Here is a 72,089-nt window from a genome sequence, read left to right as displayed (position 1 = left end):
TGCTTCTTTCACTTTTATTTATCTTCATCTTTTGATTTTCACTTTGATTTGTCTAATAAGGAATTGTTTGAGTGTGGTGGTACTCTAGATGGTGAACGAGATTATCATGACGCCCGGGATGTCTCAAGAATTGCAAAGCCACCATATTTTTGGGTCGCGGTGGATGGAGCATGCAAATTTGATGAGAAATGGCCACCGCCTAAGCCTCCACCTCGTTTGTGAGTACGAGACAAGTAACCATTTTCTCCTTCATCCAAACTTATTTCTCCTTTGTGTGAAATAAGTTTGGGGGGAGGGTGAAGATGGGTTACTTATCTCGTTTATCCGTTGTTTATTTATTTAGTTAGTTTAGTTTTTGAATAATGAGATTTTGTCTCTGTTTTTGAGCTTTTCCTTGTCTTTTGTTTTTGAGCTTGATTGTTGAAAAACATGAGTTGGATGAAATGTGTGTTGGGCTTATGATATGAATGTTGCTTTTGAAAAGAAATTGTGTGTATCACTTGTGGATTATGCATGAAAAGTTTGAACTTGTGACAAGTGAGTTAAATGTTTTGCCTCCAAGAACTTGATAATGAGCTTGTAAGATTTGAGCCATTGATTGTCATATTATCACAATCTCATTTTGTTCTTGAGTGTAAATCGATTGAGCATGTATGTTGGTCTCTAGAACTTGCCATGAGTCCTCTCTTGAAAATAAAAGTAGATGTGTTGTTAATATTGAAGTGATTTAAGGCCATCTTTGTTAGCCACTTGACCCCAATTGTGCCAAATTCTCATATGATCCTAGTTTACCCCTTTTGTGCCTTGTAGCCTTTCTTTGAATGAACCAATGATAAAGGGGTAGAACTTAGAGTGTTAGTGGTTGCTTTGATGAAGAAAAAAGTTTGGGAAATGATTGAAATTGCTTATCAAGCTTTGATTGTGTGAAAATCACTAATCCCCTATGAGCTCAAAAAGAAAAAGAAATGAAAATGAATGTGAATAAAAGAGCATAAAGGGGAGTGATTTGCCTTTTGAATCATAGCCATGATAGATATCACTAAGGATGAAAAGATGAAATGTAGGGATTTTGGTTTTTGATTGATAAGAGAAATGGTGAAGTTGATTTGTTCATTGTGATTGATGGATTGTGGGATGAGTCACTTTGCCTAAAAAAACTACTCACCTTACCAAAGAGCCCTCATTACAACCCAATGAAAGCCCTTTTTGATCTCTATTTATAACACATTGAAGCATAGAGAGTTAGGACAAATGGCAAGCCTATGGTAGATTGCATGCATTGTTTCGAATTGAGTGTAAACACGTCCATTCTAAACACTTGAGAGTCGAGTGCATCATTGAAACATTCACCTTGTGAGGATTCAAGCTTGGAGGCTATAATGTTGAACTTACTATCACTTGTGACTTCTTGAAATGCATATCTACTTGTGATACACTAGTGAAATATTTTGAAAAAAATTTGAAGCCCTTGAAATGACACCAATTCATTCTCACATGTTTGTTATCTTTTATTTCTCTTCTCTTTGTTGTTTGGGGACAAACAACGCTTTAAGTTTGGGGGGGTTGACAAACATGGTTTTCGTACCTCAATATCGCATGAATTGTTGTCATTTTCCCCCATGAATTGATTGCTAATATGTGTTTGTATCCCAATTTTGAGTTTTGTTGAGTTTTAATTCCTTGGTGTAGTTTTGGAGTGATTTCAGGGAAAATCAAGAATTAATTGGAGGATTTTGAAGACATGAGATCGAAGTACGTCTCGAGAGGAATCCGTGAGCGCAAACGGCGACCAAATCCGAGTCCGGACGAGGGAGAACGGAGCAAAACGAGCGGCCTGCGCAATACGCCCAGTAGCCCGCGGTCACCACCCGCGGCCGCGGGGTGGGACCGCGGGTCAGCTGTTCCCGACTCAGGAGACACCCGCGGTCACCACCCGCGGCCGCGGGGCGGGACCGCGGGTCCCCTGAGCATCCCCCACGTTTGAAGGCCGCGGACGCGGGCTGTGACCGCGGGAAAAGGGCGGGGCTCCCCCAAATGGACCCCAAACGCGTTTTTAACCCCTTTCTCCCCCTTTTCCTCACATTATTCATCATCCCCAACATCACACACCCACTCCATCTTCCCCAATTCTCTCCAATTCCAAACCCTAGCCTCCATTCTCTACCATTTTTCCTCTCTTCCACACACAAAAACAACACCAAAATCAAATAAAGAAGGGGAAGACTTGGAAAGGAGCTCATCAAGACTACATGATTGAAGATCAAGATTATAGGATTTGTCTATGAATCTCTATCTCTCTATATCTTTATTTATGTTTTCTTATGACTTGAGATTTGCTTTTATTATGAATATGCTTGGCTAAAATCTCTTATCTTAGGGATTGGATTAGATGGATTTGTAATGGATTGATTTCTTTGTTTAATATTTATATCTTGATTGTGCTTATTGTTATCTTTTCAAGTCCTAGATTTATCTCTTGTATGATTGGTTGGCCACCTTTTGTGCATTTCTAATTTGTGATTTGAATCGGGAGAGGATAATTACAATAGATTAGGAGTTTGATACATATCATCTCAATAAACCGGGAGGTTGAGAGGTGGGTGAGGGCTTGTTGATCTTTTGTGCTCTTGGGAGTTATAGGTTAGAAATTGACCGGGGACGGCAATTATGACCCGTAATCTACTGTTTTAGTCGTCCGGGAGGGGGCTAAAACTAGTGGGGAGATCGCCCTAGATAAGTAGGCCATATCAAGATTAATATTGCTTTAGATTGAAGTTCATTACGATCCATCGAAATCTAGTCCCTAGGATAACTTTCTTTCGAGTCATTCCCCAATTTATTAACTAAGTTTATGTTATTGTTATTTACTTTGCTTGCTTTAATTTAGCTTTGTTTTAACCTTCAATACCTCTTCATCTTTGGTTGTCTAAATAGATTGAAAACAACTTATTAATAGTATTTAGAAGTTTGAATTCACCAATCCTTGTGGGATACGACCTTGCTTCCACTTATTGCAACTACACCGTATACTTGCGGCGTGGTGAAAATATTAGCGAACATCCACCCAGACAAGGAACCTCGAAGATTGAAGCCTCAGCCCAAATTCGAATTGCTCTCCAACGGAAGAAATCTTGATAACGTTCTATGCCAACGGATCTATTCAAGAGTTCTCCTACAAATAGCGCTCGAGGATCACTTCAACCTTCATCGATTCAACGACATAAGCTGAAGCTCTGCCGAAATTGCTACTCAGCCTAAAGCTTAACCTCCCCAAAGCTTGAATCGAAGAAGAGAATTCCAAAGCCGAAATCAGTCACTGCTGATTACACATATTCTCTTAGACCTTAGGCAAACCTCTGTTTACCCAGAAGCCAAAGGTCAAACTTGCTTCAAAGAACTTGTTCTTTGTAGTATAGTTGGCACTCGTTCAAACCGTCCCCCCAAAAGAGTGTTTGAGTGATTCGGAGTTCAGGAAGGTACTCTGACTCTGAGTGAGAAGTCTTAGCACAGGTTGTGCTGAGCAAGAGAAATCCGACGCGAGTGAAGCGTGGGTACTGAAGAAGGGTTTTCTTTAGTGGTACGGTTGTGTGCACCCGGCAAGCACACGGTTTGGTTTGCAGTGCACCTGTTAAGCACTTGCGGAGTGGATTGTTGGTCTGATCAACCGACCGTGGATGTAGGAAAGGGTTTTTCCGAACCACGTAAAAGTCTCTGTGTTGTTTACAGCTTTCAGTTTTATATTCTTACTTGTGTTATTTCAATTGATAAACTGAACACTGATTAACTGCAAAGAGAAACCTAAAGACCAACAACGTGCTCCACCGAGGCTATTGATCACTAAATTATTAGCAACAAAATACCGCAACTAACACGGTGCAATTGTAGCACAAATTGGTAACCAAGTATCGTATCCACAGGGACTGACACAACGAAATCACTCTAGCTATCTCCTAAACAAACTATAACAGTAGACAGGCGAACGAAAGTAGAGATTGATTTACTTAAACTAAAACGCAAAATAGCAATAAATAAAAGCACGTAGACGAATTCAAATATGAAAGACAACTGATCCTAGAGTAGTAAATTTATTAACTAAATCTACGCAATTAATCTATTAATCCTATGTACCAGTTTAATCCAGTTATGATGAGAGATCACTTAATTAATCAATTACTCTCGCTAGAGCAGCAACGATCGTAGATTAATAAATTCTCTATCTCCATTAGGTCTCAAGAAAATCTACTAACTCCCAATAGCTCCATATGATCCACCTATCTCCGCTAGGTCTCAAGGTTAAAATCATATCATACATTCCTGAATCCGCTAAACAGTTATCTCCGCTAGGTCTCAAACCGAATAGCTAAACATGCAAACTATTGATCAGATAATTCACAAGAAATTAAGCACCAGGAATTATGAATCATAAACTGGAAGGCACAAAGGTATTAACAAATAAATCACATAAATTCAATCAACTATTTACAAACCCTAGAATCAGCGAAAGGAAACTAGCCAGACATGCTAAAATAAAACATAAACATAATTAAGAAGAAAGCAATTATAAAAACTAAATTGTATAAAAACCGAATAAGAACTATTGTAGCGGCTTGAATCTTCAGTCTTAATCCAAGCCTTGAAAACTAGAAAGCAATAAAATTCTAAAAGCTAGAAAACTGAAGTATGAATGTTCGGGTTCGGGCGTCCTTGAATAGGTCAAAAGAGGACCTATTTATAGTTTTCAGATTTCCTTCGATCACCATGGAAGTTGCCATGCAAAGTAGAATTCTAATGGTAATAGAATCGTGTAAAATAAGGCAACTCTCCAGCTGGATGCGCGCTCCGAAAAATACTCCTACTCTTGCCGAATTCGCAGCTCTCGACAGAGGAACGGATGATTTCTCTGACCTCGCCAGAGAAATGGGTCGCCAGCGAAATGGTGATTTCTCTGCTCTGTCTTCGCCAGAGAAATGGTGATTTCTCTGACTTTTCACTTCTATGACTATTGAGCGCTGGACTTTACTTCTCTGATGCTGGCGCTTCTCTGCAGAGGAATGGGTGATTCCTCTGCTCTGGCTTCTTGATTTCGCTGCACTGGAACTTCGCTTTTCTGACGCTGGCGCTTCTCTGCTCTGGAGATGTCGGTTCCTCTGGCGATTGGTTTCTCTGCTCTGGTGAGTTGACTTCGCTGCTCTGGTCTTTGATTTCTCTGACGCCAGAGGAATGGTGATTTCTCTGCTCTGGAGACCAGAACACCTAGAAAACGCCAAAATCATCCAAAATTCTCCAAAACTGCATTATTCCATCTCGAAAGCCTAAATCTCCTGCAAAGCATAAAATACACCATAAAATGCACCAATTTCCAGAAGATTATCTTAAAATACGCACATACAAACCCTTAAAAATAGAGCAATTTAAGCATAAATCAGCTATTGCGAAACTAAGTTTAATTTCCGCTGCGTATGATATCAGTCTGACTGATCTATCTTCTGATAGTCAGGAAGAGTGTTATCATCTCTGTTTTAGCAAACTCGACTGAAGCCCTTACATGCATCAGTTAAGTTCCAGCAACTTAACTGATAACTCCCTACTGAAGAGTTTTCAGTATCAGTCGTCAACCCTGTTTGGTCAAAACTGTTTTCAGTTGAACAGGTGTCTTTGTTTGCGTGTAAAGTTTCGTTTAGATCTCTGTCTGAGATCCCTCTGATTGAGGAGTTTTTAAAAATAGCCCATAGGTGTATCCCCCCCTCCATACACCTATTCGAGACCCTCAGGACCTAACATCTCCATATGTATTTTTATTTATCTTAAGTCTCTAAGCATTTTCATATTTATTCATTCTTATTTATCTAAATCATTTCATCCCATATTAATTTTTCACCAAAATAAAACATATATAAAAGGATGCTCTTACCCTCCAAAAAAAATCACAATTAACTGACAGAGTGATTGAGATTAATTCAATTTTAATTGCATTGTTAATTTAATTTGATCATATTTATTTGGTTAAATAAAAAATTTATTTTATTTAATTTAAAAAATAAATAATTATGATTAAATAAATTATTTCTTCAATTTGATTTGGCCATAAAATATGATATTTTATACAATTTTCTAAAGTAAAATTTGGATTCCATATTGATTTTTATGAAAATTTACTAATTGGAATACTAAATAAATTGATATAATTTAAACCTCAAATCAGTTTTCTCTGAACTTGGTTAAACTTCAAACGGGATGATGCTCACAAGTCAATTTATGTTATTTCAAACATCAGATGAGATGATGCTCGAAACTTAGTTATGATATTTCAAGTTCGAAATGAGATTATGCATAAAAGTCTGTCATGATTTCTCAAACTCTATACGAGATGATGTTTAGAAATCATTTATGATCTTACAAGCTCTAAATGATATATATAATCTCACACGCCAACTTTGATCTTTCAAGTTCCAAATGAAATGGGATTTAGAAGTCAATTATGATCTTTAAATCTCCAGATAGTGATGCTCTAAAGATTCACGCATAAAAGTAAGATATCGTATTTCAAGGTCCATACGAGATGAACCTCAAAAGTCAAATGTCGTCTTTCAAGCTATAGAAGACGATTCGGCCTTATAGGGTTCAAATGAGATGATGCTCAGATGCAGTTTTAAATTAATTCTTATTCGTCAAACAAATTGTACAAAATTAATAAATATTGTCTATGTACAATTCACAACAAATGTGGCACATCAATTTCTCCATCATACCCTTCATCAAATTTTGAGATTTTTTTTTTCTGAACTCTTTAATCTCACATCGATCTTTTTTACAACTTCATTAAATGAAAACTTATACAAAATGATACTTCTATTATCCTAACAAAAAATCACTCCCTCGGTCTCACAAAAACACGAACTATTTGCCGTTTTGAGATGTCTCACAAAAACATGAGCATTTCCAGTTTCTCAACTAAAGAATCAGTCTTAACTGATTCATCAATGCTGGCTACGTGGATTTAGCGGACTGATACTAAATTCAAGTATCAGTTGACATTCTTCCTTGTACTGAATCTCCAGAAGTTTAAAGGAAGCCACACACTCCAAGTACAACCGCATTAAATACAGAGATACAGAGCATCGTCTTTTCTCTGCAGAGCATTCATTTTTTGTGATTACTTTTCAGAAGCGCCTTACCTCCTGTACCTGAGACGCCGTTTCTTACCAAACAAGGAACCTCGAAGATTGAAACCTCAGCCCAAATTCAAATTACTCTCACAACGGATGAATTCTTGAAGACCATCTCAGCCAACGAATCTATTCAAGACCTCTCCTATAAATAGAGCTCGAGGATCACTCCAATCTTCACCGATTCAAAAGCACAAGCTGAAACGCTTCCGAAATTGCAACTCAGCCATTCAAAGCCTTCAAAGTTTGAATCGAAGAAGCGAATTCACAAAGCCAAAATCAGACTACTAATTACCTACATTCTCTTAGATCATTAGGCAAATATTTGTAATATCCAAAGCCTAAGTTTCGATTACAGAGAGCCTGTTCTCTGTGATCTAGTTGGTATTTCGAACCTCCTTTCAACTGAGCGAAAAGAGTGTTTGAGTAGAGCGGAGTTCAGACCAGTGTTCTGACTCCAAGAGATCTTAGCCAACCGATGCAAAGGCATTGTGGTGTCTTAGCGTGCTAAGAGTGAGCGAGAAATCCAACCCACTGTGTTGGTACTGAAAATTTGATTTTCAGTTGTAAGGTTTGCTGTGCACCCGTAAGCACAAGCCCAGAGTGTTTGTCAGTGTGATCAACTGACCGTGGACGTAGGAACTTGTTCCGAACCACGTAAAAACTCCTTTGTCTTTTATCGCTTTTAGTTCTTACTTTCTTCTGTGTGTACAAACCTATTTTTAACTGAAAATGATTAATCGCAAAGTGAAACCTTAACCTGACAACGTGTTTATCAAAGGCTTTTTCAAAAGAAAAGTTTTTCGCTGCCAGTGATATTAGTCTAACTAATAAATCTTCGGATAATCAGTAAGATTCATAGGACTCATCTGTTTCTAAATCAAGACTGAAGCTCTACGTGAATATCTGTTAAAGTCTCGTGCTTAACTGATATCTCTTTACTGAGGTCATCTTCAGTATCAGTCTTCAACCTTTGTTTAACTGAAGTCTTCTCTTTCAGTTAACTTCAAAAAGTTATTCTGTTTTATGTTTTGAAAAATAGCCTATAGATGTATTCCCTCCTCCATACACCTATTCTAGACCTTCCGGGACCTAACAAACTACATTCCCGAATTGACTGCAGTGCGGCAAAATCGACGCTTTGTTAAAACTGCTCGTCTCTGTTGGAGACCTAATCCATCTAATGATTTTAGGTGTCAATTTCTCAGATGTAATGAAATTGGAATTTCTCAATAATCGTTGAATTCCATATGTAGATTTTTTTTTAATTCGGCCATGTACAACACATGTCATCTCTCTCTCTCTCTCCGCCCGACTCGCGCGGCACCCTTTTTGCGGGCAACGCTACGCGACTCGCGTCTGCCCAACGAGTCGTGGTGTGAATGGTCTAATTGTACTGTTTATTTGAGGATACTATGCAGTTTCGAATATAATTTTGAAGGTGTTTTTATATATTCTTTTTATTTAAAAATTAAAAAATACACTGCCTTTGTAGACGGAACCTAATTCCACGAATTTGCCGCAATATTCAAGAATCAAAGCTTCTGATTTAGCTTATAAAATTCATTTAATGACATATACTAATACCATAGATGTTTTTTTTTTTTTTTTTTTCCTTTCCAAAACAGAAAAATAATGAACCTATGATAGGAATGTAGGATAGGAGTTTAAAATGTGACGACCTATATATAAACTAACTCATCCAAAAATATATAAATGTGTGATAGATGATAATGACATGAGATGTACTTGTCACCTTTCACTCTTATATATAGACTATAGTCCTATTTTGTGAGGAGGGATTTCCGGCAACTTGATTGAAAAATCTTCAGTTCACGCGGCATTAACACATCATATCCTACTCAATACCCATTAACCAAAATAAAACTTATGATAATGATGTTGGTAAAACAAATAGAGTTAAAAATAAATTCTGGTCATGTTCTTTATATTTTCAATACTTTCAAGTTAAATTTGTTTACTAAATTCTTTGATCAATATAAAAACGTATTTAAATATACTTTTCTGTGAATTCAAACAAATACTATGCTTTTGTTTATATTATCTTTTGGAAATAGTATAAAATTTGGAAAGAATTTGGTCAGTGTCTAAGAGACTTTGATTAAATAGTTTGACACAAGGAGACTTTAAATATATACTTGCAAAATTACGTAACATACTATTTTTGTATTAAATTTAAACATGAGAATAATATGAATAAATGATATATGGAAGATTTCCAAGTCCGTTTTGCCAGACAGATCTATATCTATATCTATCTATATATGAGTTTTCAACGGATAGTTTTACCCGTCAAATTTTTTCTCTCCTTATATCACTTATTTTATCACACTTTCTCTTTCCTACTCCCCAACTCACACGTCTCTCAGTTCTCACAAATCACAATCTATAGTATTTTTTGATATCCACCAAATTTTTTCTCCCACTTTCTTTTTTTATTTTTTTTTAAAAATCATCAAATTCTCTTCATGAAAAATACTCCCTCCGTCCCATTAAAGTTGGCCACATTTCCTTTTTGAGTGTCCCATTATTGTTGGCCACTTTCTAAATAAGGAAAAATTTAACTTAATTAGAGCTACTAATTAAGTTACTAAGTAAACCCTAATTTAACCTACTTAAGTCTAATTTTCCATCATTTACACTTAACCCTGGCCGCCCACTCTCTAGGCTCTCCTTCTTGCTTCTTCTCTGGCGGCCGATATCGCCGCCGGCCTCTCTCGCCTCTGCTCTCCCTCTCTCTCTCTCTCGTTGTGTGCGCGCGCGCACACAAACGTCCCCTCTGCTCTCTCCCACTTTCTCTCCGTCGGACGATTCTCTCCTCTCTCTCGTCTGACCGCCGGCTTCCCCGTCTGAATTTGTCGTCGTCTCCGGTGAGCAAAGGTTTCAATTCGCGCGATTTAGGGGTGGTTCGCCCAGATCTGAGGTGGCACGACCCGATGGCCGATGTCTCTCTGTCTGCGCCGCGACCACCGCCGACCCTTTCCCCTCTCTGAGGGTGGCGCAATTTGGGGGTGATTCTCCTAGATCGAGGTGAGGCTGATGAGAAGCGAAGTTGTCGAACTGGTGAATGACGGTGGATTTCGGGAACGGCGGTGGTGGCTCTGCCATCGCCGATAAATCAGAGAGGGTGGCGCGATTTTCGGGGCTAGGGATTTCAGACGACTGGTTTGAGGGTGGTGGTTGTTGGCTACGGTGGTGGTGGTTGTTTTCAGATTTGAGGGTGGTGCTCTTGAATATGAGGGTGGTCGGTGGTGGTGGTGCTCCGGTCGCCGGCGGCAGTGAGTTGCTGGCAAATTTGTGGTGGTTGTTGGAGTTACTAATTAAGCAATTAAGATAAATAAAAGTCATTTAAAAATATGAACCACTTAATTAACTCATAACAATACATTTCTTAATCTCCGTGCCGAAAAGAATGTGGCCAACTTTAATGGGACGGATGGAGTATTTAATATGGATGTTAAATTAAAGATCATGACAAGATCTTTAATTTGATGTAAAAATTACATAAAATAAAATTAACTCAAAAAAGTTATTGTAGTTTGAAATCATAAAATTAATTTTTTTTTCCTCTTCCCTTCCTTTTCTCTCCTCTCTCCTATCACCAATCTTCTTCTTTTTTCTTTTGCGGTTGTTTTATTATTCTTTTTTTAAACTAATTTTATTTTATATTTTTATTATATTAGCTCATTTCAAAGTTCTTTAATTTTAAAATATATTTTTGAAGTAGAAGTTAAAATATTTTTAATATAAATTTATGGATGAATAATTAATTATATCATCTTAAATATTAAATTTTAGATATGATTTAGATTTATTAAATTTGTAGTTATGTTTGTATTTTTTTTATATATATTTACTTATATTAACATATCTACTATTATTATTTTTAATTAAATTTTACGTTAGATTTACGTATATATTAAGCATCAAAATGACCATTGAAAATTTATTAATCGAAGAACCATTATTGATCCTATTTAGAAATAAAAATAAAAAAGTAATTGAACAGTTTAATTTTGAAGTAGCACGTCTATTTGGATTTAAATGATAATTATACCATGTTCAACCCCATTTTTTCCCACTAATCGATTGATGAAAAAATTATTTGTCTATAAAACAATACAAATTTAAATTTAAATGCATATAAAGATAAATGTTGTCATATTTATTCAAATTAATTTTTTTTATTAAAATCGAAACTCAACTAAAATAACGGAACATTATTATTCAATATTACTCCCGCTGTTGCATACTAATGGGTCACATTTCCTTATTTGGACGTCTCATTTTAATAGATCATTTCCTAAATTGGAAGATTATTACATAACAAATATTCTCATATAACCCATTATTTAAATCATATGTCAATGTGTTCCACTCATAATTATCTCTTTTACTTTTTTGAGAAACATATCCCAAAAAAAACAAGTACTATCTTTCTTATTTTATTAGTATAAATTATTTATTTCTTAAAATCTGTGTCCGGCCCTTATGGCTTATTAATGTGGGAAGAAGGGAATATAAAATTAAACTTAATCAATTGAGCAATTATTATTTATGAAAATAAATCCTATCTCTTTTTGCAAAATCAGAATTTTGAAAACTTTATTTGTAATTTTTTTATTTAAACAAAATGATCGGGTAAAGATAATTTAAATTTGCATTCAAAAAATATATTAAACTATATAAAAATAGATGATTTTGTAGATCTTTTTTTTTTTGATAAATTTATATATTGTACTCATTATCAATTAAAATTATTTAATTGATATTTCAAATATTGAAAATATAAAGTTAAAAATCCATATGTTTTCGTATTCATATTTTTTTTTGAATAATTGATGTGAATTATTTCACTTTTAAAAATATGATTTATATTTATTTATATTTTGAATATATTAAATAGATATACTTTTTTTATTTAAAATATCATTTAATTTTGATGTTGGTCGTGCATCGCACGGGCGTGTGTACTAGTAATATATAAAAGATGATTTTTTTCTCTCTCTTTTTTTCCCTCTTTTTCTCTCTCTCTTTTCTTCCATCAACCTTTTAAATATTTTTATCTCTATTTTTTAATATAATTTAATTTTTTTCTAAATATTGTCAAATTTAATATATAAAAAAATATTTAATGTGCATTTTAAATTTAAGTTCGTGATAAAATATTTAATATGGTATAAAAATCATAAAAATTAATTTAAAATGAATAAGTTATAAATTTTTAAAATATTTTATTTTCTCTCTCTTCGTTAAAATTTTAAATTTTTTATTTACGTTTGTGTATGAAAATATTTATTTATTTATTATGACATGTAATACTCTACAATAATAATGTTTAATTTTAATTTTCATTATCAAATGATTTAAAATTATTTAATGACTATAATTATCATTATACTTTATACATAGTTTTAAAAAAATTACATTTTTAAATTTGGAATTTTATTGAGTAATTGATGTGGGTTATTTTATTTTTTTAAATCATATTTTACATTTATTTATATTGTAATTTTATTTAATATTTATATTTATTTATTTAAACATATTTAATTTCAACGTTCGCCACGTTGGAAGGGCGTACTAATTATTTAAAAAGTGATTATTTATCATATGAAAAAAAAACTGCAATTAAACAAATGCCACAAAATTCAACAATGATAATACCTTCCTCACATGTTTATGCATAAGATAGATAATTTTATTTGAATCGTAATTCGCACGCAAACTTAAATTTTACAAATCGCAACACTATTTTGCAACTTTTACAATATAAGAACAATTAAGTCCAAAAAATTATGTGAAATTGTTTCGCTATAAAATAAATCAAGATTTAAATTCAAACTCACATTTTAATATACTGATATTATTAGATCACTAATTTATAATTATATACTGCATCCGTCCACTAAAAGCATACAATAAAATCCACAAAAGAGTATGGAGTACTATTTTTCTTTTGGACATGACCCTATTTTTTCTTTTTAACTACAATCCCTCATTTTATATGACTCTACACTCAATTCAACAACAATCACTCATTTATATTTAACACATTTACCAATTATTTTCTAAAAATTCATGTTCACCAAAAATTGTATACTATGACGACCAGGGCCGATCCTGATAAAAATGAGGCCCTGGGCGAAATTATAAAAATTGGCCCCTAATATATTATATTTTTCAATATATTGAAAAAGAAAAAATGTCCATTATTTATGAAAAAAAATGGTTTCTCTAATTTTTTACTTGCAAAATCATCTATAACATTGTTCAAATCTATGTTATTTAAAATCTCTTTTTCGATACAGAATATTGTCAAACCATTCAATCTTTCTTGGGATATTGACGATCTCAAATACGTTTTCAACAATTTTAAGTTTTAGTAAATGTTTTTGGGGAGTTCTAAAATGGTTTAGAAAAGTAAATTCAAAAGACTATATACCTTCTCCATTCTTATTTTTTTGAGAAATTGACCAATGATTTGGAGAAGAAGAAGAGTTCCCCCCCCCCCCCCAAAAGATACGTTAAAAGAGACGAGATCTTATACATTTAGATAGTTGATGATTAAATTAATGCTATTTAACAATAAATTATGTTTGATCGAAAATCAATAAACCAAATATTTTTTTTACTATAATAAAATATGTAATTAATGAGATATATTAAAAAAATTAGGCCCTCAAATTTTGGGGGCCTTGGGCCGTCACCCAAGCTTGCCCGCCCTCAGGGCCGGCCCTGATGACAACTGTATCACTTTGTTGGATGATTGTATTACTTGAATTCAATTTTTATGAGAAATAATTTTTTTTTTCTTTTCAAATACAACATACTGTATAAGTAAGTAAATGATTTAATATGTTTAATACAATGTTCTCATGAAACAAAGTGATATGAAAGTTAAAATGTGTATATTCTAGGTAACTCAATTTCAATTCACAAAACTGTAAGTCAATCGGGCCGTGAAATAATTTGCATAAAATTAAATTCAAAATATTTGAAACGTGAGCGACCCAAATTGAACAAATTTCCTCAACCCCAATTCCCGAAGCTGCTTCTCTCATGCATCTCACAAAAGTTCTAATTCCTTTTCCCAAAGCAAAAAACTTTTCTTACTTATAAACCGTACCTCAAGAGAATCGAATCAGATTCTCAAAATGTTAAACACACAAAATAAATAATACATGTAAATATTAATTTCAATGCTACAAGTCAATTCATGCAGGCGTAACCTTGTTGCTCCCATAAATCAGTTATATTCTCAGCGAAATATTATTTTAATTTTTTTTTCAAACTTAGTTTTAATTAGAGAGAGAGAGAGAAACGCGTTTTGAGGGGTTTCATGATGACAGAAAAGCACCAGCTGTTTTTTTTTTCTGCAAAGGATTAAAAGAATATAATAAATCAATAGTACTATGTTTAGACAACATTGCGCGTACTAAAAAATATTTATTGTTTTTTAGGGAGTATATTTTTATTTAATGTATATTGTGTGATGGATTATGTTCAGACAACTGAGAAGCACACTCCCCATAAGACTACCAACAACGGTGACCTTTGTTAAAGGTCACCAGCTACACGACAAACCAACATTTATTTAAAATAATGAGAAAAGTCATGGAATTGCATGACTTAGGCGGATGTCCGCCTCGCAGGTCACCAAATTGATCTTAAGTAATAAGCTGCCATGTGTCCATTTTTTTTATTTATTTTTAGCTTTATTTTAATGAAATTAAATTTATATATTTATAATAAAGAAAATACTATTAAAATTATATCAAAATTCTTATTAATTTGAACTCTATAAATAGAACTCAAATTTTCGTTCATTCATACACAAACTAAATTTCTCACTTCTCCTCAATTTCATTTCATTTTGAGTTATGGATCCAAATCATCCCAATTATTTCTATCAAAATTCCCAAAATTATCCTAACTCTCAAGATTCTGCAAATTTTACTTCTTATCCAACTCCTCATCTTTTTCCAAATTTTGAAGACCAAGCAAATTCTCAATTTTATCAAAGCCAATTTTCTCCAAATCTAAGTCAAATTCCCACATCTCAAAGAATTTCTACATCAGAATGGTCGTCATTATGATATGGCATATTATTTGACTGATGGTATATACCCTTCATGGGCTGTATTTGTCAAGTCAATTACTTCCCCACAGATCCGCAAACACAAGTTGTTCGCTCAACACCAAGAGTCTATCCGAAAAGATGTTGAGCGAGCATTTGGAGTTCTACAAGCTCGATTTGCATTTATACGACGCCCATGTCTTGTTTGGGACAAAGTTTTGATGGGAAAAATTATGATGGCCTGTATCATCATGCATAATATGATAGTCGAGGATGAAAATATGTAGGTTGGGTTGGTGTCACCATTGGGAGTAGAAATTATATTAGGTTGTGGGTTGTGTAGGTGGATGAGAGAGAAATGAATATTTTATTAAAAAGTTGGGTTGGGTTGGGTTGGATGAATGTCACGACTGTGGATAGTCTAAGCATCCTGCAAAATCCTGGAAGCATCCTAAGTTACTCTCTCTCTCTAGAATTGCATTATTCTATACTATTATAATATTCAGATATAATGACATGAATTATAGCCCATTACTATTAAGTACTCGGTCTAAGATATGAACCCTAAATCTCATTAAAATATATCCCACCCCATGTGACCAAATGACTCCATTGTCCACTTATGGTAATTTTTTCTTTTTACCAAGTCTTGTTCCAGGTGTGTTTTTCTATGATTCTAGATTTCTTATTTACTTCAATTACTACACATGATTATAAAATAATAATGTCCCCATTGTGTGCCATAAAATTTTCGATTAGATATGCTAGCTATATTGATTTAGTGGTAAAGAATACTGAATGATGTCAAAAATCTCAATTTTGAGTGCGATTTTTAAATTTATTTTTTCATCGATAATATTACTGTAACGATCATATTAGTATGTTCCTATAAGTGTAATAAACTAACGAGTTGAGATGCGACGAACAAATTGAACTTGTCCTCTAATAAGCATCCCATTTATGAATTCTATAGAAAATTGATGATGCCCAACTTTCTATTTTACCCCAATCTTCAGTGTAAATTGTTTAATTGCTCAATTTTTCAAGCAAATATTTGACGTGATGTGATAGATAAATAACAAAAAATATATAATTGAATGTTTAAATAATTAGATAATCAAACAATTTAAAATTTATCTTCACTCGTCCATGAAATATCTTACTCAAATTAGTGGTCACAAATTTTAAAAAGATTTAATTATGTATTTACATTTTAGTAAAATTAAGTTGGGATAGTTGGTGTTTACACGGGCTAATAGTTATAATTAGTGAAATTGTATCCAAAAAATGAGTAGAAAGATCAAAGATGTTTTGTGAACGGATAAATTTTTTTTTAAAAATGTTTTATAAATAGAGAGTAAATTAATTGTATACTTTCAACAAATTTTCATTTTGCACACGAACTTTAAATTTTTTATTAAAATTACTTAATTATTAATTTTTTTCATCGTGATGACATGAGATAAACATACTCGCTTAGCACGAATATACTTGCGTAATATAAATATGACCGTGTGAAATAAAATGAACGTCGTATTGTATAATTAGATTAAAATGACGTCGTTTTAGGCCCAAAAGTGAGCGAATATGCAAAATGAGAAAAAAATAATAATTAAATAATTTTAATAAAGATTTCAAAATTCACTTGCTATTACTAGTTACTCTTAATTTTATTCACTTTTGTGGTGTATAATTTTAATAAGAGATGTAGAGAGTAAAAGCTACTCGGTCTAAGGTGGGTAGCTTGTTCTCTAAGTCAAGAGGCCTTTAATGGTGAAAATTAATTAATTTAATTTTGCTAATATAAAGTAGTTAGGGGCTTCCGTGCTGGTTTGTGAATGCTGCATATGCTTCCACAGCCAAAAGTCTGCCCTTTTTCTGAGCAAAACTCTGTTGGCCTTTGAAAAATTCGGCATTTCTCAGCTGGCTCACCATGTTAGTAATTGCTCTAATTTGCTTCAATTGTTTCTCTTTTCACACCTCAAAAGTTCCAAAGGGAATATACCATTAATTAATGACTTTCTAAAATCAATCCCACTACTGCCATATACCATTTTGATTCTCAAATCCCAGAATAGTATTTTATCTTTCATTTTTACCATAACATTAACTCATAAGAGATAATAGCTTCTAAACTATTGAACTTGACCATAATCTAATTTTTACACGAGCCAACTTAAAAATTGTCCCACAATTATGGAATTTTTAATTTAATTTAATTTCAATAAAAATGTTGAAATCCGTCAATAATTTATTCAACAAAACACAACTAATATATCAGTAATTTACAAATGGCGTTTTAATTTGGCAAGTAAAAGTTACATCATTTTAGTTGTCAGCTGATTTGACCAGCTTAAATTTTCAAACAACTGTATCAGCATTAAATAGGGTTAGGACTTCAATTTGTTAGTAAGTTCAGATAATTTTTTAAATTTAATTATTATCAGACATATTTTTAATTAATATACAAAATCAAAATATAAGTCCATAATTTAAATGCTATCACCCTGATTAATAAAAGTAGGATTTCTTAGCAGTTACAGTTACAGTAGTAGTAGGCTAGAAAAGTCATTATCATGTGAAGTAAGTACGAAGCCTCTTCTCATTTTCATTCCTTTTATTAATCTCAGAATTAACACTGGCAAATATCTGTCAGCCATGTCACAATTAACTAAACCTTGACCAAAAACTATACATTACTTTTTTTTCCTTAAAAAAATAATCTATAAATATCACCAATTCCCCCCCTCCTCCACAACATCATTATCCCATTTCAAGCAGCAAAACAAGGAAAAATACAAGAAAAAAGAAACCCACACATAGACACAACCTTAATTTATCAGAAATGGTCAAGACAGAATCCAAGATTTCATCACCATCATCGTCGTCGTCGTCGTCGTCGCCGCGGCGAAACCCAACCTCCCAATGCAAGAAGAGATTCAAAGGAGTGAGAATGAGAAGCTGGGGATCATGGGTTTCCGAGATCAGAGCGCCCAATCAGAAAACGAGAATCTGGCTGGGGTCCTACTCGACGGCGGAGGCGGCGGCGCGAGCCTACGACGCCGCGCTCCTCTGCCTCAAGGGCTCCTCCGCCAACCTCAACTTCCCGACCTCCTCGCACCAGAATCTGATCAATGTCGACAAAGACACGATCATGTCGCCCAAGTCCATACAAAGAGTCGCGGCGGCCGCGGCCAATGCCCAACTTCTAGAAGCTTCCAGAAACCCTAACCCTCCGTCGCCGATGTCCACGTCTTCTACCTCGAGCTCGTCGCCCTCGCTGTCGTCTTCTTCTCCCAACTCTTGCTTTCGGATCGAAGAAGACCACATCTCGCTGTCGGAGGCCGCCGCCGGCGACTACGAGGTGCAGTTCGAGGAGCCGAGCATGGCGGCGTGGTACAACTTTGATTCCCCCAAGTACAATGAGATGCTTAATGGGGTGTTTTTTGATCCTTTGATGATGGAGGATTATTCGTATGAAGATGGCGATATTCGTTTGTGGAGCTTCTGTTGAAGATTTGGAGGAAAAAAAAAAATTGTTTATGTTGTTTACTATGTATACTGCTTATTTATTTGTTCATTCATTGGATGATCTTCAGTTTATTTCATGAAGACATTACTGACTTAGGCTGGGAATTATACATATATATATTTTTGTAATTGATTGAATTGAGTATTTGGGTTTCAATTCGCAGGAGAGTGACATAATTCGATGCACTCTTTTAAGTGAATTTGACTGTATACTTTTGTATTTAATTGAATTTCATATCATATACATATATATGTGGGCTATATGTTGCTTGTAACTCTACATAAATATTGAAAGAAGTTGTGTTTTCTTGTGGCAATAGTTTTTTGTTTGTGATTCATATGTGGTAATAGAATCTCTCAGCAGTCGTGCAGTAAAATAATTTGCGGTCGAGATATATATATGCTACCATGTTTCGATCTTTTGGTCATGTCTTACAATTATTTTAAAATTTTAATTTAAATGCACCGAGAAATCAACCGGAGATGATAAATAACGCACTTGAACAATATTTATATATAGATTAAATAACTTGTTGTGACCAAATCGAGTTTAATTTATGAGATTTTTTGTATCTTGTTTATGTAAAATAAATTAAATTAAAAACTATAGAAACGACACAAGAGTTATTTCATGTATCACATGATTTTAACACGTTTGTGTGACCAATGTCAATATCTGATCCGAAGCCGGTTTTGCACATGGTGCTGTCTATTTTTAGAGAAGTTGAAAGTGCATGGTTCCATTTCTTATCTTTTCTCTTACAATGGACTTGGTCATTTCAAAAACTAAAAAATAAAAAATAAAATTGTTGCAGGTTTCCCAAAATTTTAAATTGACCAATTTTTATCGTATTGTATTAATTGCTAGTTGGTATATAGATTTGGTAGAAGAAAGAGTGTGCACCCTAGCTACACTTTATTTCAATAGTATCCGTATTCTAATCGATAATATCACCAACTTTGGAGAACATATATGAAATGTTTTTGAGGCTTTTATCAAAGTAGATTTTTGAGAGGGCGATGATATGATATATGCAGTGAACATGGGATAGAGCCCACACAAGCATATTATTTGAAATTTATTCTTTGCAAACATATCATGTGCAGTGGAGCATCTATTCATCAAGAAAAGAAATACATTGTTCTTTTATATGAGTCTAGGCTTGTGATTACCATGTGTGTATCTTTGTCTTTGGGGAATCCTAAGCAGCTCTTGTGTTGTGACACATGACATCTTTTATTTCCTACTCGATCTGCAATCTAATCGACGGACATCGTGGTATTAATTCAATCTAGACTTCAATTCAACAATCATAATATATTGTTTGTTTATAGCCCATATGCTTTGTACATGAGTCGTATATATTGATATTCATTTGTATTATTACATGTCATATATATGAATCCAGCAACTTTTAAGATAAAATAGAGATGACTTGCAGATATAATTAATCTTTGCAATAATCGTCACATCTTTCGGTTTGTAGTAAGATAAATATATTCGAATTTCATTAATGAAAAATATGTAATTAAATATAAAAAATAGAAAACAACAAAGATACATACAACCAATACTTTCGAGCATATCCAAGGTGGAGAACAACCGTAACGAAAGTAATCGAGGATGGAGGGGTGGGGATGGACTACATAAAAAATCATGTCTTCATGGGTACATAGACCCCTTTTTTTCATATGAAATTTTTTTACTACATTTTATAACTATTCAATTTTGTTTTTAGAGACCTCCTTACTGCACAAAAAAAATATACAAAGTGGCCTAAGTCACTCATATATTCAAGGGGTACTAAGTGGTTCAAATATATATCACTTAACATCGAGGTACACTACTTCGGTTAGGCCTAGTGCAACCCCTCAAACTCACTCACCTGTTTTCCATTATTTAGACTTGGGTACAATGCTTGACAGCCTTGAAAAGCCCCGATATAAAAGTCACACTCATTTTAATAATTGATTTTATCATAGTTTGCGGTCGGATCCCCTATCTTATTGAAGGGTGCACGGTGGTATTGGCCATGATTTTCAGTCGCAAAATTGTCACTCTGTCAAGAAGGGGTCCGAGTCCAGTCGAGAGGTATAGCCTTTGAACAAGTGCTACATTGTAGACAACAAAAAAAATGAAACATGTAAAAGCTTCGATTTGGAAATTTATGAATATTTGAAGAGTTCGGGCTGCCGAGAACCAAGTTCTATCAGAGTGGTAGCTTCAATGAGATTCCTCATTTCAGCATTAATCCATGCCACATGAGAAGGTTCCATCAGAGCAAAAAGGATGAAGCACTAATGATTGTTACTCCGGTCAGTGCACGGAGATTTTATTTGTTGGTATTGCACCCAAATTTACTAGTGATCCAGTCTCCATGATGTCAGCCTACAATTTCACGTTCTTGTGGTGTCTATGATTGAGTCATTTTCGTAGACATGAAAATCCATACTTTTGCTTCGCACCAAGCGTCTAGCATACTGCAGAGCCAATGCCTGCATAAACATAAAGAAAGGGCAGAGTACCAAGGAAAATAGTTACAAGAGAATAGACTTATGAAATAATGATACATGTTCTATTCCTTTGAATTTCATTGTAATTTACAGTGGCCATGATGTTTGTGCAAATATCTAGATGCCCCTTACTATCTTAGATGAAAATATGTCATAAAGGCAAAAATAGACGTCTTTCTTGATATTAATCACTATAGGATTAACCATGAAGGGTTCGTCTTCGAAGATTAACTTGTTCTGTGCAATATCAAATGTGGTTGACTGTTGTAGCAAGTGTGAGCTCCTTTTAACCTTTTTCAGAATCTTCAATCTTTTCTTCCTCTTGTAGATGTGCTTGATTGTACTTGATAGTGTGGTCATTTGATGTTTGAGTTATAGCCATTCTCGAATTTGATTTTATACCTTTTTCGTTGCCAGACACTTAAAGAAAATGTGTTCATGTATCCAACTCCATGTTGCAAAGCCAATAGAGGCGACAAATATTGAGGAGCTCAAGCTTATCAACTGTTTTCATCGACCTTAAAGGGAGAGGGGGAGAGATGTGGGGGTTTTCATATTATTTTATGCAAAAAATATTTTCTCACCTTTAGGTCTTAGAAAATCATAAACCTGTATTTTATTTTCAATCAAATCATAAAGATTCCGCTAGAATCTTTATCGATGCTTCATATCTCTGCTAAATACAAGCAAATCATCAGTAAAAGCAAGATGTTTTATTTTCAAAGTTTGACAGCGGGGTGATAATTAAATTCTCTTTCACTCGTCCTTATTTGTAGCAATCGTGGCAGATACTTCATACAACAAAGGAATAATGTGGGTGACATTGGATCCCCTTCTCTAAGTCCTCTGATCTTTCCTTGTATTAGTTCATGGTGGCTCTCATTTATTGCAATCGTGAAGGAAGTCGACGTGACACATGTCATAATCCCTTGAATGAAGGTCGGGTGGAACTTTAGACCTCTTAAGACTTCATTAAGAAATTGCCAGAATATTGAATCTTAGGCCTTTTGGAGGTCTATTTTGAGCATGCTCCTTGGGAAGACTATTTCCCTTTCATACTTTTGTTATTAATTCTTGTGCCAAAAAATATTTTCAGTGATGTTTTTTCTTTGATTGTGCTGGATTGATAAAAAAAATTAAGCACTAGAGTCATCATTTATTTGTGATTATTTTGTACAAAACACTTGTGCACGCAATAGGGCGGAAGCCGCTCGCTGTGAGGTTGCGTTGCTTCTTTGGGATGAGCACTATAATGCTATGATTTAATTCTTTCAGAATAAAACCATAGTAAAAAAAATTCCAAAACAACCACAGTCACATCCTCCTTGACAAAAGTCCAGTTCTTTTTGAAAAAAAGCTGAGTTGAACCCATTGGGACCAGGCGCCTTTTCCCCATCAATGTCTTAAAGTGTTTTTTTTGGTCTATTCTTCCGTAACCTCTTTAATCATGTCCGTACTATCTTCGAGACTCAAAGTATGTCCTTCTTCAAAGGCCTTATGGTCCGTGGGATTTTCTAGAATAAAAACTCCAAAGAGAGTTTTTATAGAATTGTAAGAATTTCATAACAATCTCATCTCATCTGCATCATGTGTTTCCATGCCATTTCTTTTGCACAAAATCGAAATGATATTTAGCGTTCTTGTCCAAGTGAGTTAAATGATGACATTTGGCTTTTTGAAGAAAGAAGTCATTTTCAGCCGCATCCAAAAACATTGTCTTCTTCCTCACTATCTTTTCTTCTTCTATGAAATCGATATTTGTAGGGTCTTTCTCACATTTACCTTGAATGTCTTTTAGGTCAGGCTGTGCTTTCTCAGCTTTCTCCTCTAAGAGATTAATTTTTTTTTTGTTGAATGTTTTCAACGCAACTTCTAAGTTTTTGTATTTTTTTGCCAAATCCCATTGTGTCTTTCGCGTTGCAACCGTAGTCTAGTTCTCTTGCAAAACTTTATCAAAATCATGGTGTTTCATCCAGTAATTAAAGAATTTGAAAGGCTTTTGAACTTTAGATTTTTATCAAAAGCAAGGAAATAAAGGCCGAGTGGTTTGCATGAATCCCCCTTGTGAGGAAACTTGTTCGGCATGAATATCCTTGATTTGTCCATGCGTTGTTGATCTTTACATAGTCGACTTTGAATAGCACTTAGTTTTTGTCCATGTGAAGAAACAACCCGTTGAGATGGTGACTATGAGGCAAATCGAGGCGTATGCGTTGGCGAAGTTAGTGTACTTATTCTCTGGTGGTACCTGTAACACCCCGATTTTTCCTAATAGGATTTCCCGAGAATACTTGAACTTAGAATATTATTTAGGTGAATTCTCGCCCGGATAAAATTTTTATTGATAAAAAAAAGGGTATTTCTTTTAATGAAAGATTTTATTAAATTTTACCAAAAGAGATTAAATGCAAATACGTGACTATGTGAATATATTTCATATTACATTTTATTTTTTATTTTTTTCAGCTACTTTTAATTTGAATTGAGCCCAAATAGAAATATTGTACTTATTTATCTAGTTTGGGTCTTATTTAATTTTGAGTTAAGATTTGTGTGTATTCTATAAGCCCATTTTATTCACTATCTTTTTTTATTCATGACAGCCCACATACTTTTATCAAATCTTATAGATTTTTGACTTTTATTTTTGTAGAGAGATTCATATGTTATTTTGGCAGCAGCCGCTTGTCCATATTCTTCAAAAATTCATCCACGTATCACTCCACATTTTCACCACATTGTGAACCAATCACTTTACATGCATTTTTCTCTCATGAAATAAATTTGCCAAAACTCAAGATCAGATCATTCACAGAAAATCCAACTATCATCAGCTTTCTTTCCTCTCCAAAAAATTCATTCAAATCACAAGCATCTCTTCAAGAAAGTACACAGTCTGTAAGTATATTTCTCAAGTGCTTTTTTTTCCAATGCATAAGAAAAGACTGAATTTTTGCATAAGAAAGATTGAATTTTTTTTAAGAAAAGATTAAAAATTTCTCAACACCATTTCAAATGAAATAGAAGACTAGAATGTGATAGAGGGTTTTGAGATGATTTGGGGAGGGGTGTTGGGCGTCGATTGGTAGCCGGAGAAGGCGAGCGGCTGCTCGGCGTGGCAAGAGGGAGGAGGCCGTCTGCCACGGCGGCGGCGCTGCTGTGCTGTTGTCGGACGAAGCGAGGGCGACGGCGTCGCCAGATCTGGAAGAAAGGAGAGGCAGCGGCGCTGCTCCGTGCAGGGACGGCGGAGGCAGCTGCTGCTGCCGGTCAAGAGGGAGACGAGTGAAGGGGAGGCGGCGGCTGCTGCTGTGCTGCGGTCGATGCGGCGCCGGCGGTGGCTTCCGCTGCCGTCGACGGAGAAGAGGGAGAGATGGAGGAGAAGAGAGAGGGCTGGGAGAAAAGGGAGAGAGAGGAGAAAAGAGAGAAGTCGGAGAAGAGAGAGGGGGAGGGGGCGGCTGCCGGCCGCCGTCAGGCGGCGGCGGCGGCAGCATGAAAGGGAGAGAGAGGGGGGGTGCGTCTGGGTGTGTGTGTGTGTGTGCGTGCGTCTGTGCTGTGTGTGTGCGTGTGTGGGTTGTGTGTGTGTGTGATGTTTCTTTTAATAAAGAAGATGGGTTGTGGGCTAGGGTTTTTAGTATTGAACCATTAAATTTTGGGCCTATAATATGTTTTAAGATGGGCTTGATTTAATTAGAGTATTGGACTGTTTTTTTTTTTTAGATGTTGGGTTGATTTAATTTTTGTTAAATCATGCTTTACTTAAAATTATTTAGTTAAGATCCTAATCAATTGATATATTAATATGACTATTTATTCTATTAAGTGTAATTATTTACCTTATGTGATTTTGAGATATAATATGAATTTGCATAGTGAATAATGCAATAAAAATATTTTGATAATTTCGATTTTTAAGATTTTCAATTGAGTTTTGAAAATCCGGGCGCAGAATATTAAGATTTAGCAGCTTTGTAGAATTGTTAGCTCGTACGATATTTTGCGGCCTATTAAGATTAGATTATCTTGTAGGTCCACTTGTTAGAAGGTTTTAGCACTGGTTTTACAAGAAGAGAATTGTTCAAATTTTATCTACAGGCTTGTCCTATCAAGGTGGGTTTTATTTTCCAAAGTATGCTTTGAGTTATTGAACTCTACTTGTATTATGCAAATGCAAATGAATATCCATGTTAAAATGTTTCTTATATCTCTATTGTTTAAAGTGCTCCTATGTTATCTAACGATCGGGTCCTAGCCGGCGTAGCGATTGGATCGCCCTGGTTAGGATTGTGTACACACAAAGGGGTATTGTGGGCTGCTCCCACTTGCCTCAGACTGTCAGACTTGGTTTGCTCCCATTTCTGAAACATGCATGGTAGTGGACCTCTGTGGGCTGCTCCCACATGTTCACATTATAGGTGAAGCACCAATAGAGAGAAGACTGGAAATGGATCCACAAATTTATTTTAAGTATGCATGGAATGCTTTCAAATATTTCTATGTTATACTGTTCATAGCATGGATTATTCTTTTAAATGGATTTTCAAATGTTTTCAAATGGCTAAACCCACTGAGTATATTAGTACTCAGCCCTGCAATTGTTTTCAAAACCTTTTGCAGGTTGAGCGGCAGGTGGTGTTGTGCGAGGCTGAGGGAGGATGTTGCTGTAGTTCCATATAATAATTTCCGCTGCCATAATATTCACTTAGGTGGATATCTTTTGAGATTAACTCTTTAAATATTCTTAGCCTAATTATTATGAACTCTTTTGGCAATCGCATTTTCTAGCAACTGAACCTCGCATATATGTATGTCTAAAATGAAGTGTTATCTTGTTGTCTCAGACCTCCAAACTTTTGATCCTTGTTGGGAGAATTTCTATCTAAGTTGTCGTAATTATTATCCTTCAATTACGAAATTCCTTTATTATGAATGTGTCACCTAAATCTAAGGACATATCACCTATTTTATTTGAGCAAAGTCTAGCAAATCCCATTAAGTAGCCATTTCTTATTCTCCCGGGAGTCGGGCTGTTACAGTACCTCTTTCGGAGGAATTTCATCACATTATTGAAATCTCTAGCAACGAGAGTAGGTCGAGTTTGAGGTATATTCAAAATTTTCGACGATTGAAATGTGACTTTTCATTGTTGGCAGAAAACTTGTTTGTGAAATTAGGGCATCGTGAAAAAATTCACTCAACATTTTTTTTATCGTTGAAATTTTTTGGATGTGTCTATTTTACTACAAATTAAAAATTAGTATTATTATTTTTATAGTAATAATAATAATAATAATAATAATAATAATAATAATAATAATAATTTTCTAAGACCAATATTGAATCAGAATGGATTGTAGCAATTAATCCTAAATTACTCACAAATAGCTTTCAGTCTTTTGACAGCCATAATAAGGAGCCTAGTTAGTTCAATGTTTCGGTTATAAAATTCTAAAAGTGGGCTTTATGGATAACAAACTCAGAGGCCCAATTAGATTGTAAATGATATTTCATCTAACAACATCTAAATTAAGTCAGAAGCCTAACCCAAAAACGAAACTTATACATAAACTTTTACAAAATTAATCCTTCCTTCTTAACCAAGAAAATTACGTAAAAGATTAAATTGAAAAGGAGACAAGACAAGGGCAAGGTTGAACACTTTCATTCCGGTGGAGGGTATTATTGGAAACTTCCAATATAAACAAAATGAAATATTTTTGCCCTCTCTCTCGACTGAAATAACACTGCAAATTTCGCACCGCCGCTTTGAGAAAAATCTACCCGGCGCTTCATCGGAGGAGAGATGGCTTTCACGAAAGAGCAGCTCCTTGCACGTTTACAGGTTCATTTTTATTCTTCTAATTATCACTCACATTCTTCAATTATTGCAATAGAGAACTTGTTTTTTGGCCAGTTTATGATGCAGACGATATGGACATTGAAATGGATTTTGTTGTTGTTGCGTATGCTTATGCTCGCGCGGAAATATTTATAGCTAATTGAGGGCATGCTTGATCTTGTTTGTATGTTTTTTTGGTTAATGTAGCGTCGTGGTAGAATCAGCTGGATTTATTTACTTGAGCTGATTAATTATTTCAAGGGCAGCCGTTGAGCTGGTTGATTAATTTAATTGATCTAATTGGATTAATCAAGTTGAGGATACTTGATATTTGAATGAAATGAAACCATTTGCTAATTTTGCTAACTTAGTCTATGAAGGCTACTTTATGCAAAAATACGTTAGTTATCAGAAACTGAACACTTTCTAAGACATGAATTTGCGATAGTAAGGTTTGGTGCGCGTATTTTCTGTATTATGATGTAATTTCTCCAAGTGTATAGAGTTGTGAAATGGTGTATTTTGCTCCAGTTTTAACTACTTAAACAGTTGCATATAACCTGTAGGGTCATTATTTGTGTTTATTCTGGAAATGCTGCTTTGAAGTTGGGAACCTTGTGATGTTATTGGGTCCAGTTTTCCATTAGTTAAATCCAGCCTATATTTGTCAAAGTATACTGGGTAATTTGTAATCTCTTTGCTGATTTATCCACAGGAGCTTCAAATAGGTTTCTCCCAGTACGAGCATCCTGTTGTATTGACAGTGGAAGCTCAGGTAATAGACTGTTGAAGCTATTTCTTTATTTGTTTAGTTTTCCTAATTTGAAGTGCCCTCGTTGTTTGCATCAGGCGAAGTATGTTGGGAACATGAAAGGTGCACTGAGCAAGAATTTGTTCTTGAAGGTTAGATAGAGATAGATGCTTAATTGTTTGTTCTTGCTTATGTATCTCAAAGTCCATCAATGTCAGCTCTCTGTTTTAAACAGGACAAGAAACAAAGATATTATATTATTTCTGCTTTGGCGGACACAAAGGTAGATCTCAAAGGTATATATGCTTTTTTCATTGATCTTCTATCTGTTTCTCATAATTATGTTATGTCGTTCCACTGAAGGACTTCTACTACAAAAGTTTGGAGTTTCTGAAGAAAAGGAACTTTGTAATGTCAATTTACTAATTATGTTGGACTCTCAATTTGAATTATGCAGTTCTGTCTCAGAGACTTGGTCTGGGAAAAGGAGGTGTTAGAATGGCTCCAGAAGAAGCGCTTTCGGAGATTCTTCATGTATGTGACTATTTTTGTTTGATATACTATTTTTTTTTGTATTAACACATAAATGAGCATTTAGTACTTTTTGTATGTGAGTACCAGTGCGTACGAGGGAAGCAAATGGAGTCGTGATTAACTATTCTACATTTTATTATGTAAATTAAAGGGGCATGTTGCACCAAAAGAGATTGTAAATGTTACAAATTTAGCTATTATGCAGTGATTTCAAGAAGAATATATAGAATATCCTCAAACAAAGAAGAAGAAGAATATATAGAAGAGAAATCTTATTAGGTAGTCATGTTTAAATACTAGATTTTTTTAAAGTAACTTCTAATTTTATTTTTTAAATACAATATATTTCTTAAAATTATTATTAATTTCCCCCACGGACATATATTTCTTGCAATGTCACTGAGTAGGATATTCACCTAATTCTGTAGATGTTGTTACTGATTCTAATTATAATTGGGCTTAATATCTCTATGATTTTATTTAATTCATTGTAGGTGCCCCTAGGTTGTGTTACTCCCTTTGCTCTTGTGAATGAATCAGCAAGGTACATTTCCTTTTGGTCTTCTGGGCTCATCAATGCATGATAAGTTTTTGCTGGCCTCTCTCTGGAATATGAAATTGCATATTAAAATAGTTCCTTTTTGCTTTTGTGAAGGCATGTTTCTTTGTTGTTAGATAAAGGATTTAAAAGTCAAGAATGCTGTTTCTTCCATCCATTGTCTAATGACATGTCAATTGGTAAGTTATCGTTATATTTAGATTTTTTTGAGTTGAATAAAGTTCTGGCCTATACACATTGAATTTTGAGAACTGGATTACCAAAAGAGGGATTGTCTAGAGAATATTCATAAATGCAGTATGTTGGAGTGTTTGGCTGGAAAGAATAGGAGAATATTTGAGGAATTGAGTCTTGATAGTTTAAGGAAGAGGCTGATGATCAAATTTGTGATGTGGGGTGTTAAAGTGAGGATTTTTATGCATATGATATCTGTACGGTCTGGAGTGTAATGCTTGTATAATATGTTAGGTTATGCTAAATTAGTTTCGGACACATCTTACCCCGTTGATGTAATTCTGCGTAATACTAATAATAAAAAATTCTGTTTTAGAAATATTCCACACTTTCGATGAAGACAAATTAGTACCAAATATGTTAGATTCCAAATCTAGTACCCGCCAACTTTTCTGGAACCAAAAAGTTGAGTTGGCATTTGGCAATCAGGAATCTGCATGGAAATTGTACTCGAATAAAATTCTATTGCATTTCTGCATATTTTCGGTTGCAAACAGGAATTTTTCAGTCCTGGAAAAGTGGGCCCGTCCTGTAAACTAAGTGAATTTATTGGCCACTACTAATCTATCATTATTGAAAGTGTGTGCTATATATGATAAACACATGCATACTTTGAGCTAGAAAGTGATATAAACATAGGCGAGACCTTCACCAGCATAGGCTTCAGTCTCCTTCAATGTGCTTATCCAAAATAAGTCATTAGCACTATGAAAACATCTTCGGCCTAAAATTTCGATAGTCCTTAATAGTCGATCTCAAGATCTTGTCTCTTACACTATTTATCTTCTCAACAGCTCTTAATGCTCATGATCTTGACAAGTTTCTGAATTCAATTGGAAAACCACCTGCCTATGTTGATCTGGAGGTAATATTAAGTTAATTCGTAATTAGCTTACTTTCTCAGCATTATACTCAAATTTGAACTTTGGAGCTATTTTCACAGGCTACCCCTACTGTAGGGAAGGATCAACCTCCAGATCTAGCTAGTCTTGTCCCATCTGATGCATCAGTCTCAGCAGACCCTCCAGTAAAACAGGAATCTTCTCAAGGTCCAAATAAAAATCATATCTCTGCAGATAACCAACCAGTAATTACTGCAGGTATATTTCGTGCTGCTCCTTTTCTTTTCAGTTAAAATATACAGTATGATTTCAACTTCTTCTTTTTCCACCTCAATGCGACTGATGTACTAAGGTTTAAGTGGATTACTTACACTTCACTCTCATGGATCAGGTTAATATATTTTGTACACATCTTAGCAATACGCATGGACTAAAGCTTATAGGGTAAAGGTGCAAATTAGTCCCTAAAGTAGACCCCCCTAGAGCGTTTAGCCCCCCACACTCGACTTTGGTGCAAATACCTCCCCTATAGTACATGAAAAATATGCAAATAACCCCACCTACTAACGGACCTTTGACGCCGTTTACTTAATTTTTTTTTTTTTTTTGAAATGGGTCTCTCTCTCTCTCACACACACACACACTTCAACGAATTGCAACGGTGGATGGGAGCTTCAAGCGGCGGCGACTGTTGTTGGCCATCAAAGGCAGAGGAGGGTGAGTGTAAAAGGGCGACGGAGGACGGTCTACGGGAAATTGACGAAGAAGGTACTTCAAGCACATTCCGACCAAACACCGCCGCTGCTGCTCCGACGCCGGCGCTGCCTCAATTGACCGCTCTGTGACTGGCTTTTAAAGCTGAGAATTGAATCCCGGACGCAGAAATCTTCATCAATGCGGTGCTGACCTCGATTCGTCGCCGTCGGGTGATCTTCGTCTCCTTCCTGTTCATCATTCGAAGACGCTAGCGATACATCGTCGTCGTCGCTGAACTTGAAGACGTCTTCGGTTTGATGACAGGCGGCAGCCGGCAGTATGGACCTTCAGTCGAGAAGGGTCTGCCGGCGGGAGATTAACAAGGGCAGGGGGAAGGGTCTGCTGGGGCGGTTTGGGGTGGGGGTGTGAACTGACGTGTGTGTGTGTGTGTGTGTGTGTGAGAGAGAGAGAGAGAGAGAGAGAGAGAGAGAGAGAGAGAGAGAGACCCATTTCAAAAAAAAAAAAAAAAAAAATTTAAGTAAACGGCGTCAAAGGTCCGTTAGTAGGTGGGGTTATTTGCATATTTTTCATGTACTATAGGGGAGGTATTTGCACCAAAGTCGAGTGTGGGGGGCTAAACGCTCTAGGGGGGTCTACTTTAGGGACTAATCTGCACCTTTATCCAAGCTTATATCAAGAACCTTTTTGCAATAACCAACAGATTCACTTAATAATTAATATATTAGGCTGCGTAAGGGGTTTTATTTTTCTATTTTTATTAGTGAGTCAATATTAGTGTGTTTTTTGATGGGAAGCTGTTGATCTTTGATTAGTCAATGTGAATGAATGACTGGATGAATAATTTCCTTTTAGACCGCAAGGGGAAATTTTTTTCTTTCTTTCTTATTTTTCTTATTTCCCCCTTAAATAGCTGTGGATCATGGATGAAGCATGAAATTTGACATTGATTCTTAATTTTTCATAGGGGCGAAACCTGCAAAACCATCTAGTGCTTCTACAAAGGAGAAACCATCTGGTGCTGTGAATATGTCAATCACTTATGCTGACCCTGATAAATTTGTTGAAGAGATTCTGGAAAAGACTAGAACCAGAGTTCTCTCAGAGGTCAATTATAATTGTCTTCTGAATCTGTTAGGTCAGGGACTCGTCTATGAGATCTAACCATATTCCTGTACAGATAAAAGAGGACGAGAACATAGAGAAATATCGGGAGCAACTTGCAACTATAGTTTCGAACAATATAAGCAAACAACTTAGCATAGAGTTGAAGAATCTTGCTGTGAGTCTCAAATTTCCTTAGCATCCTATTACGTATAGATTATATATTTCTAACATATTTGCACTGATACCTTTCAAAGCGTAAGAGATTCAATTAATTTTTACTTGCATGCAAATTGTTGCAGATAATATTCAAGAACACGGCATATACAGAAGGCTTCAAAGCTGGTATTCATTATCAGCCGAAGAGAATGTAAAATCATCCACATTCATAGAAAATGCATAGAAACAGAGGAAAAAGTAACTGGTGAAATATGAACAGAATTGGTTGGTTGCATTTTTTCATATGCAATTCGAGTTGAATGATGTGATTCTTTAATCCGACATATGATGACTTTTCTTTATTATAAGTTTCCTGTTGAATTCCTATGCCTTCTATAATACTTCATCACTGCTGATCTCGAACACCAGAACCATGGTAAATATCATTTGTCTTCTGTCTTTTGCTGCGTGCTCTACAGTATATTACACCTCCAAGATTCAGCAGCTGAAAACAGGTAGATGTAACTAATTACACGACAGTAGAATCGGGACAGCTTGATGTTATTATTGTTTTCAACTTGATATGCATTTACACATTATAGAATTTGTACAATTATTATTGCAGTCCATTGTTAGTTTTATTCGGTTCAGTTCTCACCATGGCGATGTCCGGCCCCATCTCCACGTGGACGAAGTGGCCGATATCTGGAGCGGAACGGCCACATGTCTGCCATCCTCCTCAGCCGTGGGCACCTCCTGTCTTCAACATGGATTTGGTGGGATTCGTCTTCACAAGTTTGATTCGGAATCTCGAGTTCATGGCGGCATACGGGGCAAGAATTATGGAGCCTCAGCCATGGAACAATGCAGTCAGAATGGAAGATATGTTTGCATGGTAACTCTCTTGCTTCCGTCCCAATTTTTAATTCTTCCTTGCAAACGGGGCATTCAGTGTCTGTCTCCAGATGTGTTTGTGCAATTTTAATTGTCGGAATAGCATCAATAGCCGAATCTGGAGCCGGTGGCGGTCCGGGCCTGTCGTTCTGAGTTATCTCCTCGATCAGCCCTTGCAGTCCTGGCCCAGTGAAGTAGTTCCTAGGGTCTACACCCGGTGGGAGTAGCCTCTCTCTTGGCCTGTTTCTGTTTGCAGGGATATGGCCCGTGGGCCGGAGAACAATCCAGGTTCTCCCACTGTCTGGACCCCAATCGTCGTCGTCATCCTCCTCACCAAACGAAGGACCCCTTCTCCGGAACCAGCTTTCGTTTCCTCCCTCTTCTGGCTCCCTATGACGCCGTCTTCTCCGGCCATGAGCCCGTGTTTGACCCATAATTGAGGCCCGATCACTCGGGCCATCAGTTCTAGTGTGGTTGAATCCAAGTGGACGATCAAGCATGAGGGCCAATGCTTCAAGAATTCGGGCCTCCGGGGAGGGATCGAATGCGGTGAATTCAAGAACAGGTTGCGGTCTCGCCATGTCGATTTCGTATAGAAATTGGCCGAGGCACCGGGGGCAGATGATGCTGGACGGATCTTCGGACGCTATCCGGACAGTCCGATGACACTGGTAACACCAGTAGAGGGTGAAGCTCCCATTGCCGTTGGCTCTTGGAGGGCTCAAAGACATGGTTGTCTGTAAATATTATGCAGAAATGGGAAATGAAGCTGAAATTTCTGAAAGTAGAAAGATAAATGAAAAAGGAGATGCATGAGTTAAATATATGGGTCAATAATCAGTTGTGTTGTATGTAGGGGAAAAGGATGGCTTATTAAAAGTTGCATGAAGAGATTCCCACTTTGTTTCTGCTTCTTTAGAAAGAAAAGCATTACACAGAAAATGGAAGTCCTCTCGTTTCAAACACATCAATTATTTTGCTTTGAAGCGTAAACAAATCGATTTGGTCGAGATTTAATGGAACTTAAGATAATATTCGCTTAACTTGATTACTGTTACTTCTTGACAAAAACTTGGGTGCCAACCCTTAATTAGGTAACTAATCTATATAATAATTAATACATAAAGGAGTTTTTTTTTCTCTCTGTTTTTTTTTCTTTCTCTTCTCTTCTTTTTTATTTTGATTTTTTCTAAAATTGATTTATGAAAAAAAAAATCAATACATCTTATATTTATATTTGTGACAAGACTTTTTGTGTATGAAAATATTCATTTATCTATTATGACGTATAATACTTTATAATAATAATGTGTTGTGCTATTTTTCATTCTCAAATCATTTTTATTTATTTAATAATTACAATTATCAATACATTTTATACGAAGTTGAAAAATTACGTTTTCAAAATCAGATTTTTATTGAGTAATTGATGTGGATTATTTTATTTTATTTTATTTTTAAAACATATTTTGCATTTGCTTATATTTTGATTTTATTTAATATTTATATTTATTTATTTAAATATATCGTTTAATTTCGATGTTCGTCGTGCATCCCAGGAGATGACGTATTAGTTATAATTATTAAAAGGGGTTAACTAGCGGATCAATGAGGGCTTAGTAATTTATACTTAGGGTTTAAAATCAATTTAATTTGATTGAGGGTTTACAATTTATTAATTATTTTTGAATTGGGTTTTTAAATCTATGATACAGTTTATTAATCTATAATAGGGGTTTACTAATCAATAATAAGGATTTAATTAAGTTTTACTAATCAACTAAATTAAGTTTTACTTATCAACTAAATTTACAATTAACAAACCTACAATTGCATCATATTATATTGGGCTTACTTCAATAAGATCATGGATCTAGTACATGTTCAGGTATATTATAAATTTGAGTGATTCTATTCATGGCCCCGTTTTACTCTTTAGAGCCCCTTTTTGAAATATTAATAATAATTAATTAAAAATTTATTATTTTATCTTGTACATAACCCTAAAATTAAATTCATTATAATTAATTCATCATTTTAATTTCTTTCGAATCACAAGTTTTCGAGAATACCGATATCATCTTTTGAGGAGTGTTGAATGATGTGCTATTGTTACTTGTGAGCTATCTTTGGCAACATTTCACTATGTTTCCAGTTGAGGTGATCAATTCATGGATGAAAGGGAAGGGAAAGGCTTTTGCGTTTCTTTGAAGTTTCCTAATTTTTCTTATACCTTTGTTAAGCATAGGTTTTTTTTTATTATATCCGGCTCTTGTTACTGAGTCAAAGTTGTCATAGGTTTTTCAATATACTTCAAATCTATTTTGTTTGAGACAGTTCTTGGAGAATAAGGTGTTCAGAAAATCTTGTTTGAGACAGTTCTTAGAGAATAAGGTGTTCAGAAAATCGAAAAAAAATTACAGGAAGAGAGAGTTTGAAATCCATCATCCTTAAGAGAGTAATGAGTTATACCTTTTATTCGGGGGCTATGGAATATATGATAAAATAGTAAATTTTTAATTATTATTTTAGATAAATAGTTACAATTATTATTTTAGATAAATGACTGTAAAGAGTAAAATGGGGGACATAAATAGAATCACCCTATAAATTTTTCACAAAAGTTTGTAATTCGACTTAATAGCAAATTAAAATTTCAAGTTAAATAGAAAATAAAGTTATAGGATTGGGCCTGCATCTTTAGCCCATTTTAGACATACTAAAATATCGTATGTAGTCCATTAAGTGTCATTTAATAAGAGATGGAAATTAGGAATCTTACCTTTTTTTCTTGCGCTCTACTTTTTGTCTGTTGAGATGTCAATATTTTTCTATCTTGAATGATCCATCAAGATTATATTATCGTATTGAGTCCTTAAACCGACATTTTTAATATTTATTTAAAATCCCTAGTTCCTGCATTTAATAGTTGTCTTCACTTAATGAATTTTCTCTTTTTCATTCGCTTTCAATAACATGAATATGTAAACTATAATGCCAAAAAATTATATTCAGAAACCCCAAGAAAAATTTCTAAACAAAATCCCAATAGTCGAATGCAACAAAATAAAAGTTTAAAGGCTTTAATGCAACATAACTAAAACGTGACATTGTATAGAATAATCAATACTATATAGAGCTACCGGAAAATTATTTAGATTGAGAATTTAATTTTTTCGTTGTAAAACAGGATTTGAATGATTAATAGCAATACTTTTCCCCCTAAAATAAAAGAACAAAGGTCCGCAAGATCAAAGCTTGATAATTTAATTAGGGGTCGTTTGCTTTGCATGATTAATATCAAGTAAAACTAGTTTGGATGATATAAATAATCAAGGGCCTTGTGATATTCAAAAGTTGCAATCCATCAAAGTAAATAAAAGATTAATTTTAATTATTATTTTTATTTATCAAGATTAATCCTTTAAAATAAATGCATTTTCAAAGAAGTTATGACAAAAAATTAAATGCTCCGTTGCGGAGGCAGACTATTTATTCTTCAATAATTCCAATAAAAAATAAATGTTATACCAGACTTCTCAAATCTTAGTGAAGCACAGGAACTGGACATGTATTAATTAATGGGATTTGGTCAATGGTGTCTGTGTTATATTATCAGAAATCTAACGGTTGCATGCGAGAAAATCATCACATGCTTGTGCAGTACAACATATTGGCATTAATGTTTGTGTCAAATTCTCAACAACTCTTTTATACTACATTATATTATTTCAATCAATTGCTTTTCACCACCGCTATCACATACATATATATGGAGCGGAGAAATTCTACAGACAAGTAAATGTTTGCAAATAAAGGAAAAATAATTTCAGTAGTTGATTTTATCTAATCTAATGGTCAATGTTCGTTCGTTTAATGTTTAACGAGAATTGTGTTGAACTTCTACAGGGTTCAACCCCCAAACGTTCAACAAATTAAATTATTAGTATGTTCAACCACATATACTAACATGTTCAATATTTCTTCATTCTCTACTTATATATCATTCTCCATGAAAACTAATCATGTATGGAGCTATTCAAATAAGTTCATCACTTTAATTATATGTTGTATAAATTGGAATTTTTTTAATTATAAAAAATCTATGATGAATTCATCACTTTATTGAATAATTTTTTTCTAACGTGGAATGATGGTTTTTTTTTTTTTTTTGATCAGTAAAATTAAATTTTTATTGAGATAAAAAGTAAGGCACAAGAGATGCCAATCAAAACAAGAATGAAAGATTGAAACCCTTTGAGCACCACATGGTGAAAGGGATTCTCAACTCCAAAACTTTATAAACCTCATTCCAACTCCAAAGTCTACCCTTGATCTGTAAAACAAGTCTCTCAATATCCCAAATCTTTCCTTGAAAGCGACTGTCGTTTCTTTTTTCCCAAAGCGTCCAAACCGTTCCAACCCATAACGCATTTAGCAATCTTCTTCCTTTCTTCTTTTTGGCAGCAGAGATGAAGGAAGTGTAGTGATGAAGAGTACCTCTAGGATTTGCCGTTTTGATGTGTAACCATTGGAATATTTGGTCCCACACCGCCGCAGTTTTCGGGCAATGAAGAAACAGATGTTCCGTCGACTCCTCTCCAGCGACGCAGGCGTTGCATCCTCTCTCTTCCCAACTAATTTGAATTTGTCGTTTTCTCAAGTTGTCACAGGTAGCCAAACGATTTCTAAGACATCTCCACGCCGTCACCTTGGCTTTGTGTGATGTTGGAGCCTCCCAAACCATAGCCATCTCAGCCGGTTGAATTTGTTGCGCCTCTCTGGAAGCCGCCACCAAATCATAAGCCGACTTTGTTGAGAATTTACCGTCCGTAGTTGCCCTCCAAATCCATCCATCAGTTAAACCTGTAGAAGGGACAAAAGCAGCAACAAGTCTCAAAAGTTCCTCCACCTGACCAGTCTCCCTTTCCCTCAAATCCCTCCTCCAATTCACCGACCACACCCACTCTTCTCCTTCCCAAAACCCACTCTCTCCGACGAGGCCTTTCTTATTCGAACACAAGTTATACAATCTCGGGAAAGAGAACTTAAGAGGTTTGTTAATAGCCCACACGTCCTCCCAGAACATTGTATTCATCCCATCCCCAAGACGGTGTTGAAGGTGATCAATGAACCATCTATCATCTCTTCCTCCCCCTTTCTCCACAATTTTCGCCCACCACCCCAACTGCCCACTTCTTCCCACCACCGAGCAATCCCCCTCTTCGCCCCAGAGAAGTTCCCCATAAATAGATTTGATCACTCTCGCCCACAAAGCTCCCCCATCCACCAAAAATCTCCAAAGCCATTTAATTAACAGAACATGATTAAACCATTCCACATCCCGAAATCCAAGACCTCCTGTTTTCTTATTGGAACACAAGGAGCTCCATTTAAACCAGGTGATTCTTCCCGACTGAGAGCCTCCACCCCACAGAAATCTGGAGAACAAGGAATTGAGATTCTTGAGCACAGTCTTGGGAATGAAAGCGTAGGCCAGTTGATATACCGGAATCGATTGAAGCACCGCTTTAACAAGAGTGATCCTCCCCGCCAAAGAGAGAGGTCTTTTTCTCCAGCTTGCAATTTTGTTTGAGACTTTATCCACCAAGAACTTCCACTCGCTAACACTATTGCTTCGGCCTCCTATTTTGGTTCCCAAGTAAAGACACGGGAAGGAAGCAATCTTGCAATGGAGAAACGAAGCCCATGTCCTCTCGACAGACACATTCACTCCCACCGTCATCAGGCTGCTCTTGGCGAAGTTGACAGCAAGACCAGAGATAAAATGAAAGAGAAGCAACAGACTTTTCAGAGATTCCACATTTCGGTCATCAGCCTCTAAAATAAAGATAGTGTCATCCGCGTACTGGAGGTGTGTAATCGGCACTTCATCCTTACCAATCTTAACAGGAAACAATAACTGTCGTTCCGCTGCCCTCTCAACGAGCGCATTCAACCCTTCCGCGACAATGAGGAACAAGAAGGGAGACATCGGGTCGCCCTGTCTCAAGCCTCTCTCCATTTTGAAATCACTCGTTGATGACCCGTTAACTAGGACACTTGCCGTGGCTGACTGTAGACACCCTTGAATCCATTTCCTCCAAATCCCATCGAAGTTCATTCTGTCAAGCAAAGTATCCAAAAAGTCCCATTGAACTGAATCGAAAGCTTTGGCAAAGTCAATCTTAAAGAAGATCCTGCTTCGTCGCTTCTTCTTTGACTCAACAACAGCTTCATTTAAAATGACCGCCCCATCGAGAATGAACCGCCCTTTAACGAAAGCGCTTTGATTATCAGAGATGATCGACCCCATCACCTTCGTCAGTCTCCCCGCCAAGATCTTTGCAATGATTTTATACAAGCTGGTAATGAGCGAGATTGGGCGAAATTCATTCAACGAATCAGCCCCTTCTTTCTTCGGTATTAAAACGATAAAAGAAGCATTACCTCCTTTAGGAATTTTACCGTTCGCGTGGAAGTCCTTCAAGACCTGGAGGATATCCTCCTTAACAACATGCCAAGCCGATCTCCAGAATGAAAAGTTAAAGCCATCAGGTCCGGGACTCTTATCGCCTGAGCAGCTCCAGACCGCTTCTTTAACTTCTTCAGGTTCAAAACCTCTAATCAGCCAATTTCTCTCCTCATCAGAGATTTTCCTTCTCAAAAAGTCAATGGGAATAACAGGCATCTGTCTATCTTTCCGCTTGAAAAAAGTTTCAAAATGATTTCTCACCCTAGCTTTTACCTCTTCCGGTTTGGAGATCCATGAGTTATCAAAGATCAGTCCGCCTATGTCATTCTTCAACCGCCTCCCTTTAATCGCTTTATGGAAGAAACCAGAATTCACATCTCCCTCCTTAAGCCATTTCAGTTTAGCCTTCTGTTGTAAAGTCATCTGCTTATGCTTCAGCTGAAGGGAAAGGAGAGCTTGGAGCTCATTTCTTCTGATAACATCCACTTCGCCTAAACAACTCTGCTCGTCAAGCTCATCTTTCTGTTGTAACTCCTTCTTTAATTCGTGAATTTTAGAATCAATCTCACCAAAGGATGTGCGATTCCAAACTTTTAAAGCCTCGCGAAGTTTCTTCAATTTCTCCTTAACAACGAAAAAGCTCCATCCCTGATAGTCTGTACCCGTCCACACTTTCTTTACAACTTCTTCAAAGTCCGGGTGATTTGTCCAAGCATTTAGGAACCTAAAAGGTTTTGGCCCCCAATCCTCCGTTTTAGTAGTGAGAACAATCGGACAGTGATCCGAGATCGAACGCTTAAGACCGCGTGCAGAACTTCCTTCCCAAGTAAGCATCCAAGTTTCGTTAACAAGGAAACGATCTATCTTGCTCTTGCATTTGCCATTGGGCTTGTACCAAGTGTACTTTCGACCTTGTGTATGAATTTCCTTCAGATCGTTCCCCCGAATAAATTCCTCGAAAAACATCGCCTCCGACGCTCGAAACGTCTCCCCGCTGCCCACCCTCTCTTCTCTTCTCCTGACTGAGTTAAAATCTCCCAAAATACACACACTTCGATCCATATTCTGTTCAACAATAGAACCAATTGCATCCCAGAGAATCCTCTTATCCTTTGATTCAGTTGGCGCATAAACATTGATAATGCAACACAAGAGACCGCCCTCCTTGTACCTACCGTTAACAACCACTGCCCCCGGTAAATCCCAAGAACTAGATGCTTCGAATACCTCCCTATTCCATAAACACGCAATTCCCCCAGCTCTCCCCTCAGAGTTCCTGATTGCCTTATCTGTGTTATTAAACCCCCACCAAGAATTACAAAAAACATCACTAAAAGTCTCCATTTTTGTCTCTTGTAAACAACAAATGTCAATCTTATGCCCTCTTACAAGTTCAAAAACATCTCGTTGTTTCGCAATGCTCCCCAAGCCCCTAATGTTGTATGACAGTAAATTCATGGACAATTCATCTGACACCCAGCATTATCGAAGGAAAGGAAGTTACCTTGCATCTCGATTTGGCGGACAGTCACCTCTTCTTCAATCTGACTTGAAAGCCCTAACTTCTTCCCAAAGTCCCAGATTTTTTGACCTGAAATTCCTCCCTCCTCTGTCGAAAGCAACCCTTTTTGAATCTCCCCAGCGTCTTCCTCCCCTGCGGCCTCCTCACCTCTCCCATTTAGTGGTTCTATTTCAGAGATGAAACGCCCCCAATTCTCCTTCTCCCTCGCTCTATTTTTCTTTTTCCCTTTACCTTTTTTTCCATTTGTGCATCGGGCATCAACCCTTTTGTTGTTGGAAGGCAGCCTCGCTTCCCCTGCTTGGGAGCCCAAAGAATCATCGTTTTCGGTCCTAGCCACTTCCTCAGCATGTTTGTTTTCTTCTACAATAACATTCACGTCGAGACTCTCACTGTTATCTTCCTGATCGTCAAATCCCCCTTGTACAAGAATGGATTCCTTTTCTCTCACAGCAGGAACCGTGAGCAAGGAAAAAGGTACCTCACAAAAGTTTTCGACAGGACGACAAGGGGACTCCAATAAGTTTCCACTTGGGCTTTTGTCTTGGTCCTTTGAGTTTTCGGCCCAAAGGAGGCTATCCTCCTGCTCGGGCCTGCAAGAAGACTGGCCTAAACCTTCGGCAACAACCACATTCAAAAGCATTTTCGAGCCTCCCAACGTTGTCTCCTCATGATTGGTAAATTCGACTGAGGTGTCTGCAACGATTTGTTGTAAAACCGAAACTTCTTGCGAAGGAATCGAAGAGTTCAATTCTTGGAGAACCGAAACGTCTCCATCTCCCACACCGATGTCGTCCATCATTCCGATGGTAGCAATAGCCGGATCCATAGACTCCGCTCCGTCCGACCATCCTGAATCCGATTCCAATTCAGATTCCGACTCATCTAAATCCGGTTCTTCGATCAAGGACGAGAGAGGGTTATCCTGAATTTCTTCAATGCGAAGTGTGAAACTAGCTCCATCAATGCAGCACTCAAATACTTGCTCAATGGATTTGAGACCTGTAGAGATTTGGATCAAAGCTTCGTCCAATTTCTCTCTTTCCTTCGTTAGTTCGTGAATTTTCAATACCCGGCCAAAGTTTGCCGTCACTGAATCAAAGAAACGAGAGTTCCATGCATGAAGAGGGATTCCAAGCCATCTCGTCCAAATAGCTCGCTGCTGGTGCACATCAATGAAGTTCCATTTCCTCTTCCAAAGAAACTAGAAGTCGCTCCATTCATCCAACTCCTTGAGAACTTCTTGTGTTGACAGCTCGCAAATACTTCTGATGAGCACCAAACTTCCCCCCATCGTCGATACTTTCAATTTCCCGGCACATTCGCTGTTGATTTCTTCTTTTATTTCATCCCAGGAGAAATCATCTTTGATGAAACCTGTGAATGTTCCTTCAAGCCACTTAGAATCCTCCTCCGAAGTTTTGAATTGTAGCTTTTCTCTTGTGCAGGGTTCTCCTTCAGAGACTCCAGTGAGAACTTCTTTAAAAGAAACTCCCGGCTTCTTCTTTGCAGAATCCAAAAAATTGAAGCAGTCTGTTTTCTTTCCAATATCTCTTTTGGTGTCGAACCTCTTTTTTTCTTCATCCTTCACCACCCTCTCAAACCTTGGTTTAAAAACCCTAATTTTGTAGCTTCCAATCCAAAGTTGATTCAATTGTTCAAGCAGGCCTTCCGTGTCCTCGACACCTTCGAATCGGACAAAGCCGAAAGGCTTCCCTTTTTTATCTCTCTTTTTGGGACAGAAAATGTCAGTCGGAACGCGAATGGCACCAAACTTCCTTTTCAAGAAATCAAAGCTGCAATCTTCGGGGATGTTGTTAAAGAAGAAGGTGACTATCTGGGATCTCGAAAGAGGTTTAACCCCAGTTCCACTCCTCCAAGTCTTCGGCTGCCTATGAAAGTTATTGCTCCGTTGATACACCACATTGCCTTCTGCTCCGGTCCTCTCGTGCCCCCTTCTCCTCACCACCCTCCAAACCTCCTCACGACTCATGCTCTCCGGTCAATGGACAAGGAAAAAGAACTCTTAACCAAACAACTTCAAGTTACTCCACAATTATTTCAACTCCAACAGCCACTGGTCAGATCGAAAACATTCAAGGTATTCAACTATCTCAAATATCCATTCCAGTAAGCATTCATATCCAATCAAGATCAGTTTCATAACAGAAAACCATTGCAACCACCAATTACTGTATGTATGAAAACTCAATTCGTGTTTTGCTAAGACAAATCAGTGCAAACCCAAACTCCAAACTCCAAACCATTCGCCATTTTCATAGTAGAGAAGAGACTACAACTTAGCTTCAAAGAGAAGTGACGACTGCCTGCTCTGAATCGGACCTGCTCTGAATCTGAAAACGGCACGGCGATAGACTGGGAAGAATTGACCGATGGAGGTTTGGGAAGAAGCCAATCAGATCTTGGCCGAGAGAGACCACCGGCGTTGAGATCGGTGGCTGGCTGGGATACGTTGAGATCGGTGGCTGGCTGGCCGAGAGAGATCGGTGGCAGGCCGAGAGAGACTCTCGCCAAGTCGCCTCACGCGAACTGTATTTCGGGAGGTTGGGTCGCTACTTCAGCCGGACTACTGGCAACGACTGGATTTGGTGGCAGTGATTGGCACCGGTGGCTTCCCTACTGCGTTTTAAGGTCGGCGGTAGCAGCTGCTACTTCCTTGCAAGGCGTGGTCGAACCGGTGCGACGGGGCGGCGGATTTGAGTGAGATCGAGGCGTCGGACAGATCTGGGCGTGGGCGCTGAAGCGGTGCCGGCCTGCTGGCTGCTGGCTGCTGGTGCTGGGCGTGAGGCGTTTGCGCGGCGGTCCGATTGGCGGCCTGCTGGTGCTGGGCGTGTGCGCGACGGCCGCTGCTGGCTGCTGCTGGCTGGTGCTGGGCCGGAGGCGTGTGCGCGCCGGTCCGGTTGGCGGCCTGCTGGTGCTGGGCGTGTGCGCGGCAGGCCGGTTGGCGAGGCGGCGGGGGATCGGAGGAGTTCAGATCGGCGGGGGATAGGGGTCCAGTTGGCGAGGCTAGTGAGAGAATGATGGTTTAGTTTCATATTTTATAAATATACATGATATATTATTTTTTATATTGGGACAATAACTCCAAATATGTACATAATAAAGTACTCCATCCGTCCTAAATGAAATATCTCTTGTTTCTTTTTTACACGTTTATTTAGAAAAAATGTTAATTATATTATTAAATGGTGTGGTGTAGAGTTGAAAATGTAATGTGGGCCCTAAAAATTATACTTTTTGAGGATAATTTTTTTTACAAAAGAAAACAAGACATTTTAAGTGGGATAATTTAAAAAGAAAAAAAAACAATACATTTTATTAGGGACAGAGGGAGTAATTCTTATACTAGGAATCCGAAGGTAAAGAGTAAAAACAATATGGATATTCTTGCCTAGTTTTGCAACATATTTTTTTTTTTTGATCAGTAAAGTAAAATTTTTATTGAAAGAAAATGAATCAAGGCATCAGGAATGCCAATCAGAACAACAAAACAAGTTTGAAGTCTTTGGAACACCAAGAAGTAAAAGGAATTCCTAACTCCAAGATTTTGTAGGCCTCGTTCCAACTCCAAAGTCTCCCCTTAATCTGAAAGACAAGTCTATCAATATCCCAAGCCTTGTCCTGAAAACGACTACCAATCCTGCTTTCCCAGAGCAACCACACTGTTCCCACCCACAAAGCGTTAAGCAGTCTTCTTTCTCTCTTCTTTTTTCCAGCCGCAATGAAAGAAATGAAGTGTTGAAAGATATCTCTCGGATTTGCCGTTTTGATGTCGAGCCATTGAAAGATCTGATCCCACACCGCCGCTGCTTTCGGGCAGTGGAGGAACAGGTGTTCCGTCGTTTCCTCGCTAGAAACACATGCATTGCACCATCTCTCCTCCACGTTGATCTGGACATTTCTTCTACTCAAATTATCACATGTTGCCAATTTGTTTCTAAGACATCTCCATGCCGTCACCTTGGCTTTATTTGGTGTAGGGGCCTTCCAAACCTTTGCCATCTCCAGAGGTACAACTTGTTGCTCCTCTCTTGTTTTTGCCACAATTTCATATGCCGACTTGATTGTGAAGCATCCATCTGGTGTCACCTTCCAGTTCCATTCGTCTTTTACTTCGACACAAGGAGCAAAATCAGCAATAACCAACCGAAGATCCTCCACAAGCCCTTTCTCCCTCTCCCTTAACTCCCTCCTCCACTCCACCCTCCACACCCACGACCCTTCCTCCCAAAACCCGCTTTCACCAACCAGCGTTTTCTTGTTCAGGCTCAAATTATACAATCTCGGAAACACAAACTTAAGGGGTTTGTCTACCGCCCACACATCCTCCCAGAAGCTGGTCTCAAGCCCATCCCCAATTCTTCGCCTCAAATTATTGATGAACCACCGTTCTCTCCTTCCTCCTCCCTTATCCACAATTTTTTGCCACCACCCTTTCTGTCCACCTCTTCCCGCCACCGAACATTCTCCCCCTTCCCCCCACACTAGCTCCCCATAAAGCGATTTGATCACCCTTACCCACAGAGCTTTCCCCTCCCCCAAAAACCTCCAGAGCCACTTACTTAACAGCACCTGATTAAACCAATCGATATTCCGAAACCCCAGACCTCCTGAATCCTTGTTGAGGCACAAGGCATTCCACTTATACCAGGTGATACCCCCCGTCTGTGTACCTCCTCCCCACAAAAATTTGGAGAACTGTGAATTAAGTTCCTTAATCACCGCTTTAGGTATGAAAGCGAGGGATAATTGATAGATCGGGATGGATTGCAACACAGACTTAACTAGAGTAATTCGTCCTGCCAGCGAAAGGTGTCTCTTCTTCCAGCTTGCCACTTTGTTTGAGACTTTTTCAACCAAAAACTTCCAATCTCCAACACCATTGCTGCGCCCCCCAACTTTAGTACCCAAGTATTTGCACGGAAAGGATCCGATCTTGCACATGAGGAGCGATGCCCATCTCCTCTCAACTGCATCTTCCACTCCCACTGTCATAAGACTACTTTTGTCGAAATTTACAGCTAAACCCGAGACGAATTGGAAGAGAATCAGGAGTTTCTTGACGCTCTCCATATTTCTGTCATCTGCCTCCAACAAGAAGATAGTATCAGGAGTTTTGCAACATATTATAGGTTACAAAGAAAAGCCGAAAGCATTTTCTATAACGAAAAAAATCGAATGTAAGTTTGCATAAATGCTTTGTGCTTGAGAACTTTCTAATTGCACTCTAACACGCACTTAAAAAGTAAGATGCACATGCTGTAATAAATACAATTAAAGGCCAATAAATAGTAGTAATTGTTAAATTTTGGTGTCGTATTATATTTATAATCAATATTTACAAATATATCCAATCACAAAAATGATTAAAAAAAAATACTCCATAATCCATATTGCGTCGCGAAGGTAATCATAATTGTTGATAATTAATAATGAATTGCGAAAGTTGATGCAAAATATGATGATTATGGGCGCCCCATTCTCCAATTTTACTTTCACGAAAATAAATGTATTAATTTCATTGCTGAGTTTCAACACTTATCTGCTTTGAACAGTCAAAAGTTGCATGATTGGACTTACTTTGAATTAGTTAAATATAGTCCAATCATAAGGCTTGACAATTTTGACGTGGATTAATTAGTTTCAGTTTCAGTTATACTACTTAAATTTCTCATGCGTATACACAAATTACTATTTTCCACAGATGTTCACATAGTGTAGATCATTCATGTATGTAAATATACTATTAGAGTGTGTGATAAAATATTTTATTAAAATGTGTGAGTAATTGAACGTTTATATAAAAAAATCTTATATATATTAATTATTAATTATACATAGTTTACGATAATAGACCGATAAAAATTAATAAGCCGCATGAAAGTTGGGTGGTCCATGTGGTACACTTATGTGTGATATTTCTATTCGTATAAATTTAAATGCATGAATTGCCATTACAAGCTAACTTCTATGAAAATTAATAGTATCATTACTATGATCCTACCTATACAAAACAACAATAAAAGTCAAAATAAAGATTTAATGATACAATCATGTAAACCTAAAAATATACTGGTAATCTTAGGTAGGTAGAAGTTAAGAAGATGATTTTCGTGACACCTTCATTAAATAAAATCAAAATCTATTAGACCGACTTTTGTGATAAAAGTCAAAAAGAGGGACTGTGTTAGGTGACTTACCTCCTCCATTAACAAATCATTTGATCCACAAATTTCATCTATGTTCATTCATTTTCTTTGCCCTAAGCCTAAGGTTTCTTGTTTCCCACTTTTATTAAGTCAAATTCATAAACTTTAGGACTCTTCAAATATTTGAAAATCTTTTTTCAAATATATAATTAATGACATATGAAAATAAAAGTCAATTTAGTTGTTTGCATTTACTGAACCGCTTGGTAATCAGACTGGAGCATGGAGACAACATAAATGAGAGTTATAATTCATTTTCAGAGTCTTCTTAAAATAAACAATTAAAATAATAGAATAAATGAAATAATCTTTTTGTTTGAATCTTGGGTTTTTTTGTGTGTAAATATACAAACTTTCAGCGTTTTCTAATTTTTTTTAATATTGTTTTTTTTAAAGTTTAATAATGTTGACAATTCCAAGTGGATTAATAATTCCACGTAATAAATTTCTGGCATTTCAACTTTCGGGCGCCGGAAAATTTTTACGTTACAGGACACAATTAAAAAAATATTGATAGGTTGGGTACCAAATAGATATCATCGAAAAGTAAAAACATAATCGATAATTTGACCAAACGATGAGACAGAAAGTGACATTTACCCTATAATTTATAAGCCCAAAAAGTGGGTCGAAATAGTATGCCTGATGGTAAACTTTTATATATTCTCTCATCAAATCAAAACTTATATATAAAGGAAGTGAATAATTTTTCTTTTATCACTTTTATATTATTGTATGGAATTTTTTTAAAAAAAATTAAAAAATTTACATTGAATACAAAGTAAAAATCAAAAGTTTAATATAATATTTTACCATGAAATTCTAAAACAAAACATACTTTTGAATTTAGAGGGATGAGTGTATATCAAGTAGTGGGCATAAAATGATATGGTGAAAAAGTTGATAGCTAAAAGTCAGGAATTTGTATTTTACAAAAAGGATTGACGTTAACGCGACAAATCAACAGTGAGATAAAAGAAAAAAAAAGAAAAGAAACAAAGTTAGATAGTCTGAGTTTTTTTAGAAATTAACTGTAAAAGCTAAATTTTGTTCACTCCAATTAGGGATGCGCATCGGTTAAACTGCAAATCAAATTGAATTCAAGTTTTTCGCATCGAACCGACCTAACCATGCATACTTTTGGATAGATCGAAAAATCAATTGGTTTGGAGCGATATATATAGGGTTGGGATGTATTTAGATATCCTTCTTTTAGATAATATGTAAATTTAAATTTAAACCACACATTTTATTTATGTTGACGTACGAAAACATAATATGACAGATGCCTTTAAAAAATACATTAGAATATTATTCTCTTAAAAATCTAATGATTTAGGATTTTTCGTAATATTTTTAATATTTTTACATGTTTTTAGTATGTATAATGTCAAATATAAATTTTCATGATGTTACATACAAATACGCATAGTATCGTATATAAATATGCGTGAATAATTTTTAATCTATTATTGTGTTTTAGGGCTCATTTTATCTCTTTCTACTGTAATTTGTTTATCTGTTGTTGTTGTTGCATCTGAGTGTGGAGGGTATAAGTAGGCTATGGTGGCAACATGGTGCTGCTGATGTTGGCCGAAATGGAAATTATCTTTAGATATATCACATACTTGCGCATTTAAGTTATACAATCCTTAATCTTAAATCTAAATAGCTGTATATTTCATTATATTCTCTCACCCAACTTGGCGTTGTTTTTCTCTTTCTCTATCACAAATAGGAAGTGCATCATGTAAATCCTATTTAGAGATCTAAATCTAGATAACATATTGTACTGTTTATATGGACACATAAAATCATGACACATGACATAGATATTCAAAGATAAAAAATGCGAAGGGGTATTATTGTCCCATAAAAATCATACGCTAGGAGGCCACGGTCATGCTCGCACCGACTAGTAGTATGAAATCAACCAATTTCATTTTCATATGTGTTTAACCACACACGCGCGCGCGATATGCATATATTTTTAAATCACATATACCGTACCAGGGAGCGCTCGCGCCCCATGGGCGCGACAATGCTGAGTGCAACTGGTGTTAGAGTATAAATATTTGTGTTTAACAATATGCATTATGGTCACCATTATGCATATTAGAAGTGTGTTAATAAACTTAAATTATGCGCATCTTTGGCGAGGGAGCGGTTGTGCACTTGATGCGCGACCGCGTCACCGCGGCCCTCTGGCGCTAGCATATGGTTATGATTTTTATGGGACAATTTTACGCATTCTTGTTTTTTGTTTTGGAATAACTCTACCATATGTATTTACATGTACAAAATGTGTGGTCCATATTTAGATTTATAACTACCCAAACAAGGGGTTCTACGAAATCTCAACCATATATATATGGGTAGTTTTTTTTTATGATGATATGATTATGTTATAGTTAAAATGATGACTATTTTCGTGAAAAATTATAATAACGAATAAGTAAATATAAATCTACAAATAAGCTTGTTATAATAAAATAATAGTGTATTAAGTTAATATGATGAAATTTTCGTCTCTTCTAGGATTCAAACTCAAGTTTGAACGACTATTCATGCATTATAAGCGGCTTATTCATAGATTATTTTGGATTATTCTTAAATTTATACTGCCTTATTTGTTATTTTCTTTTTACACTATAAATTTGAATAAATTAATATCAGCATATGAGTTGAATATCTGACATTGAGATTCAATTTCATTTCTTACCATATTTGGTCATTTTCACTAAGTCATCTCTCTCTCTCTCTCTCTCTCTCTCTATATATATATATATATATATATATATATATATATATATAGAGAGAGAGAGAGAGAGAGAGAGAAGCACAAATGTGCTTAAGAAGTGAGAAGCAATCCAGGCCATTTATTTCACTCAATCAAACGGCTAGTATGCAATCTGTAATATTGCCTTCTAAATATTAGAAAGACTGGTTTAGATATTTAAGCATATATAGAATCGTTACTATAACCAAAAATTTGGCAATCTAATCTTCTTAGTTATGGAAGATATTTAAAGATATCTTTGAAAACATATTATTACACAGAAATAATACTAATTAATATGAAAACTCGGACGGAGACATTCGAAAGCGAGACATTTGACGACACTCATTTTCTTTATGTTTTGCATTTATAGGTCCTCTTTTTCCTTATGTACTGTAGTATATAGATCCAAAATCTTAATCACACATTTTGTTCACGTGGCACACTAAAAATGCAACACATGGTAGAACCTTCTAGTGCCAAACACGTGGAGGGGTAAAATAAGAAAAGTAATTTCAAGCAAAAAAATGTGTAGGTGTATCATTCACGCTAGTACCAACACCACTGGGAATGTTTCAATTCTTTGAACTAATTCACAAATCATCCACAAGACTTTTATCTCTAAGGGTGTCAAAACGAGTCGGATCAGGTATTATACCTGCACGAAATTCACTGCATTTTACTACCCGTAAATCACTATCAGATACTAACATACCCGTTGTGAGTACTCGTGACGGGTATTCAGGTACCCGAAAACCTGCTAATTTAAAAAAAATAAAATTTGCTAATTAAAACAAATGAAAAATCATTTCCATTTAAACAATTATCCATGAAACATTAAAAAATTTAGGGTTAATAGCCGGAAAATACACGAACTATTTTCAAATTTGCATATTGCACATCACCTTCAAAAATAGCCTCAGAATACATCACTTTTTAATTTTGTTGCAAATTGCACATGCATTGACCACCACCTTGATCGGTGTTGATGTGGCACCGGAATTTTCAGACGTGGACTCATCGGCATTCAAAACGACGTCGTTTTAAGTTAGTATAAATTTAAAAAACAAAAAAACAAAAAAAAAGGAAAAAACTCTTAGGTCTTCCTGCCTGAACCTTCTTCCCCAAATCTCGTAGGTCTTCATGAGCAACTGCTGCTCCTGAATCTCCGCCAGCATGAGAGTGACGCGCGGCGGCGAGGAATCGATCTGTTTCTACAAGTAGGCGCATTTGGAGCTCGGCGTAGGCGGCCTTGGCGGTGGAGATGGTGGCGAAGAGCTTGGCGACGAAAGCTTCCATGGCGGCGCGGGTCTTGCAGTCCTCCTTGGCTTCCTCGGCATCCTCGGTCTCGAATTGACGCGACTCACAGCAGCGGAGCTTGTCTTGACGAATCAAGAGGCAGAATACTCCTGGGTTGCAGCGGTGTCTGAGCCGAAGAAAAGGGGGGGTTTTGCTGCGAAAACCCTAGATCCGAAGCGGGTTGTCCTCGCTGCTTCTTCAGGGGCGGCGGCGAGCCACCGTTGCTATTGCCATCAATTGAGGACGGAGCCGTCCTTGGAAGGGGAAGGGGAGGTCGTTCTTTTGAATCAGAGAGGGGATTTCAGAGAGATTTAGGGATTTAAGCAGAAGGGTTTCTGAAATAAGGAGAAATTTTGGGGGTTTTGGTGTTTTGAGACGGAATGAGAGACGAGGGGCGGCGTCCGACGTCGGAGTTGCAGGGGGGAGGGAGGCTGCGGTGGGCGCCGGTTTGTTGTTGTGTCGGCGTCGGAGTTGCAGATGCTCGAAGGGGTTCGAGGCGGTGGAGATTTCTTTGATGTTTGATTTCTTTGATTTTTGTGGTGGAGATTTTTGTGGTGGTGGTTAAGGTGGAGGTGAGGGAAAACAGTGGATTGCCGTATTCTGAAAATGGTGATGGCTCGCCGGATTCTGGAATGGCCCGCCGGAAAAGTAAGGATTTTTTTTTAATTCTTCAAAATATCAAAATGACGTCGTTTTGCCCACGTGGCTTGCCAGCGTGTAAAAAAAGCCACGAGTAATGCCATGTAATGTTAAATATTGTCCACGTCATCGCCGGTCAAACTTAAGAACTGCCGGAACTTTCGTCGTGTGCAATTTACGATAAAATTAAAAGGTGATGTATTCTGAGGCTATTTTTGAAGCTCGTGTGCAATTTGCAAATTTCGTGAAAGTTCGTGTATTTTTCGGCTATTAACCCAAAAATTTATGACCAATTCAATCTTAATTCTCAAGTTTTAAAAGAATAAATCAAAAAAAATATCATTCAAAACATACAATAAAGCAATCAAACATTCTGAATTCTAAATTTCGAATCAAACAAACGATATGAAACAAATTAAGTGTTGTGTACTTGAGTTTCGATTTCTGAAGTGTGTATGTGTTGGGTCCCGGAAGATCTAGAATAGGTGTATGGGTGGGGGAGAATACACTAAAGGCAGTTTTTCAAAATCAAACACAATACAACCTTTAACAGTTAACTGATACTGAAAAGTATGACTGATGAACCAGTTAACGAAAGGTTGAAGACTGATACTGAAAACACTTCAGTAAAGATATCAGTTAAAGTCAAGACTTTAACTGATACACTCGTAGAGCTTCAGTCTTGGATTGAACAAAGAAGTGTTATGAATCTTACTGACTATCCGAAGAATTATCAGTTAGACTAACAACACACGCAGCGAAAAACTTTGTATCTTGAAAAAGCCTTTTTGAAACACGTTGTCAGGTTAATGATTCACTTTCCGATTAGTCAGTTTCAGTTAAGAATATTTGTGCACTGATAAGAAAGTAGAACTGAAAGCGATAAAAGACAAAGGGATTTTAACGTGGTTTGGAATCCAATTCCTACATCCACGGTCAGTAGATCACACTGACAAACACTCTGGGCTTATGCTTACAGGTGCACAACAAACCATGAACTGAAAACACACGTTTTAACACCAGCACACTGGGTTGGATTTCTCATACACACTTAGCGCGCACTGGGCACTATGATCTCTTGGAGTCAGAACACTGGTCTGAACTCCACACAACTCAAACACTCTTTTCGCTCAGTTGAAAGGAGGTTCGAAAACTACCAACTAGATCACAGAGAACATGCTCTTTGTAATAAGTAACTTAAGCTTTGGATAAACAATATTTGCCTAAGGATCTAAGAGAATATATGTAATCAGGAATGAACTGATTTTGACTTTGTGATTATCTTATTCGATTCAAACTTTGGAAGGCTTTGATTGGCTGAGTTATAATTTCGGCAGCGTTTCAGCTTGTGTATTTGAATCGGTGAAGATTGAAGTGATCCTTGAGCTCTATTTATAGGAGAGGTCTTGAATAGATCTGTTGGCGGAGATGGTCTTCAAGAATTCATCCGTTGGAGAGTAATTCGAATTTTGCTGAGACTTCAATCTTCGAGGTTCCTTGTTTGGCGAGAAACGGCTACTCAGGTACAGGAGGTAAGGCGCATCTGAAAAGGTAATCACCAAAAAAGAATACTTTGCAGAGAAAGGACGATCTTCTATATCTATGCATTTAATGCGGCTGTACTTTGATTGTGTGGCTTCCTTTTAACGTTGGAGTTTCAGTCCGAGGAAGAATGTCAACTGATACTTGACTTTAGTATTAGTCCGCTGATTCCACGTAGCCAGCATTAGATGAATCAGTTATAACTGATTCTTCAGTTGAGAAACTCGTTCTAGTTAAATATCAGTATTTGACTCTGCCTTTAATTGCGAAAATCAGTCGAGTTCTTCAGTCTTCAGTCCTTCGTTCTTCATTCTTCATTCCTCCGGTCTTCAGTCTTCAGTCTTCATAATACTAGCTAAACTAGAAAAAGAACTCCAACACTTGAGTTCAAACAGTTCTAGTCTATTACAAAGAAAACTTAAGGATTTTGGTATCATCAAAACTAGGACTAGGATATTTCATTAAGTTCCCAACAGTGTGCAGTTTGAGTTTGTTTGAAAGGGCGATAACTTACGAAAATCCATTATCGACAAATGCCACCACACCTTATGGGTGGGCCATCTAGGTGAGGAGCACATTGCGGCCATGGTTCAATGATCTCACTATTGGCCCCAAAAGTGCAATGTCATTGTTTGTCAACAGGACAAAGCGGATAGTCCGAAGAAGGCTGGCTTGCTCGAGCCCCTCCCAATCCCTGCGCGACCATGGGAGAGTGTGTCGATGAATTTTAAAAACGGTCTATCAAAGGTGGGAGAATTGGATGCCATTTGTTTGTTGTGATAGACCGATTTTCAAAATACGTAACCTTCATACTAGCCCCTAAAATAATCTCCTCAGAAGGGGCATCTGAACTATTCTACAATAATATCGTCAAACAGTAAACAGTAAAGGGTTAATGCCTAAGGCTAAAGGTCTTGGGTTCGAGTCCCCTGTGATGCGGCCTTTTAATTTCTTTATTTAATATTGTAAATTTATCAAAAAGAATATCGTCAAACTTTGGGGACTACCGAAGGACATTGTAAGCGACCAGCATTCCCGGTTCACTTGCAATTTTTGGACCGAACTCTTTAGGCTCCTCGATTCCAAGTTAAACATGAGCTCCTATTATTTTTGATATGCTTATAATTATTTTTATAAATAAAATAAGTAATAACATTACCTCTTAATTATGTTTGAGCAACTAAATCGTACTAATTTCAACATTTTGGTTCACCATCATCCTCTACCATGATTAGTGGTGGATCCAGGAATTCCGAGAGCGGTAGCCCCGAGATAAGTTTCCTTGGGCAATCCATACTTTCCGTCCACCAAGATTATGTCACAATTACTATATTGGGCGTCCGTCAAGATTATTTCACTTTTCTTTTAAGGTAATGGTCCCACCATCCTCTTTAATATTTTATCCTTACTAACACTCTTTATTTACAAAATAACCAATCCAAAATTCAATCTCAACCACACATCTCATAAAGTGGTGAGACTCTTTCTTCACTACATCAAAATCATCACCAATTTTATTAAATCCCGTGTCCAAACAATTTGACATAATCTTGGCATACAGATGGAGTATTTTTTTTTTTTTTTTGTAAAAAGACAAATATAACAACAACAACAACAACAACAACAACAACAACAACAATAATAATAATAATAATAATAATAATAATAATAATAATAATAATAATAATAATAATAATAATAATAATAATAATAATAATAATTCCATAAATTAAATAGATCCAATACACTATAAATAACCTGTGAATATATACTTGACAAGATAGTTATTTTCTATTTAAAAAAGTAATGATAATTAATTTCGATGTATACTTATCAATTGAAAATGTTCCAAAATCTTCTCGTTGTCAACTCTTGAGAAAATATTATTATCAATATATACAACTAAACTATCATTCATTCACTCATTTTTCATACGATTTCACAAATCATTCTTCACAATCTTTATTGTAGAAAACACTCTTTCAACAAAAGTAGTGATTGAGTAAAATAAATGTCAACTCAATCATTTTCATAAATTAATTTAAGAATTAAATAATTCACTTTTAACCATTTCTTTAGCAAAGCTTTTTCAAATTGTTAATTGCAACAATGCTTTAAATGTTTCAAAAGATGGGAGACGACAGGCTCACTTATGTTCCTTCTCTTTCTTAATTCAATTTCGTATAGATAAATTGAAAAATTGGGGGGGAGGGGGCTGAAGCCCACCCTAGTCTGCACGTGGATCCACTCTTGATCACGATCAACAATTTCAGATAATTGAATCTATTCAAATACTCCTTCCGTCCCACGAATCTTGACACGTTTTTCTTTTTGGATCGTCTCACGAATCTTGACACATTTCTAAATAAGATAACTTCTCTATCCTATTTTATTACTTTTATTACTTTTTCTCTCCTACTTTATCACTTTTATTACATTCTCTCTCATACTTTATCACTTTTAGACTTTATTAACTACACACTTAAAACACTAATCTATAATTCCTTAATTCCCGTGTCGAAACTAAGCATGTCAAGATTCGTGGGACGGAGGGAGTATAAATTTATTTTTAAATTTTTTAATTATAATTCATAAATTGAAAATCCACGGGTGGCCGACTAATCTTAAATACTTCCTCCGTCCCATTATAAATGTCCCACTTTTCATAACGAGATGTCTCATTCATTTTTTGGCAATATATTCTCTCTCTATACCTAATATATTTAAATAATTTTCACCAATTCACTTTATTTACTTTTTACACATTTCTTAATTTTCGTGTCCAAAAATAATGAGACAATTGTAATGGAACGAAGGGAGTAAAAGGAAATGAATTCGTGTATGCTGGCATATTACGCAATGAACATTGAATTTTTAGCTTTAGGGATGGAGCCACAGAGGTCTGAGGAATGAGGTTTTTTTTTCTTCATCTTATTTTTGTTAAACAATTATTGGGTGAGATCATCAGTTGAAGAACACCCTAAAAATATGAAGGTGACCCATCTCCCCACCCCCATTATACAAAGAAAATCAATTTTGACAATCACAAAACAGTAGTTCATAATGATTTTGTTGGCTTAAAATATATGGTCACAATGTCATCATCAATGACATCTTCACAAAAGATCTTAGTAAAAGCAACTTGACGTATAATGCCACAAATTGATAACATTGCGAATTGATACATATCATTATTAATCTAAGCATCCATATATATTACTAGTATTATCAAAAAAACAAAACAACATGATGTCGCCTACTTCTAGATATTTTTGAAAGGGCTTATATTATAAACTTGTATATGTAACAAGATTTACGATGCCCAAACCTAATTTATTCCAAGTTATAGCATTTTAATGATTCATTTTTATAATTTTTATTATTTTAAGAAAATTACAGGGTAGGAAGGACTGAAACTGTTGGAAAACTTAATTTTTGCAAGAGTTCTGAATTATGGCAACGTCGAATATAGTATTGTCTAATTAATTATTTGATATTTATGATGAAACATTATATATTTGCATTGGTCCATAGAAGATAAATGAATAAGATAATGAACAAGTGGAATGATGGATAAGTAGGGCCACCGAAGAAGGCGGGAACTGCAACAAATTTATAATAAAGTTGCTAACTTTTAAGCCGTTTGCATTATTACACTAGCTAATAATAGTGTCTCTGCCGATTAATTTAATTTTCAAAATTTGAGGCTTAATTGTTAATTGATAATTGAGGAGTACTAATCTATACTACATGGAATGTATTGTCTCGATCAATGCGTCCGTTCGCAACTATTTATATTCACTAGAAGAGAACGTATAGCTAGTAATTATGTGTGTGTTCTTTTTATTTATTTATTTTCTTTTTATTTCCTTTTAAGGAAGTATCATATTTTCTTTTTATAATTTAGGAGATTGAGAAAACTGTTTGCAAAATAGCGCGAGTAGATTTGGAATTTTCTCAATATTCCGTATCCCAGCCAAAAGAAGGAGTTACCAATTATATATCCTAAGGACTCGTTTGATATGAGTGATTAGGGGGTATAATATTATTTATGACACTTTATCTTATTTTATAAAAAAGTAGTACAAGATATACGACACTTTAGAGTGATTCTGTGTACCATCTTTGATCATATGTTCCGAATTTCTAATCATATCAATTATTAAAGAACTTAAATTTAAATAGATTTTGAAAAATCAAAATGATAAAATTTAGAGAAAAAATTACAAAAAAAATAAGAGAAAAGTCTCTTTTTGAAATTGACCAGATCATAGATTCAACAAATGCAGAAATAAACAATTGAAAGCACCTCTCTGGATAATGTGAATTTCCAGATCTGAACCCCAAAAAGGGTGCATTGGATTTATTTTAATGAGAAATTCGAAACTTTATTTTAGTGTAGAGACATGCTACACGACATTACACGCAGAAGAATAAATTCAATTTAAATGTGTATAGGACAATGTGTCTGGTTATTTTATGATGATATCTTTACTATTAAGTTATACATTTTTCTTTTAGAGATGAGATTGATTGGTACTAGCCTAGAAAATGATGATTATTATATTAAAGAAAATGATGATTATAGATTTATGAGGGACGAGATCAATATTTTGTATCTAAGAAAAAGGATCGATATTTTGAAACTGTTCAATTAATTAATTTTTATTTCCAATAATATTTTCAAAGTAAATTACTAAGTTTGGCATTTCTGTCTTCGGTTCTCTTCATGTTCGGCACCTCTGGTGCCACCCCTCTCTTTCTAATAAATTTTTACCTTTTCTTATAAAAAAAAAACTAAATAAAGACTCCCATATTAGGTGACTGATTGCATTAGATTTTATATATACATATCATAAATATATACCTTTTCATCATTCGATTTTGACGATTTTGGTTGGGTTCACAATTTATGTTTTTCTTATGGAAGTAAAATTCATTTATAAAGATATACGAAGGATGCAACCTAAAAAGGAAATACTATAAAATTTTAAAAATATAAGATAATTAATATTATCACAGAACATTAAGATAATCTGATAATGAGATGAATTACAAATTCAAATTTTCGAACTAATTAAAGTAAAGGGTGCTGGGAAGCGGGAATTGAACTAAATTTAAAATTTAGAACCAAAATCTTGTTTTGAATCACAGTTTGTGATGTGCCATTTTTTTCATGAAGCTTTATTTATCTATCATATAGCATCTAATTATGCAACACACTAAACGATAGATACTTAAATGTTTACAATTTGTGTTGTATTTTCAATTTCAATTTTGCCCAATATTATATAGCTATTGGATTATGTGCAAGTTAATGATAATTATAAAGCCTATGCCCATATAATATCTAAAATGATCAAACACGAAGCATTCACAATTAATGCAATATCACACCATCCAAGCAAATTCCATAACCAAATCATTCATACATCACAACATCAGTCAAACAAGCAAAAAAATTATGTAACCATAAAAGAATTATTAAATTAATCACAGTAAACAGTGCTTTAATTTACTGGTTTGCCTTTGCAGGTGCATGTGGGGGGTGGTTGGTTTGTTCTTGGACGTATAAAAGAAATTAAATTAGCAGTAGATTTGAATCTAGGGTTCAAGATAGCTAAAAAGCAAATGAGAGAAAGGGAAAAAAGAACAAAAGAATCTAAACAGGCTTAGATTAGAAAATTATAGAGAAGCAAAAACTTTTGCCTTTTTCCTCACTTTAAAAATATTGCATGAAAACAGAAGCATGCATTGAGCAAGAAAACTAAAAGTTGGGGATTTTTTTTTTAAATTTCTCTTTTTTTACCTAAGAAAACCCCACCGCTACTACTATGCATGTGCTTGGATATAACAATGACAAGATATGCTTGCATTATATCTCCAACTTGAGTTCAAAAGGCACATGATGCTTTTCCAAATGTTTAATGAAACAATATTGGATGCATCATGTGAGAAAAGCTAAATGTTTTTGGTTTGTTCTTTTGCCAAAAAAATGGATGTTTGGATCGATGAAAAAGCAATTTTACACGAGTTAAAACTCATATTTACATACTATTGAAACACTAGTAATTACAAATATGTCATCGAATATTATAATATTTTTGTTGATAGTCTGACACAAATTTTTGTATTGATAATCACAGTGAAGAGTTTTTAAGATTATTCTACCCTATATTTGCTAATTGGATGGTACAAAACTTCTTGTTACATCTCATGATATACGTTGAAAATAATAAATCTTGTAAGGAAAAATATATAAAAATATCCCAATAGTTAATATATTTTTGAAAAATGGAACCTTCACATTGTAACATTTTGGTATCCTAGCTTCAAATAATGAAGCAAAAATATCCAAAGTCGCATTATTTGGGCTTGAAAAATGTGGTCAAATGTGCAATTTTTGGATAAAAGAATACTATTGATTTATGCTTTGTGAGTTTAGGTAAGGAATTCACGTACTCTCTGATGCAACACCGATTTTCAGAGCCTAACAAATTCGACTAAGTACATTTTTGTGTACCAAAATATTAGTACAAAGTACACGTTGGAACATTTAAAAAAATTGAACATCGAGATACATTCGTACTACTCTCTTCGTCCCATTAAACGCGACTCACTTCTTTTCAACACAGAGATGAAGGAGAATGTGTATATTAGATAAAAATGGTAAGGCCCACAACTTTTCAAGAGTTAAATACTGTCTTTTATAGAAATTAGTCATCTTTAAAGGGACGAGACGAGCCATGATTAGTAGAACAGAGGGAATATTATTTTCCAATCTTATAAAATGCAGTGTTTTAAACGATATTGAAATTTCTTTGTTTCTTGCTATCAATGTAGAAATCCCCCATTCGAACGTATGACAAATGTAACATGACATAGCATGCGTTTGCTGGAGGAATGAAGGGGAAGAAAAGGTAATGAATAATTATTCATAGAGGGAAAAAAGTTGGGGGAGAAAAAAAATTGCAGAGCAATAATTGATCTCATTTCCCTTGAAACACAAGATTTTGAGGTCTGCACCCTTTTCCCCTGTTCTTTCCATTCTCAAAAACTAATTGCTGTGTCCACCACCTTTCACACATGCAATAATAAATACAATTCCAGAAAGAGAAAAAAAGATTGCGTCAAAAACAATACTAATGTTTGCTGCTTCTTGAATCCACCATCTTCACCAATACACAGCACACCACATGGTCCATGTAGATAAGATGCTAATAATATTAATAGGAAATGATGATGTGGTAGACAAGTTGAAGTCCCACCATTATAATAGAGCAGTTGCCCGTACGAGATCCTCTATTTTCTATCGTCTTTCAATACAAATCTAATACTACTATAATATTTATCGCGATATATCCGTGCGTAAGATTAGAAGCCAGTAAATGTAAATCCAAAAACAAGCAATTTTTCTTGCAAATTTGGCTACAATTAGACAGAAAGGGTTGGGTTTCAGCAGAGACATATATGTGCAGTGCACTAACTAGGAGTATACATGATCTATGTACAAGTTACACAATGGTCAACCAAATCTCAACATACTCTCAACCACTGGCGTCGGCTTTCAGCCTTCGCCGGGGTGCCCGTGTTCGATATTTTTCTCGTATGGAAATTCAGTAGTAAACTTACATTTACCAGTTATATCCTCACAAGTTAGTGTCACAAAATTTTCCATCGATCCTATTCTGAACAGCTTTGATGGCAGCAACTCTGGCTGCGGTGGCAGCCCTGTTCGCAGCCACCACGGCCTTGTTCACTTGCTCATCAACCCGACGGAGGTGGATTGCGTTCTCTGCAGTTTTCCTAGCAGCCTGCAAATTAACACAAGAGTTCAATAAGAGTGTTGAACTTTTGTGTTTAACAAGGCCTAATGTTTTAAAAGGAGCGTCGTGTTATTCACCTGAACTGCTCGAAGAACTGCATCAGTGAGCGGGGGGAGGGGGATCTTGAGATTGCCATCATCCCATTCTCCACATCTGGCCTCGCCATTTCGGAAAGTATACATCCCGTAGCCCTGCTTCCGGCCCTCGTGCCACGACCCTTCGTAGAAATGGCCGTTGGCGAAGTGATAGACCCCGAAGCCGTGAATTTTATCTCCAAAGTACTCCCCAGCGTATCTATCTCCATTCCTGTAACACAACAAGAACCAAATCAGCATGCCAAGCCCCTTTCCACATAGATGAAAGGATACTGTATGAGTTGGTGTAGCATTTAATGAAATTTAATAGTCTTATCAATCCAATCTTGTAGTGAACCTGAGTTGAAGTTTTCTCCATTCACTGAGAGTGGTGAGTATTCAACATCACTAATCTTAATGTAGTAGAAAATCTTTTAAGGGATCAATCCTTACAAGAACAGATCATCCAAAAAAGTAAAAAATCTTGATATTAACATGCAGAAATTTCATAAGGATGTAATTCAACCTAATGAAGCAAACACCAAAAGAATCAAACAAGATTAACACTTCATCTCCAAGCAAACAAAAACATCTCCATCACCAAATTCCAACATCACATCCATATCAAAACCTCACAAATTAATCAAATTCAAGAACTCCTTTACCTGAAATGGTAGCATCCAAGGCCATGTTTAACCCCACACTTGAACTCGCCAACGTAGCAGCTCCCATCAGCACAAGTCTGCGCTCCAACACCATGGCTCTGCCCATTGCACCACTCTCCAGCATAAGAATCCCCTGTATAGAACTTATACACTCCGTATCCATGGCGCAGACCCTGCCGATACTGCCCTCTATACCTACTCCCTCTGGCCCAGCTCTCGATCCCATACCCATCATATTTCCCATCAATCCAATCCCCTTCATACCTCCCATTCACAAAGTAATTGTACACTCCACTCCCATTGCACGTCCCCTTATGAAACTCGCCTTCGTAGAAATCGCCATTGCTGTAAAACTCAACACCTTCCCTAATAATCCTCCTACTCCTCCTCTCCTTGCCGCATTCCTTGCTCCTCTCCAAATCCTCCGATTCCGCCTCACCGATGAACCACTGCACCGGTTTCGAATGAGCTCTCGAAGCAAAACACGAGAACCCTAACTTTTTTCCATACTCATCACAAATTTGCTTGAGTAAGCTGAAATTCCTAATTACTAAACCCTTGTTTCTCGAGAACAGAAACAGCAAAACCGCGACGAAAATTAAAGCTAAGAGTAGATTCTCCGAGGTGGCTAAATCGTCCCTATTGAAGAAGGCGAAGAGCGTATAGAGCAGGAGGAGGAAGGCGGCGGCCAGCGGCGCCGCACGAGACGGAGCGGAGCGGAGCGGCGGGGGAGCCGGTCTGCTATGGGGCTTCTGCTCCTCGAGGTCCTCCGTGTCCGAATCGGGCGCGATCTCGCTCACGGAAGACAAACTGTGAATGGATGAGCGGATGGTGGGGGATGAGCGGAGGAGTGAGGAATTCGTGCGAGTGAGCTTCACCTGGCTTTTCTGACAGTCCATTTTCTGATCGGCGGTCTCCAATTTCATCCTCGGCCGTCGATTTCTCCGCCGTCCGACTATTGCAGCCACCGTCTGTACCTCGATAGGCGTATCATGTGCTCCGACGCCGGTTTCATTTCCGGTGGGTGCGCAGGCGGAAAAAGCAGTGGAGCAAGTACGCAGGTTTAAAATTTTTTAGAGAGAGAGAGAGAGAGAGAGAGAGTAGTTTTGTTTGGGGTTTGGAATTATTCAGAGAGTGGACCGAGTTTATTGTGGGGATGTTGTATTTATATGTTGGAAAAGCATGAAAGTGGTGTGGGGCCCGCTGTACTTGACGTGGACCGTGAATGAGGGATCTACGGGTCAATATTGGTCTACATTTCTCCGCCGTTCGATCACCGCTTTCCCGCTATTCAACCCCAACCTACAGCCGTCTGATCTAGATTTGCCTCACCCCGGCACGTGCGACTCAAAACAAATTTTAAGGGAATAACTTTTTTTCAAGATTTGGAAATATTTACAGAAAAAGAAAAGGAACTCGTACATTTTATCTTCTCTTATTTTTATTTATTTATTACTCTTCCGCCCCAAACGAAATGTCATGTTTTCCTTTTTGGGTTGTCCCAAACGAAATGTCATGTTTCCTTTTTTAACAATACACTCTCTCTCTATACTTAATATTTAAATAATTTTCATCAACTCACTTTATCTACTATATACATATTTCTTAATCTCCGTGCCGAAAAGAAATAGTAGGACATTTCGTTTGGGACGGAGGGAGTGCTTGTCATCTTTTAACGAATAAGTATTACGGATTTAAACTTAAATACTTTTAAACGTTATTCTTGTTTTCTTTTTTTTTTTCCGTTTCTGCATAGGGGTTGGGATTTTGGAGCAATAAATGGCATTGAGCGACTGCTATACAGCAATGATTAACAGTAATTATCTATCTGGAACACTAAATTCGTTAAGCAAATATAGGGATAATAAATAAATTTACTTACTAAAAAACTTGAGTCCAAAAAAAAAAGTCACTTACCAAAGTTTCTTTGAATTGAAAAGTTCAATATGCATTTATTTTAATGTTGGAATTTTTATTACGTTTCTATGTTTTTAGAAAGTGCAATTTGAACATAGTGTTTGACAAGGGTGTCAAGTGGAAGAAAAAAAACATTTAAAGAGAATGATGGAGGGATTTCTTTTAGTAAGTTGGTCTCTATGTTTCCTTAAGTAGCCAAAATTGATTAGTGTGTGTGAATACTTTATTGTGTTCCTTTTGTTTTCAATAATGGAAAAAAATTATAGCAATGGTGTGTGGTGTAATAAACTGTAAAGCGTAAAAATAAAAAGATATTGCACGACACAAATTATGTGCGATGGATTCGATTTAAAATATGTTAATGAAAAACAAATTTATAATTTTTCACAACGAGATTTCATGACCACCAACCATCAAGACATTTATGATGTCAATTCTTATCATAATATTAAAAGCGTAATGTATGTAATAAATTAATATCAACATTACAGCAAAATATAGTTAGGAGTTGGGAATTTTGATTAGAAACGAGTTGGGGCATTCGACATTATTTATTGTGACCATTTCTAAAGACTTGGTACTACTACTATGTTAGAAAGTTGGCAAAAACTAGAAGTTGGAAGTCGGACATTTAATTTAGAATTATGTCGTGTTTTTCAAGAAAAAGTGTTACATGATTTTTAAATTTTTTTAGGGTTATTGTTATTCTTTAATGAGAATATTGTTACGGAAATTATCTTATTTTAAATAAAAATATTACGACTTATTTTCACAAAAAAGTATTTAAGAATAATTAAATCAACTGTACTAAATAGGCATTCGCGGGTTATATATCCATTTATTACTCAATCAATTAACTATTTAATCCAATTAACTCCTATTCATAGCACAAGCCAACCCATAACAACTCAAAATATTATTGCTTTAAATCATCAATGGTTCTGTTGGCTTGATTTATTTGTTTATTGATGATGTATCATAATACCAAATTCTTTTCTTCCCTTTTAGTGGAAAAAATGGGGAATGGGTGTTCAACTTTTAAACTTTAGGTTTTAGTTAGCTTCTTCTTTTGTTAGTGGAAAAGTGAGGAATGGACGTTAAACCTGCAGGGTGCGTTTAGTTTGAGATATAAGGAATGAATAAACTACATTTATCACATTATACCTTGTTTACTTTAATGTATGAAAAAATCAGGGCATATTGTATAATTTTTCTGACAGCTCCTTATCCCTTGGGAAATGGTGGTATAATTTTATACCATTTTATAAAGAGTGGATAAATATATTATCCTTCAAACCAAATAAGATAGTATAAAATATGTGTTCTCCACTTTAAGTGATAAATTTATACATCATTATATTATCCCTCCATTTAAAGGGATAAAAAAGCAAACACTCCCCTAGAGTTAATCATGATTGACGTCTTCAATTTTCAACATCTTTTAGAAAATTAAAAAAAAATTATTTTCCATTTAAAAACCCTCGACTTTAAAAATAATCCAAAATATATCATGTTATACAAAATTCAATGATCAAGTAAAAATGTCTTTTTTCACCTCACTCAATAAAATGATATCGTTTCACCTAAAAATTCGATATGATGATCCATCATTTTATCGCCTGATTTGCTATCACGTGGATTATAAATAAATCTCATGAAATGAACTATTTTATTGATCACAGTATCATAACTAAGGCCTAAGTGCTATGGATTTGTATTCTAACAATATCTTCTAAATCGACATCCACATCTATCATATTCAAGTCCACCAACAACGATTACGAGAATCAAAAAAATAATATAAGTGTGTGCATGTGTTGGCCCAACGGTAGAACCGTAAAAGGTAAAATGCTCAAAATTTGAGGTCATGGGTTCGAATCACCCGACACGTGATCTTAAAATTTCGTTATTTACTTATATAATTTATCAAATAATAATAATAATACCAGTCTAATTGGAGTAAATATTCATAACATATTTATATGTTTAATAGAACTAGAAAACCAAAATGATGTATGGAGTAAATTAATACTACCAATTTACTGATTGTACTGTGATCTTGAAGTTATTAATTTTTCTGAAAGAGAATCATGCAATAGTAACGCTATTAAACACTTTATGCTACCAAAACTTTTATAAAAAAAGCTGCCATACTATATAACTATAGACGCTGAGAATCTTTTCTTATCAATATTTGAATGAAGTAGCTTTTCTTATAAATATTTGAACGAAGGTAATCTCGTTGAGAGTTGCAGTTAATGCTTCAGATAAAAAAGAAGAAGAAGAAGAATGATCGAAATTGTTTGAATCGTAGTCATGCCTTCCAATTTTTTAATCTTTTAATTTATATCAACAAAAAAAAAAAAAAAAAGTTAAACAGCGACACTAGAGCTGATCAAAGTTGCAACTTGCAATGAAGGGGTATGAAGTGTATTGCGTAATTGGGCTGGGCCCATACAAACAGCTCAAGCAGTGGGACTGCAAAGTAGTAACAGTTTTGCAGAAAGAGATAAAAATTATTTTATAAATTAATACCTCTCAGGGTCATTGTCTAAATGATTTAAATCACGATAATATAGTCATGAATCATGACTTCCATATACCTTTTTTTTTTCTCACAGAATATAAGAGATAGTAAGGTTAAAAATTAATATATGTAGACATACTGCCTCATTGGGCCGGGCCAATCTCAAGTCAATTGGGCTAAAAGCCCAAAGATTTTACGCTGCAAAATTTAATGCTTCTTGATCAGCTTCTCCTTCATCCTCTCAACCGCGTTTCGAAGAGTTTGCTCATCTTTGCAGAAGGCGAACCTCACAAGATTCTTGCCCTCTTCCGGATTCAAGTAGAAGACGCTCGTCGGGATGGCGACGACACCGACTTCCTTGATCAGATACTCGCAGAAGGCGACATCGTTTTCGAACCCGAACGGGGTGTGATCAACCACCACAAAGTAGGTTCCACTCGATGGAAACACCCTAAACCCCACAGACTTCAACCCCTCCACCAGAATACTCTTCTTAGCCAAATAGTCCCTCCTCAGCTCTTCAAAATACGAATCCGGAGCTCGAAGGGCGGCCACAGCCGCGTGCTGCAAAGGTGTGGCTGTTGAAAAAGTGAGAAAGGAATGCGCCTGCCTCACACCCCATGTCAGCTGCGGTGGAGCCACAGCCCAACCTATCTTCCAACCTGTCAACGAAAAGGTCTTCCCCAACGAGTTCAAGGTCACTGTCCGCTCGTACATCCCGGGGAGGGAGGCAATGGAGATGTGATCCATCTCAAAAGCCAACTTGTCATACACTTCATCAGAGAAGACAAGAACATCGTGCTCAATGCAGAGGGATGCGATGGCATCAAGTTCCTCCCTCGTGAACATTTTCCCCGTGGGGTTGTGTGGGGTGTTGAGCAGGATTGCACGCGTGCTTCTTGAGACGAGGGATTTCAGCTCATCAATGGGGGCAGAGAAGCTTGGGGGCCTCAAGGTGACAGACTTTGTGACAGCGCCAGCCATGGAAAGGGTGGCTTGGTAGGAGTCGTAGAACGGAGCAAAGAGGATGACTTCATCACCGGGGTTTATCAAGCCCAGCATTGTTGCAGCGATTGCCTCTGTACAGCCGGAGGTGATGGTGACCTCCTTCTCCGGATCAACCACAAGCCCGGTGTCCTTCTTGAAACGCTCAGCCACAGCTGCGTTCAGATCAGGGACCCCAATTCCGCGAGCATACTGGTTGTTGCCGTCTCTTATGGCCTGAACAGCGGCTTCTTTGACAAACTCTGGGCCGTCGAAGTTGGGAAACCCTTGTCCTAGGTTAATAGCACCATGCTTGATAGCAAGGCTACTCATTTGTGTGAAAATAGTAGTTTTGAACTTCTCCAAGCGCTTGGCAACCTGCAAAAAGGAAGCTCATTTTGATGTACACATCAATTTCACGATTTTTCATCTTCTATCATTTTGGCTACTAATTAAAATATTGAGTCATGACAATTACATTGATCATAACAAAGTAATATATAATGATCTTTGATGCATCTATTAACCACATTTTCATGGATTGTAAAGGATTAAAAAACCCTTCTGATGGCAAATATAACTGACTAGTATCTGCCCCAACCCCACCACTCCAATAGAAGATTCGAAAGCAAGCGAAAACAAGTATCTAACTGAATAAAGTCCTCCCATATTTCAAATTCCCAATTAACCAATAAAAACTTCAAATGAAGAAAGAGCTCAATTTTCCCCTTTAATTCAAAGTTCAGTCACAAACACTACACAGTGTTACCCAACAATTTGAGATCACAGCTCAATTCAACTTAATTAAAACAAGAAAGGAAAAGGAGATTAAACTTCACCACAATACCCAATCAGGCTTACCCTAAATCTCGCCACAAAAAAGAAGAAGAAAAAAGCGCCATAAACAGAATCGAGCAATAGAAAGCAAATATTAGACCTGGAGAGCTTGCGGAACTGAGTTTTGGGCTGTCTCGCTCTCAGCCATGATCGGTGAAAACCCCGAAGCTGAGAATACGATCAATTAATTTGAGCAACGATAACAAATTTTGGGCGGGTATTAACTGTTAAAGGTTTCGCAGAGTATCGGAGGTTTTGGAAGTATAATGTGGCCGTGATTATGTCCAGTTACATTACTAGTACTCCATTTTAGGTATATAGATATATGTATATTGAAAATAATGGTGTGGAACATGAGGTTTTTTTTTTTTCTTTCTTGTCATATACTATTTTTTTATTTTTAAAGATATTTGTAGATAATGCATTAAATATAGCTTAAAAAGTAAGGTCGTAAACAAATCAGTTCGAAACTCGATTTGATCATAGTTGGATCAAGATAATTAGGGAGTCTGTGATCGTGTGTCAGTCAAACGATAGAATGATTATGCCTAAAACCAAAAGTCATGGGTTTGAGTACACCGGGACATGGCTTTTAATTTTGTTTGGGGCTTAGGCTGTCTGCATTCGCTGTCTAATGGTCCAATTGGCCTTGAGTTCGATAAAAACTCGTTTAAACTTGTTTATTGAAGTTCGTCAATTAAATAAATCAAATTTGAACATAATAGTATTTGACTAGATAACTTGTGAATAAATTTGTTAAATGATTTAATTTTAATTTAAAATTATTAATATATACAACTTATTGCTAGCATTTGCACTCGTGCAACGCACGAGAAATATTTTTATATTTATTATACTATATAAAATTGATTATCATTTGACTATTATATAAAAATTATAAATATAATTAAAATTACTATAATTTAAGATAAATATATATTAATTTAATATAAAATAATAAAGAATAATTCATATTAATAAAAAATGATATTGTGAAAAAAGAAAATAATTATAAGTAAAAAGATAATTGAAAAAATAGATTTATTCAAAAAAAAGAGGAGAGAGGAGAGAGAATTTTCTTAAGTTTTAATCTTTAAATAAATATATTTTTTATATTTTAAATCCAATATTTACATAACATATATCAAATTAAATCTCTTGGCATTATCTTTAATTTGATATGCATATCAAATATTTTATAATTAGTCGAATTTTATAATTTTAAAAAAGAAATAAAAAGGAAAAATGAGAAGTTAAAGAAAAAGAAGAAGAAAGATGTATAGCTTATAAATAAACCTTCAATTTTATTCTAACTACAAAATTGTCACTCAATTTCGAAATTGATTTGAAATCAGTTTGAAATTGAAAACTCCCTTTTTAATATAGTATAGATTTATATACTATAATTAGTAATAATTATATTAAGTCCTTAAGTAATTCTATTTGTTATAGAAAATAATTAATATATTATATTATGTGACAATAAAAAATAAGATATCTTCAAAGAAACAAATTCAAATGTAGAAAGTTCATTTGAGCTCAATCAAATTCGAATAACTCGAAATATTCGATAAACAAAGAAGCTTAGTTTAATTATAAACAAATCAAAATTCATCATAACTATATTCGACTGGATTCGGTTCAATTATACGACTAGTTAAAGAAGTTTTATGTTCCATCTATCAAAATCATTTGCCATAATTATTAGGCGTGAGCAAAACAGATCCGAAACCAAATAACCAAATCGAATCGTTGATATTTGATCCATTTAGTTCGATTTTGAACTGTTGTGGTTTTTGATCGGTTCTAATTCTGAAAAAAAAATCGATTTTTTTGATCGGATCGATTTTGTATTTAAGAAATTCGGATGAAATTGAACCGACCGAAATTTTTAGTTTATCCAACTAATTAATAGAACATGATCTAGGTGATTTTGTTTTTGTAGTTTGAGCGATGGGATAGTTTTTCAGTTGATGGGCCTTTGAAATGCAATCAAACTGTTTTTTTTTTATTTTAGAATAAATCCAATCAAACTGTTAATTAGTCTCTTTAGTAGGGATGGCAATCTACTCGCGGGTAACGGATATCCGTGAAAATACGAACCTATTAGGGTGGGTTTGGATACCATTTGATATTCACGGATAGTTTTGTGGTTGTAATTCAGTATCCATTTAGTTCGTGGGTATGGGTTTGGATACTTACTATCCATACCCGCGAAACCCGTTTACCCGCAAAAAATACCCGTCAATTATCCGTGAATTACCCGTCAAATATCCACAAAAAATTCCATAAAATATGGGCTTTGAATATATATTTTGAGATTATGGGCTAGCATATTATATCTTAAAATATGCCCAAACAGAAACTGAACTAAGGCCCAAATTCTAATAGTCTAATTTAAATTTGAATTTTGTTAAGCAATTATAGAATTTTGTTGGATTTTATATTTTAGTTGATGAATTTGAATTTAAACATTGTTCTTTGTGGATTTCAACATATGGATTTGAACTATGTTATTTGTGTTGATTTTTTTTTTCTATTAAATTTGTTGTAAATTTATATTTAAATTTTGTTTCTTGAGTATCCGGCGGATAGTAGGTGGCGGGTATCCGGCGGATAGTGGGTATCCGCGAATAGCAGGTGATGGATACCCGCTGGATAGCGGGTTCGTAGATACCCGACGGGTAGCGGGTTTGGATACCATTTGATATCCATTGATAGTTTCGTGGTTAAAAACTACTATCCATTTAATTCGTGGGTATGGATATGGATAGTCACTATCTGTACCCGTCGTATCCGATTGTCATCCCTACTCTTTAGATTGTTTCATTTTGTCCCACCAAAATGAAACTTTTTTCTATTTATACGTAAATGAATCTTTATATGCACCATCAACTACCACGTGATTTTCCCTCTTGTTCTATGAAATAAACATTTAGTAATATGTGTGCGTGCGTTGGACTAATGACGGAAGGTTAATACCTAAGATCTAAAATTCTATGTTAGAGTCCATCGTCGCACGATCTTTAAATTTATTTATTTTACTTAGAGCACCCATTATGGGGGATGCAAATTGCCGCATCCTCTCATCCCGCACTAGCCTCTCCCTCGAGCATTTGGTGCAGACGAATTTTTGGTTGGACACACGGCCCAATTAGGCATGGGCCCATCAGCAATGCACATTTTTTTTTAGACTTTTACCTTTTTTTATTATTCTTTTAATTTTAATTAAAAAGACATTAAAATTAAATACAAAATAAAAATCAAAATTTAAGAGTAGGGGTATTGACTCTCTCGTAGTAGATGATGGACTCTTAAATGGTGGGGAACACATTTAACAATCCACATTGGCTCTCTATAGTGGATGCGCTTATGTAGGGATGACAGTGGATCTTGGATTCGGTCCAAATCCGCGGATCAAGATCATTTTTCTAGGATCTGGACCTTGTGAAAAATGGATCCGATGGATCTAAATTACTCCTAAGATTTGCGGATTTGGATTTGGAGCAAAAATTTTGAGACCCAGATCCGGCCTGCGGATCCAATTATATATAAAAAAAATACTCCTATAATTTTATTTTATTATTATCGAACTCTACCCTAAAGATTTATTACTAATCTATACATCTATTTTCATAAATAATATATAATTCTATTAAAGGTAATGTTTTACTTTTATTTTAATTTAAATTTTAGTTATTATTATTATTATTATTATTATTATTATTATTATTATATTTTTTATTTGTATTGATAATATGATTTTTCTTTTTTCAATGTAAAAATAGAAGACACATGTTCCACTGTTACTAAATATTGTGATGAAGATAGAGATAA

At 35.9% G+C, this 72,089-nt stretch overlaps 5 protein-coding genes and 1 long non-coding RNA gene across 6 annotated transcripts; 3 read left to right on the top strand and 3 right to left on the bottom strand.

Annotated features, from left to right (window-relative positions):
* Positions 1-18,015: 18,015 nt before the first annotated feature.
* Positions 18,016-19,115, top strand: LOC131011995 (ethylene-responsive transcription factor ERF014-like). Its single transcript, XM_057939902.1, has one exon. The coding sequence runs from the start codon at positions 18,113-18,115 to the stop codon at positions 18,779-18,781; it is 669 nt and encodes a 222-aa protein (XP_057795885.1). The 5' UTR covers positions 18,016-18,112; the 3' UTR covers positions 18,782-19,115.
* Positions 19,116-24,041: 4,926 nt separating this feature from the next.
* Positions 24,042-26,149, top strand: LOC131011994 (uncharacterized). The gene is made up of 2 exons (XR_009097159.1): positions 24,042-24,210; positions 25,339-26,149. It is a non-coding gene; the product is annotated as an uncharacterized LOC131011994 (long non-coding RNA).
* Positions 26,150-26,854: 705 nt separating this feature from the next.
* Positions 26,855-32,430, top strand: LOC131011993 (uncharacterized). Its single transcript, XM_057939901.1, has 12 exons — positions 26,855-27,151; positions 27,864-27,923; positions 27,998-28,051; positions 28,135-28,195; positions 28,357-28,433; positions 28,928-28,977; positions 29,089-29,171; positions 30,021-30,091; positions 30,170-30,326; positions 31,750-31,889; positions 31,963-32,064; positions 32,189-32,430. The coding sequence occupies exons 1-12, from the start codon at positions 27,113-27,115 to the stop codon at positions 32,258-32,260; spliced, it is 966 nt and encodes a 321-aa protein (XP_057795884.1). The 5' UTR covers positions 26,855-27,112; the 3' UTR covers positions 32,261-32,430.
* A 17-nt stretch (positions 32,431-32,447) lies between these two features.
* On the bottom strand, positions 32,448-33,670 carry LOC131011992 (E3 ubiquitin-protein ligase RZF1-like). The gene has a single exon (XM_057939900.1). The coding sequence runs from the start codon at positions 33,668-33,670 to the stop codon at positions 32,693-32,695; it is 978 nt and encodes a 325-aa protein (XP_057795883.1). The 3' UTR covers positions 32,448-32,692.
* A 27,143-nt stretch (positions 33,671-60,813) lies between these two features.
* On the bottom strand, positions 60,814-63,123 carry LOC131011991 (uncharacterized). The gene is made up of 3 exons (XM_057939899.1): positions 61,988-63,123; positions 61,326-61,554; positions 60,814-61,236 (listed from the first exon to the last, which is right to left on the bottom strand). The coding sequence occupies exons 1-3, from the start codon at positions 62,911-62,913 to the stop codon at positions 61,072-61,074; spliced, it is 1,320 nt and encodes a 439-aa protein (XP_057795882.1). The 5' UTR covers positions 62,914-63,123; the 3' UTR covers positions 60,814-61,071.
* Positions 63,124-66,399: 3,276 nt separating this feature from the next.
* Positions 66,400-68,615, bottom strand: LOC131011990 (uncharacterized). Its single transcript, XM_057939898.1, has 2 exons — positions 68,353-68,615; positions 66,400-67,793 (listed from the first exon to the last, which is right to left on the bottom strand). The coding sequence occupies exons 1-2, from the start codon at positions 68,398-68,400 to the stop codon at positions 66,639-66,641; spliced, it is 1,203 nt and encodes a 400-aa protein (XP_057795881.1). The 5' UTR covers positions 68,401-68,615; the 3' UTR covers positions 66,400-66,638.
* Positions 68,616-72,089: the final 3,474 nt, after the last annotated feature.

Source organism: Salvia miltiorrhiza, chromosome 2, assembly GCF_028751815.1.
Source record: "Salvia miltiorrhiza cultivar Shanhuang (shh) chromosome 2, IMPLAD_Smil_shh, whole genome shotgun sequence".
NCBI classification, from domain to species: Eukaryota; Viridiplantae; Streptophyta; class Magnoliopsida; order Lamiales; family Lamiaceae; genus Salvia; species Salvia miltiorrhiza.
The sequence above is the reverse complement of the archived record's forward strand: the minus strand, read 5'-3'. Positions and strand labels throughout refer to the sequence as shown.

What these genes read in the sequence shown, in the direction of transcription:
- LOC131011995 (XM_057939902.1), top strand. Translation starts at nt 18,113, where the DNA reads ATGGTCAAGACAGAATCCAAGATTTCATCACCATCATCGTCGTCGTCG.
- LOC131011993 (XM_057939901.1), top strand. Translation starts at nt 27,113, where the DNA reads ATGGCTTTCACGAAAGAGCAGCTCCTTGCACGTTTACAG. An exon ending in CACAAAGGTAGATCTCAAAG is followed by an intron (nt 28,196 to 28,356) that starts GTATATATGCTT and finishes TGAATTATGCAG; the next exon opens with TTCTGTCTCAGAGACTTGGT. An exon ending in CGCTTTCGGAGATTCTTCAT is followed by an intron (nt 28,434 to 28,927) that starts GTATGTGACTAT and finishes AATTCATTGTAG; the next exon opens with GTGCCCCTAGGTTGTGTTAC.
- LOC131011992 (XM_057939900.1), bottom strand. Translation starts at nt 33,670, where the DNA reads ATGTCTTTGAGCCCTCCAAGAGCCAACGGCAATGGGAGCTTCACCCTC.
- LOC131011991 (XM_057939899.1), bottom strand. Translation starts at nt 62,913, where the DNA reads ATGAAATTGGAGACCGCCGATCAGAAAATGGACTGTCAGAAAAGCCAG. An exon ending in CTTGGATGCTACCATTTCAG is followed by an intron (nt 61,555 to 61,987) that starts GTAAAGGAGTTC and finishes GTTGTGTTACAG; the next exon opens with GAATGGAGATAGATACGCTG. An exon ending in CAGTTCTTCGAGCAGTTCAG is followed by an intron (nt 61,237 to 61,325) that starts GTGAATAACACG and finishes GTTAATTTGCAG; the next exon opens with GCTGCTAGGAAAACTGCAGA.
- LOC131011990 (XM_057939898.1), bottom strand. Translation starts at nt 68,400, where the DNA reads ATGGCTGAGAGCGAGACAGCCCAAAACTCAGTTCCGCAAGCTCTCCAG. An exon ending in CAGTTCCGCAAGCTCTCCAG is followed by an intron (nt 67,794 to 68,352) that starts GTCTAATATTTG and finishes TCCTTTTTGCAG; the next exon opens with GTTGCCAAGCGCTTGGAGAA.